At 34.5% G+C, this 72089-nt stretch overlaps 1 protein-coding gene across 1 annotated transcript; it reads left to right on the forward strand.

Moving 5' to 3' along the window:
* The first annotated feature begins 35848 nt into the window (after positions 1-35848).
* Positions 35849-59452, forward strand: LOC145287849 (uncharacterized). Its single transcript, XM_080135724.1, has 5 exons — positions 35849-35990; positions 50662-50767; positions 54339-54409; positions 54883-54997; positions 59012-59452. The coding sequence occupies exons 1-5, from the start codon at positions 35911-35913 to the stop codon at positions 59078-59080; spliced, it is 441 nt and encodes a 146-aa protein (XP_079991850.1). The 5' UTR covers positions 35849-35910; the 3' UTR covers positions 59081-59452.
* Positions 59453-72089: the final 12637 nt, after the last annotated feature.

The following is a 72089-nucleotide window of genomic DNA, read 5'->3' on the forward strand; positions in this document are numbered from 1 at the left end:
GAGTCGAGCTCGGACAAATGACCATATTACCACCAGACAGTCTAGTGAAACCATTCCAGCTGGTCTACGTCCATATAGAATGAAATAGTGGTTAAAGATATATAGAGCCCATATATATTTCACGGAGGAGGCTCGTACATGTAAGCCATGGTGTAAGTGGCCAAAGGAAAAGAGTAGCTTACAAATTCTGCCTAACTCGCACCCTTCCTCTCCCGCCCCTGGTGATTCGGAAAACTAGTAAGGCGAACTGTGTTTGCTCCAGTAGTGCCGCCGTTATTAGAAGTTTCTGCTAAAATAGGAGCATCTAAGGTCAATTTTATTATAGATACAGTAGCCAGTGTTTCCATTTTACCACATTCCGTAGTAAATGGAATTACTCTGGTGCCAAATCCTGTTCATATCTCTACCGCTAACGGTGAAAGCATAAAATGCTATGGTCAGACAAACCTCGAAATTAAGATACCCCGTTTGAGAAGATCTTTTCAATGGAGTTTTGTGATTGCAGATGTCATTAACCCTTTGTTAGGATTTGACTTCTTAAACAAATTTAACATTATAGTGGATTGTAAAAATAGATCCATCCGTGATAACGTAATGGAGCGTGAAATTACAGTCAATGCAGTAACGGGAACCGATGCTGTAGTGATTAACAAAATAGACCTAGCAGATTATGTTATCAAAGTAATAGGTAAATATAATAATGTGCTTTCACCACATAGCGACACAAACAAAGACTATGGTGGAGTGTATCACAGGATTGATACACGCAGCCATGTACCAGTCTTTGCTAAAGCTAGACAACTTTCTGGTCCTAAGTTAGACACAGCACAGGCAGAATTTAAAAAGTTACTAAATACAGGAGTTATTCAGCCTTCCAGTAGTGAGTGGGCAGCCCCTTTGCACTTGGTGAAGAAGCTGAATGGGTCATATCGAGTGTGCGGTGATTTCCGTGCATTAAATAGCATTACCAAAACAGACCGCTACCCAATACCAAGTATAAATTCTTTCTGCACACAGTTAGCTAATAAACAATATTTTTCCAAAATAGATTTAACTACAGCATATCATCAGATTAAGGTACACCCTGAAGATGTGCCTAAGACAGCAGTAGTGACACCTTTTGGTTTGTTTGAGTTTAATTACATGCCATTTGGTTTAAAGAATGCTACGGCTACATTTCAGCGTTTTATGGATAAAATATTTTAAAAATTAAATTGCATATTTATATATTTAGACGACATATTAGTTTTTAGCAAAAAGTGAGCAACAGCACAAGGAAGATTTAGATAGAGTATTTAGGATCCTTAGTGATAACAATTTAAAGATTTCCTTAGATAAGTGTGTATTCAGAGTACCAGAGTTAGATTTCTTAGGTTTTCACATAACCAAAGAAGGCTTGTTGTCTACTTTAAAGAAAATCAAAGAGTTTGAAAATTTTCCGATACCTAAGGACTCAAAAAGCTTACGTAGATTTCTGGGGATGACAGGTTTTTACCGCAAATTAGTCCCTAATTATGCATCCATAATTTTACCACGATCTGAACTGATGAGGTTGGATCTTGAAGCAAGGACTAGGCTTAATGAGGAAGAAACTAATGCCTTCAAAACAATAATAAGCAAATTATCAGAAATTACGGCGTTAGCTCATCCAGTCTTCAGCTACAGAATACCACTTAGTTACAGATGCTAGTCAATATGCCGCTGGTGCTGCAATACACCAGTTGATAGATAAGAAACCAGTACCTATAGGTTTCTTTTCCAATAAATTTTCTCAAGCCCAAGCAAAGTATTCTATATTTGACAGAGAGCTACTAGCAGCTTATTTTTCAGTGATACATTTCCGCTACCTCATAGAAGGTTGTCACGTGACATTATTCACTCATCATAAGCCATTATGCAGAGCCTTTTATAGTCAGACACCAGCAAAGTCAGATCGACAACAGCGACACTTATCAGTGCTTGCCAAATATATTGCTGACATGGAGTACATTAAAGGAGTTGAGAATATAGTTGCAGGCTGTATGTCTCGGCCTGCATTAGCTGTGCAGATAGATGCATGCGACTTGGCCGAAATAGCCCAGGCACAAAAAGGTGATGACGAAATAAAGTTATACATTAATTTGAAAGAATACTGTGTGTCAAGCGAAGTCGGCTCAGTCCTATGCGATACTTCCGTTTATCCCAAAAGAGCTTCGTCAAGCTATTTTCAACAGTTTACATAGCTTAGCGCATCCTGGTATGGGAGCATCTATAAAACTGGTCAAGTCGAGATACTTTTGGCCTAGTTTAGATAAAATGATTAAACAATTCTGCGCAGAATGTGTAGTGTGTCAACAATCAAAAGTTCACAGACACACAAAGTCTGCAGTCCAAGAATTTGAGTTACCATCTGCACGTTTCCAGATGGTACGTATCGATATTGTTGGACCGTATAACCTGCTTCATTGTATAAAAAGCAGATAGATGATTACACTGCTTTGGTGGATTTGTTAAATGAGCAGATTATTAATGCTTATTTAATTGAGGAAACAGAAGATGAGGAGATAAGGTCATTTAATAAGGATTGCGCTCTTCATCGGGTGAAGGTTTTGGAAAAATTGTCAAGATTCAAACCTTCGGTAAAAGTAAAGGATAATGCAAATCACAAAGTCTCACTTATTAAGGAAAAACGTCTGGGGATAACGCCCAAAATTGAATGTCCCAAGTTTAGTGAAAAAGATTTAGAAAACAATTTATTAGCTTTCCTTAATTTTTAGCGGGAATTCGAGAATAGCGTAGTGGACTTAGAAAATGACGCCCTGAGGTTAGTTGTGCTGAAAAACCATTTGTCTGGCTACGCCTTTCAACTGGTACGGCACCTCTCTATATCTGAGGAAAACTATCGCATAGTATTGGAATCAGAAAAAATTGTGCTGATTTTCCGATGTGTCAAGGGGGGAGCTCTGGCAGTGTCTTAATGAATAGCAAGTGTCTGATATGAAGGGTATTCCTCATAGTGTTTGATCAAATTTTAAAAAATTCCCTCATTTCGTGTGTTTGTTTGTCTTTTTCATATAAATAAAGTGAAACTATTCAAACACGAAAACGCCTCCTGGCCTTCTGGCTGGGTAGTATCTGTTCTGTAATTGGTCCTTGGTCGATGTAAGAGAAAATCCTTCATACTGAGACAAGTACTATTTATTTGGATACTACAGAGTAAATTTGAATGCTTTACACTTCTGGTCACGTCGTAACGTAGCGGTAAGACGTTAGGTTTTCTTTCACTTTCTTTTCCGCCTTTGCGTCACGGGTTCGAGCCTGCCTGCTACTACCACATTTTTTTTTTGCTCAACACACACCTACAAACATCCAGGCAACGCCGAGTACCCCCGCTAATCTATTATATAAAGGCAAGTCGTCTGTGTGTTTGTTTGTTTGTATGTCTGCTATAAACTTTTGACAGATGCATTAAACAATGACAAAATTGGTATTGTTAGAAAGATCAGGCTCTTGGAAAAAATATCGAAAAATTGGCTAAAACGCTTACTTTTGTCTAGATGAACAGGCCGTTTTTTTGGAAATCGGGGTCATAAATTTTCCAAAAAACCTATTTCTATGTAATTTGAAACATATTTAATGTACTTATCCACATTTGAAAAATTTTGATTAATGTTACCAGAAATTATGTCAGCTCTCTATAATGGCATTAATCTTGCCTTCTCGCAGATACTGATTTGACATGTTTCTTCACTATAATACTGAAAGAAATACTTCTTTTCATGTAAAAAAAATGTTACCTACGTAATTCTCACATTTCAAATAGCAATGTATCCAAGAATCACAAGAAATGATAAACCATAAAATCATTTATGATTGAAAATATGTACCTATAAGACGAACTAAATACAGTTGCTATGTTTTAAAAAACAAACAATGGATTTGATTATCAGTTGAAAACTGCCAAGTCATTATACCAGAAATGACGTCATTTCTCTAAAACTTGACTTGTTGCGAGGGTATAGAAAGCATGTTCACAACTTAGCAATAAAGAAAACCATTATACCAGTATATATATAAAACTACATTATTTATTTAAAACAAAACAAAGCTCATACATTAGTGCAATAATTGGGTAGTCACGTAAGGACGTGTGATTGTGGCTTGTATGTGTTGACCTCTATGGAAGTGTGCACAAATAGAGGTTATAGTTCATATTTTACACAAGCGATATATAGATATAATTGGTGACCCTCGACCACGGCTTACAAAACTTTTCATTCCTTATATTGAGTATCAAGCCAAACAAAAGAGAAACATTTCCACACCAAAATACTTTGTATTCCTCTGTGAGAACGATAAATACACCAAGATTCAACACCCATGCCTAACCATGTGTTTAACCTGCCTTTCGTCTGTTGTTGTTTTTTTTTAGTCCACGTGTGCACAGAAAAATACAACTACTAATAACAACATTATCCAGGCAATTGCAAAAAAAAAAAATAAATAAAATAAAATAAAATAAATTATATATATAAAAAAAGCAGTTTTACATATTCCTTTTTTCCCCTCATAAAAACACACAACTTTAGACTGAGAATATTGGATAGTATTTTGTTACCCCTTTTTTCTGCACCACCACGACCGAGGATAAATCTGCTGCTAGTGCTGTGGAGGGCTTAGTTTCCTTCAGGATGCCTGCCTTAAATTCTCGAAAACCACACATATGGTTTTTCAGACGGAGGCTATTTTTGAAAATAGGAAGATTACTTCCCCAGTGCAAAGGTATTATTATTTAATTGAGGCATTGCCAGCAGATATTGCCGAAGAAGTAGAGGACGTTTTTAGAGCACCTCTCGCTGAAGATCCATATACGGCGCTTAAGCAGGCCATTCTGGAACGACCAGTGTTTCAGAAACAGCCAGGTTGAAACAACTCTTTAACGAGTTAACCTTTGGCGACCGAAAGCCTTCTCAGCTTCTGAGACAAATGCGAGGTTTGCTCGGTGCATGCACAATGGACGACAATATCTTACAGCAGCTTTGGTTGGAGAAACTGCCTCCACAATTATCCCACACAGCCTCTGCATCCAATTCCAACTCGGAATTATCAGAAATTGCTACCTTAACCAAAGCAATTCAAGCCCTTCTATTGGACAGATGGTCACGGCCCAACCACAGATGAAATTCAAGAGACAGACGCTCATCACAAAGACGCAGGTCTTTCTCTCGATTTCCCTGGTACTACTACTACTACTGTCATTTCAGGAACGACGCATGCAAATGCGAGCAACCCTGCACCTTCAAGAGACCTGAACATTTAAACGGGTAGACTGGTGGGATTGCGCGACAAATTCCACCCTATCTCTCCAGCCGTGTTGCCTACTATACATTTTTGACACACTCTCTCGTCGAAAGTTCCTCGTGGATACCGGCACTGCTGTTAGTGTAATTCCTCCTACACGATATAATGATACAACAGCAGACCCATTTTCACTACAAGCTGCGAATGGCAGTTCCATCCGAACCTACGGTACCTCATCCCTCACTTTGGACCTTGGTCTTAGACGTCGTTTTCCATGGATATTCATCATCGCTGATGTGAAAACACCCGTTCTTGGTGCTGATTTTCTTTCCCATTTTCAACTTTCCATTGATCTAAGAAAACGTTGTTTAGCTGACACAATGGCATCTCTTTCCATCCACTGCAGTATGCTTTCCTGTAATACACCAAGCATCCACACAGTAAGCCCATCAAACGCAATTTTTGCAGATCTGTTGTACCAATTTCCTGAGCTCACCCAACCCTTTTCCCACACGGAGAATGTTAAACATCATGTGTGACATCACATTACAACCCGTACAAGCCTCGAAGATTGTGCCCAGAAAAGTTGGCCCTAGCCCGCTCAGAATTTAAACACATGATAGACCTTGGAATAATATGGCCTTTAAGCAGCCCATGGTCATCTCCACTCCATCATGTTACCTAAGAAATCGGAAGGAGACTGGAGACTCTGCGGAGACTACCGTGCTCTCAACGCAATGACTGTTCCAGACAGGTACCCTATTCCACACCTGCATGACTTCTCAGCTTCCTTATCCGGATCAACTCTTTTCTCCCGGATCGATTTAGTCTCTGCATACAATCAGATTCCCGTCGCTGAGGAAGATATTCCTAAGACGGCGATATGCACACCATTCGGACTATTCGAGTTCACCCGCCTACTCTTTGGACTGCATAATGCCGTCCAGGCATTTCAACGATTTATTGATGAAGTCCTTCATGGACTGCCCTTTGTCTTCGTGCATATTGACGACATCCTCATCGCAAGCTCCTTACAGGAAGACTCACATCACTGAAGTTTTCCAACGTTTGCAATGCTATGGTCTAAAAATAAACGTTGCAAAATGCGAATTCAGTGTCAATTCCTTGGAATTTCTCGGACATCAGATCGACAAATCTGAACTTACGCCCTTGTCTTCAAAAATGCAAGCAGTCCAGGATTTCCCAGTGCCTACTTTCTTGTGTCAATTACGCTGTTATGTTGGACTCGTGAACTATTACTGCTGTTTCATTTCAAACTGCTCACATCACTTGTCCAAGCTCACGGATTCTCTTCTCACACAAAAAAAGACCCTCTCAGACGAAACTAACTCATCCTTCCATGCACCCAAGACCACGCTGGTGAACAACACTAAACTTTCCTATATCAACCCTGACCCGGCAGCTAGTCTCTTTCTTTCAACAGACGCTTCTGATGTAGCTGTTGAGGCTGTTCTCAATCAGATACTGAATGGTGAAACACAACCTTTGTCTTTCTTTTCTGCCAAGCTAAATACAACCCAACAAAAGTACAGCATTTTTGGTTGAAAACTGCTCGCCATGTACTTAGCAGTAAAACATTTCCACTACATGTTGGAAGGGAGACAATTCACGATTTTCACTGACCACAAACCACTGGTTGCTGCTCTTACGTCAACTATTTCTGGGAAACATACACCACATGAATTATGCCAGGTGGACTATGTTACACAATATTCTGCTGATATACAGTATTTACTTGGTAAAACGAATATTGTGGCAGACACACTCACGTTTTTGCGATCTCAGCAGTCTTGAGAAGCTCCTTGACTTTCACTATATCACAACCGAGCAAGAATGTGATGCATCACTCACAGACTTTATGTCGACTTCAACAATTCTGCTAGAAAAGATACCAGTCCCATTCTCAGACAAGCTCATTTGGTGCGATAGATCTGTTGCACATCCATGACCTTACCTGCCTTCATTGTGTTGGAAGCGCATTTTCTGGCATTTCCACGATCTCACACACCCCAGTAAGCGTGTAACAGTCAGGCTCATTGCAGCTCACTTTTTTTGGCCCAGCATGAACATCGACATATGCAAATGGACTCAGGCATGTATTTTTTGCCAGACTACAAAAGTACATTGCCACACAAAATCCACTCCAGGCAACTTTTCTGTACCTGATGCTCGTTTTTCACATGTCCACCTGGATATTGTAGGTCCACTGGTCCTCGCTATATGCTCACCATGGTAGACTGTTTTACACGTTGGTCAGCGTCAATTTCTTTGCACAACATTTCAGCAGAAGTCGTAGCCCGTGCATTTGTAGAGAACTGGACCTCTAACTTTGGTATACCCACCACTGTTACCATCGACAGAGGTTCCCAATTTACGTCACACACCTTCCGAGAACGTCTGATTGTGGCTTGTACATGTTGACCTCTATGGAAGTGTGCACAAATAGAGGTTATAGTTCATATTTTACACAAGCGATATATAGCTTAATTATAAGTCTTGGATTGTTCATATTGTATTAGCTCTACGTTAATGTTTATACAAAAAAATATGCAAATATGCAAGCCTACCTCATGTTTCCGTTTGTCGCTCTCTGAGTGCATGCTTATGAAGCGTGTGGGTTTATACGTGTGCATGGCTTGGTGTCAAGTGAAAAAAAGGGAGAAAAAGGAGGTAAACAGAAAGTTATGTCAAAGGTCAGCAGAAATACATGCGTATCAAAATTATGTGATGTTTGCATGTGCTCCGCTCCATGCGTGTGTGCTACTGCACCCAGCTTGTTCTGTGTCTGTGAGTTTGATCTAGACAAAGCGAATTGGTAGGTATAAACAGCTCACTATAGACTGGCCATTTTTTTAAACATATGTTCAAATATGATTGATATCCTAACACTGTTTATTGGGGGGGGGGGATAAGATCGCTTTATGCAAAAAAGAGATACTACACTTTTATCTTAGCCAAAAGACCAAGTATTATTATATAGCATAATTTCCTCCCAAACATCTTCTGACGTCATATATTACTCAATGAAAAATGCCTAATATCCATCTATCTCATTCAATCCCGGACAATGTAAGATCTTGTGCTAGTATATATTTCTATCTATCTCATTTAAGTCCAGGCGACGTCAGGTCTTCTGCAAGTACTATATAAAAGAAACTTGGCTTTTCTTCCTCTTTTCCTGTTCTGCTTCAATAAACAACACATACGTCACAGAGTGAGTACGAACAGTCTAAACAGATGAACTGAAGGCTTTTATGGACTACTAAACATAACACCTGGTGAAACACACACACGGCATTCAACGACTGTATATGACTTTATATGTGTACACACTCTATGACTAACAAAATAAAGGTATGCTAATATGCGCACATACATTTTCATGTTTGCTCAATTTCCTTCTAAGTGCATACAGTACTAGCTAAATAAAAGGTGTACCCAATTTCTCCTTACACGAAAATTAACCCTTCTGCTCAAGAATGTTCCTTAAACACTTTTAACTCTCATTCATTTTACATAACATCTAATTAGTTGTCTATGTTAAATATGTTTTTGTTTATTTCAACCCAATATATAAGATACAAAATAGATTATTTAAGATGTTTATATACATCACCAAAATGAAATCAGATGCTTTTTTATAATACGTCTAAAGGATTGATTGAGTTTAATCTATTTCTGGTTTTATTTTTTAAGCATTAGTATAAGATTAAAATTAAATGGGATAGAAATAGATCAGATGCCATGGAATGCAACAAAAGATAGTGATAGGTTGCAAGCTTGTATGTACAAAATATATCAGTACATGTTCCCTGCCTGAGCATGAGGCATATGGTTTTTTTGGGCCATAAATCGGTCCAACTAGTCTTTTAACTAGCTGAATGAGTAAGCCATTCCCCCCTTTTTTCAATAATAAAAATCCTCCAAGATGCCCACTGCCTATATACATTTTTCTTTTCGCCTACTTAAATTATATTTATTCTAGAAAGACCTGATCCCATCCAAAATTCTACCCCTATTTATTTCCTTCCATTAAAGTTCCACACCAATTTAGAGACCAACCTGCTTGTTTTCGACCAAAAAGTCTGAAAACAGTAGGACGTCTACTCTTGGGAGAGTTAAAAAGATCTTAATAACATGCATTTAATTTTATTTAAGCTTTTTGTGCTTTTCCTTATTTTAGTGCTTTTTTGTTGTTGTTGTTGTTGTTGTTGTTGTTTTTTTTTTTTTTTTGTCTCATTATCTATCATTTTTCATGAAATTTTCAATATTTTTTGTAAATAGCATTAATTTTAAACCATTGTCAATATTTTAAGTAAAATAGTTCTACAGAGTGGTATTGTGGTGACTGCTGAAGTAATAGTGGACGAATGGTAAAGGAATGAAAAAATGGTAAAGGAATGAAAAAAAAAAAAAACAATGCTTGTATGAAAGGGTCAAAATATGGGTAGTTAAGAGTAGGATAGTCATATGTTGTTTACAGATGCTCTCACTAAATTTGTAATAGCTTTGTGCTTAATTTGTAAAAATGTTTAACTTTTTTTTTACAGAGAAAAATTTTCAAAGTATAGTATCTCTTATGGCTACTTTAGAGGAGATTAAATATTCCAATTCTGCCCAATTTCCACCAAAAACGATCACTGTACTGCCGTCTCACTAACCACCTTACACTCTTTAACTCTTATCCTTGAGTGGCCTCCAAGTCTTGATAAGTGGTGACTTTTGTAAAAAAAAAAGAAAAAATGTAAATTGGCTTATTGTACGAACACTGATCAATGGACAGGTATAAACTAGTTAGTATAAAAGAAAAAAAATCAAATCATAATTTCTTTTCTGAACTAAAAATACAATTTGAAACCAACAATGTATGTGAAAACCAGATGATAAAACCATTCCAGAGAGGTGAGAGTCCCTATTCAGCTACTGTAAAGATATTAATATGAACATTCGTTGGCAGTAATAAGAATCAATTATTTAACCACGATTCGCATGCACTTATTGACATTTGCGTCAAGAAAGAGAAACAAAAAGATTAGAAACGAAAAACAGAAGTTCCTGTCCTTGATGAGTTGACATTGTCTTCTTTCTGTTAATTATGGAGGCCAGTCTGGCTAGGAAAATGTCTGAAACCGTCACAGGTAAATAACAACTCTCTTTATCTCTCTTTAGACAAAGCCCCTCACATACACCTACACACACATGTAAATCGTCCTAGCTTTTTGGCAAAGAATTTTCATTAGTAGACATTTTTTTTTGTCTCACCTTCCCCATCCCAACGAAATGTTCAGGTTTTATACCTTGCGACGTTCTTCACCCTCAGTTCTGTTAAATGAGAACAAAGAATTAGACTCAGGTAATTTTAATGGGATTTTCTTCATCATTGATTAACAGCACGGTCGTTAGTCCAAGTCAACTCGGATTGTTCACTTGAATTAACGTCTTTGTAGAAAAGTCTGTATGCATAATGCAATGGCAACGTTTGACACAGGATTAGTTTAACGTGAATTTTCTTCTTTTTTTTTTTAACTATTAGAGGCACCATTTATCAAGGCTACTGATTAATGAGATAGGAATTATTGCCAGTGGAAAGATGAGATGAGGAATATTATAGGAGTAGTAAGATTTATCGATGGCATGAACTCTGATTACTTTGGGGTCATTTAGGACAATAATTTGTTAGCATTGGCTTTGGAGACAATCAAATTGTAATAAGCAGAAAAGTAGTGCGATGGCAATGTGTTCTGGAAATGGGTATCTCTTGCTAAGAAGCTTTGTTCATGGACATGGAGGTAATGCATGGAATGATAGCCTCGCAAGATCAATCGGAACAAATACTGCATTTTGATACTTGCCTGAAGATCATTAGAATAGTTAAAGCTCATTATTACAGCAAAAACAATGCTGATCATACTATGTAACCTAACACAATCTGTCACATATTACTGGAAGAGGAGAGTGCAGGGCGGAACGATACAATTGTCGTACTAGTGTGGCACTATATCTTAGTTCCCCGATAGTGGTAGTTGTTAACACACCCTTCAGCATGGCCAGGTGGTAATTTGGTTGTAAACGAAGGGATACACAGAAAAAAGTGCAATCCCATGATTCCCTTCCTTTCATCGACTTTTTTCTGTCCGGACCACCATGAGATGAGCACATATTTTCTGTCCCTCTGTAAATGAGAGGAGGGGGGGGAGCACCCCCTCCCTTAGCACTAGTTAGCTTAGTTTTAAAGAAGTAACGGTGAAAACCAATTGCATTATCTGTAAATTGTATGTTAATATTATATATTGTATACATTTTGTAAAATAAATAGTAAATTATATTTCTCACATAAATTGTGATCTGTGTTGTGTGTTTTTTGTGTCTGCATAAATGTCTTAAGTCGAAGGAAGCGTCCCTGAGGACAAGGAAGGTTCCGCCCCGAATGCCACCAGAGTGAAGACATCTTGAGAGAATGAAGGAGCCCCACATCCACATCCAACATCTTACGTATGCTTTTCCTATTGATACTCAGATCCTAATGACTGGACCATCTTCACATCATCATGGGACTGTTTCTAAGACATTTAGTGTCACACGTCGGTCTGTCACACACCAGTGACCGACTGATCATGTTATACTAGAAAAGACGACATGATTCCTTTTCTGCTTGATGAAAACCGGTTTTCTTTTTTTGTTGTAGTCTATCTACTAGTTGGTCAGTTGTGTATAAATCCCAAGAGCGATAGAAACCTATGTCTGAAAGTGACACAATGAGATTGGAAATGTGCCACTGTACAACTCATGCTTTCTACCGATACAAGTTATGACAACAGGACCATTGCCAGTACCCTCAAATTTCAAATCCGGAGAGTTAAACGCTTGAGAGCATGCCTAGGTGATGAAAACAAAGTTTCTGTTACGGTCTTTGGTATGGTTTCAAGTGATGGCCACATCATGCCACCCTACATCTTCAAAGTTGGCTTGAAAGTCAACACCAAAGTACACCTGGATGTGCTGAAAAGTGTGGTGATTTTCTGGTGCAATCAGATGGTTGCTAGCAGACCCTGAATGTGGTAACAGGATTCTGCACCGGCCCACAAGTCCAAAGAGACCCAGACTTAACTTTAGGAGGAGTGCTACAATGTTGTATCCTTTTCTCACTGCCCCCCTCCTCAACGATCTGGATCTGCCAGACTACTTTGATCATATATCAAGAGTATCATCAGCATGACCCCCCACAACACCAAAGCCAGCCTGATCCAGCACTTATAGAAAAAGCATCCTCTCAGTTTCAGACTAGTATCAGGGCAGTGATTGAGATTGAAGGCGGCTACATTGAATAAATTTCAGCTCTACTACATAATCAAGTTACCTGAATTGATTCTTTTCAATAAAAGTTTTAAAATAAATCTGTAGTGTTGTTTTCTTTAGGGGAACAATTTTATTATTCTATCTTGTAGTAACATTGGAGCTTGATAACTATTGCCCTAAAAAATATTTTGAATGATAATCTTTTGTATATTACTTCAATAATTTAATAGATTCTTTTCTTATGGAAATCACTCCAGACAAGGCAAGAAACCACCTGATGTAAGAAGTTAAATATATATATATATATATTTATATATATATATATATATATATATATATATATATATATATATAAAATAAAATAAAACTTGGTTTTATCTCTCTCTCTCTCTCTCTCTCTCTCTCTCTCTATATATATATATATATATATATATATATATATATATATATATATATATATATATATATATATATACCGGCATTATATATAGGAGACTTCAAAATAATCTCTTCCGGTTGCAATGCACTTGTTGCAACAACTTCTGGAAGGCTCTATGGAAGTCTTCTTGTATGAGCATGTCAATGACGCTAGTCACAGCCTCTTTCATCTCTTCGATTGTCTCATAACAACAGCCTCTAAGGTTTTCCTTGAGCTTAGGGAATAACCAAAAGTCACAGTGAGCAAGATCTAGACTATATGGAGGGTGATGTTCATCTTGGTCAAATAGTGACAAGGGTGGAGTTGTGGAAATGCCACTGACCCAATTTGAAGAGTGCTGGCCTCTTCTAACTGATTCTCTTTTTGAACTCCCTTAAAACCTCAAAATAGTATTTCTTGTTGACTGTCTGTCCAGTGGGAACCCAGTGCGTGTAGATAATGCCCATGCTGTCAAAAAAAGGGATTATCATAAAGTTCTGGGCGGATTTGCTCTGTCTGGCTTTCTTGGGTCTGGTAGAGCCAGCATGCTTCCACTGGTAAATGTCTCTTGGTCTCTGGGTCATAGCTGAAAATCCAGCTTTCATCGCAGGCAACTTTCTTAGAACTGCACGCCAGTGGAACTCTCTGCCGCTTGCCTGTTTCCCACCTGACTACAACTTGGACGTCTTCAAGTCCAACATAGACAAACTCTTGACAAACCACCCCCTTAAGTAAGACACTCTATCAAAACCCCCAATACTAATGATTACTACAATACTATCTCATTGATTACTGTACATGCAATAACCCTTATCCCTGAGTGGCCTTCGGGTCTTGATAAGTGGTGACTCCCATTAAAAAAAAAACTAGACCATCAAAATTGTGGTATCTGAATTGATCAGCTCAGCCATCTCCCTGCTGTTCTGTGTCTTTCTTTCTGATCTTTTCTGTGTAACCTTTGGACAAACTTTGCACAAATCTTCTGCATTTTCAGTTCCTCATGAATAATTGTGTGTACAGTTCCAACACTGACATCAAACTATGTACTTTTTGTCTCTGTAGATCCACGATGGTCCTTATCCATGTAATTCTTTATTTGAATAATCAACTCTGGTGTTCTGACTTACTTCGCTCACACCTCGCATCAGCCCTCACAGACTCCCTGCCTTTCTTGAATCTCTTATACCACTCAAAAACTGATGCTCGATTCATGCAAGATGATCCAAAAGCAGTCTGAAGCATTCCATACATTTTTTGTGGCATTTTTTCCAAGTTTAAAACAGAATTTTATTGCATGTTGTCCTTCTAAAGTTTCCTCATGTCCAGATTGCATTTTTGAATTTTACCATTTACCAGTTGTGACAATGACTTCAAGGTCAAAAGCGAACCAACGATAAGTGGTAGATACTTAAATTCTGGCCCAGACGATCGAATCTTATTATGTACTTTAATTTTTCAACATTTTGGTTATAATTATATTGACACAACGAATCCCACCAGATCACCAAAGTTAAGCAATGTCGAGCATGATCAGTAATAAATGGGTGAATACCAGGTGTTGTGTGTGTGCTCTCCACTTATCTTAGCAATGAGGGTTTCTCCTTGTTACTGGAATCAAGCAGTACTGATTCAGGAGAGGTGTAGTTGGGGATTGCACACCTCTTGCTTCACAATTACACACACAGCTACCCTTACAGGAAGTATCCATTGTCTCTGAAGACTGAACAGAGACCATAATTCTTTCTGTAATCAATTTATCTGGTCAGATAATTACATCACATGTTTTTTCATTTCGACCTACCATGCCAACAGGTGACTCTATAATCTATCTATAAGGTGTCCGTAAAGTCTGGACACATAGCATTATTCAAAATGTAGCAGTATTTTAATACTTTTAATCTCTTCAATATTTTCTTATAACCTTTCTGGCATAATTAGTCCAGATACCAGTTCTAAAAGGGACAATGTCAATCCTTAAAAGAACCCTCAGATATAAATATGACTCATAAAAATTCAAGTAAGCTCCGGGAAAAAAATAAAATAATTTTTTCTTTTTAATTTGTAAAAAACAGTATTTTCTATGAAGAATTAAATTTAATTCAAAGAATTCTTGAAATAAATAGTTTAGTTTCAAAATTGATACTCTGCCATTAACTTACAATCAAGACAAAAGTAAGTCTGGAAGCATGTACCATCACTGTAACATCAAATGGAAAAGTGACACTGTTCTATGACAAAGAATAAAAGACATTCAAACAGTGAAAGGACTATACTGTTCCAAATAACTATGGCCTTAATAGAATCGAACGCTAAAATATCAGAGCCTCCAAATTTAAAAACGATATGGTGTCTAAAAGAATTTCTTTTTTTACTGTTTATTCACTCCAAACAAGGCACAATGTTACTAAGTCGTAAGGGGCTACTATTTGGGACCAGATTTGCAGAGATACTATGTAGGGAGTTGGGCAGATGTATGTTCATATTACACTTAAACTTCTATAGCGGTCACAAATTGGTAACCTCTTCCTCGCACCACAGCACTACCCGACTACAAAGGTAAGAAAAAAAACAAAAAAAAACTGCCCAATTGCTAAGATCACTCAACATATACACCTGACTCAGCTGATAAATTTGCATATCGAACTTTTGACAGAGACTAGAAATTATACTGTCTAAGCATGCTCTCGCTCCTAGCCTTGACCTCCGGCCAGTTCTTAACCTTCAGGTAAGCTATTCTGTGTTTTTTTTTGTCCATTCTATTTTTTTTTTTTTTTCGTTCAGTTCCGCTACACTCCCCTGTGATTTGATGATGACATAAATGACAACTCGAAGGAGGTCTTCTTTGTCTAGTACTCCTTCAAGGTAAAGGTACTTTCTCTTTGGATGACTCATCTAGAGAAGTGTTATTTGACAAAAACACATCATCTTCTTCACATGTCTTGTTGATAGTAATCAACCTTGTACTCTGGGTTGAAGACTCACCATCACTTTTGCCCTCCATGATGGGACACAGGTCCTTTATATGGTGAGGCATCCCGTCAACAAGAACATTCTGTGTTTTTTTACTCCTGTGACGCGTCCATGCACTGCCCAATTGGAATCTTCACTCAGACACGATTACACACATTGTATCTATTCTGATGCTGCTTTTTGAGTTTGCCTAGAGAGGGTGCATTGATGGCCTTCAGTCAAACATGATAGCGATTAACCAGGTTAGCTGGGGCAGCTAGTGGTGACACATTGTCCGTAGGGGTAACATTGTACCAATAGACTGCTTTTACTATGGAGCGGTGTTTCCTTGTCGCAATTTGCTTCAGACTCTCATGACACCTCTCCACAATGCTATTTCCAGAGGTAATCCATGCAGAATGAAGGTGCAGTCAGACTCCCCATTCACCCAGAAAGTTCTCAAAGACTCTGCTGCAGAATGTTGTATCATTTCTGCTGGCACTCCATATTTGCAAAACAGGACTTATAAGTGGCTGATGATGCTTGTCACATCCTATCATCTCAAATGATGCCAGATTGAGAACCTGTGAGCCTGCAGTCAATGAGCGACAGATAGTGTTTAACTTGGTAGTGTGTTACTGCCTGAGCATGCTAGCCTTGGCCCCCAGCCAGTTCCAAATTCTCAGATAAACCATTCTGTGTCTCTTTTGTCATTCTATTTTTTTTTTAATTTTGTTGTTCAGTTCTGCTGCAGAATGTCAGTACAGTCAGGGAAGCAGGTGTCTGGGATAGAAATTCCAAAGATTAGTAATTTGAGGAAAAAATAATAAATAAACATTATAAGGATTCTGATAGGAGCAACTTGCCATAACAAAATACTTAAACACAATTCCTTCAAGATCAAGCTGTAGCAAAATGTATAGCAGCTATAAAAGTGACAAAGTTTATTGTCAAATGAGCCATCGAATATGAATGAAATCAAATGCAAAAGCTGCAAAAGAGAACCCCCGATCTCTTCAAGCTAAAAAATAAAAAAAACATTCACTCCATCATTAAAGCACCATTTTCTTCAAATGCAAAACTAAAACAGGAATTCTAACAAATTACAAACATTGGAATAATTAAACAAATATTTAAGAACAAACTGATTCGGTTGTTATAGTAGAGAAACTAAATACTCAGATTCCAAAGATTTAAACAATTTTTCCAATTTTATCTGTGAATGTCAGGCCGAGGAGTTTATATGTTGGGCTTAATATAGCAATCGCTGATTGTTTCTTATAATTATTAAAAGAAAGGAGCTTTGTATTTGTCTTTGTAGCATTAAACGTTTCATCCATTTTTGTCCCATTCAACTACAGACTGAAAATCATTTTCTTAGGATTAAACCATTGCCTTGGATATCTGCACATTTCTTTTACTCACATATCGAGAGTAAGGCATAGTACCATCAGTAAATATACCCATCTCGAGCACAATTTCATCAGGAAGATTCATTATGAAAATCAGGAACAATAAAGATCCAAGAATCGACCCCTATGGTATATCTGCATTAATGTAATGTTATTTGGATGTATAGCCATTGAGGACAACCTGGATCTTTCTTTTGCTTAGGAAAGTTCTAATTATATTAAATATTCGTCCAGAAATAACATATGAATTAATTTTCATGAGAAAACCTTTATGCAAGACTTTGTCAAAGTGTTACACAAAGGGCCCGGTCTAAGCCGGGTTGACATGCTATATACATATATAGGTGTATATACATATATGTATTTATATGGATAAAAATGTGGCATGTGTCTGTGGATGGAATGTGGGGAACAGGACAGCTAAATCAGAATTGTTTCAATATTTCTCACGAATGTAAACAAAATTTGTTATTGTTTGAGAAAGAATGTAGCAGTTAAAGGAATCTGGTTATGTTGATGTTTTTAAAAGTTGTCAGGAAAAAGTGACACAAAAAAGATTGGCAGATGGAGATTTGATTTGTCAACCAAGCGGACGTAACGATATACTTCTCTCTGTCGCTCTCCCACTCCTCTCTTTATCCACCATAACAGAGAAACAACAAGGAATAAAAACGGACTGTTGCTTATACCAAATGTGTTGTTGCGTATTTGAATTCTAGAAGAAAGGTTCATAATATAACAAAAGCCTTTACATATATCCACAGCCTGAGCTTCATTGTGTGATATATACATTCAGAGATTACTCTTAGGATATCTGCAATAGAATGGACTTGCCTAAATTCATACTGATGATCAGAAAGATGTGTAGCATTACAGAAGTGGCCATTGCTGATGATGACTTGTGAGAACTTCTAGTGAGTAAATAATAATATACAACTAAGAATAAAAGGGGGGAATGCACTACAAGCGATAAAACAGAAGAAAAGGAGGCAAACTTGAGACAGCGGAGGACATGAAACTACCAAGAAGAGATGAGAGCATTTGATGAATGCAAGACTCTGGGAATTCTGGAAGTGACATCATCAAATCAACAAAAATGAAAGAGAAGTTTTGAAAAAGATATGTGACAAGAACCAGAAAAGAAGATTGTACAGATAACACAAAAGAAAACTTGGAAAAATACATGAGCCAAAACCCAGAAAGGTTGAGCATCACGAGTATGAGAATAGTGAAACTGGAAATGAAAATATGAGCAAATAAAAATGCAAAGCGAATGTACAATTTATAAGATTGACATGAATACAAAAAGATGTTGAAAAGGGAACTACTCTGAGCAACTACAGACCAATAATCTACTTACTATGTGGAAAATCTTCACACAACTGAGTGAACAGATATACTATTACCTTAACAATCATGGACTACTGCACGAGGAACAAAAAAGATGCCAGGAAGAAAAAGAGGGGCACACGACTTGTAATACATAAATCAAAACATCCTGACAGATGTAAGAATTAGGAAAAAGAACATAGCCATGGCATGGATTGACTTCAAGAAAGCCTATTACAGAATCCATCAAGCATGGATAATTGAATGCTTAAACATGTATAAGATACCTGACAAAATTATCACTATTATTAAGAAAGTATTGGAAACATGGAGACTGGAACCGGCAATTGGAGGGCAACACCTGACTGATATAAAAATACAGAAAGGCATTTTCAAAAAAAACAAAAACTTATCACTACTACTGTTTATCATAACCATGATACTATGATACTACTTAACTACATACTTAGGAAATGTGATACCAGATACAAGTTTACAGAAAGATCAAGGAATAAATCATCTCATGTATATGGATGACCAGAAGCTATTTTCAAAAATCAAAAAGAAACTGGAAAAGCTCATAAACATGGCTCAAATATAGAGTCAGGATCTTGGAATTTGTAATGAAAATAATTAGAGGAAAACTAGAGATATCAGAGAACATGGAACTGCCAATCAAAAGGAGATGAGGGTGCTTGGTGAACATGAGACTTACAAATATTTGTGAGTTCTGGAAGCAGACGTCATCAAATCTACACAAATGAAAGAGAAGATTGGAGAAGAGTACCCGAGAAGAACAAGTAAACTCTTAAAAACAAAATTATACAGTAGAAATCTAATTAAATGAACAAACACATGAGCAGTATCGCTAATAAAGTACTCTGAACCATTCATAGGCTGGAGCAAAGAAGAATGTCTGCATTTTGATCAGAAAAAGTGGAAACTAATGACAATGCACAATGCATTACACCTGAAAGATAATATTGATCAACTCTATGTGAAAAGGAATGAAAGCAGGTAAGCGTAGAAGACTGGATAGAAGGCACAAAATAGGGAAAGTAAATGAGTCAAAACACAAGAAGGTTAATCACTGCAACGAGAGAGACATTGTCAAGAAGAACAATACGAGAAACAATGAAACTAGAAACAAAAAGACAAAAAAAGTGGGAAGAGAAAGAGCTACATGGAAAATTCATAAAAATGACCAGAGAAGAAAATCACAAAAACACCATAACATAACTAAGAAAAGGATACATGAATAGAGAAACATAATCTGTAGTGACAGCTGCACAGAACAACATAATTAGAACTAACCACATTAAAGCTGAAATAGATAAAACACGGGAAAATAGTAATGTAGACTCTGTGAACAAAGAGATAAAATGTTTAACCATATAATAAGTTAATGTAGCAAACTAGCACAAAAAGAAAGTAAGGGCAGACAAAACTGAATGGGGAAGGAAGAACATTGGGAACTTTGCAAACAAGTATACTGCAAACATGCGGACAAATGGTTTAAGCACCAAATTAAAACAAAAGCCACAACATATTTTGGGACATGGAGGTACAAACAGATAAACTCATCCAAGCAAGGAGACTGAACGTCATAATAATTAACAAGAGGGGAAAAAACTGCCAAATTGTATATTTTGCTACTCCTACAGACCACAAGGTAAAGATCAAAGAAACAGAAAAACAAAAGAAAAATGTAGAACTAAAAAGAATATAGAACATGAACAAAATCAATATAATTCTTAGAGCACTAGGAACAATCCCAAAGAACCTGGATAAATGACGAGCAAAAATTGGAATCAATGGAAATACAACAAGCGGTAATGTTGAAAACAGCTAACTCACATGAGTGATAAATACTAACCGGCCATATGGAAACTGCAATCGATGCCTCCGTTCAGTCTCAAAAGACAAAGGATACCCTCTGTAGGGGCAGCTGTGCGTGTAATTTTAAAGCAAGAGTTGCATAATCCCAACCACATCTCTCCTGAATTGGCACTGCTTGAGTCCAGTGGCAAGGAGAATCCAGGACGACTATAAACAATGCCGAGATAAGCGGAGAGCACATACAACACCTAGAAGTCCCAAATAGTCACCCATTTAATCCTGACCAGGTTCAATGTTGCTTAACATCAGTGATCCAGTGGGAACTGGTGTGTTAACGTGATTATACCATATTAGAAACTGTAATAGAAGTAAAACAAAAAAGATGGAAGAACCCCACATGGAACTAAGAAAACTGAAACCACAAAATTATAAGTTAATATGCCCCCCCCCACCCACTGAAAAATGTAGTGTTGGTATCAATTGGTGCCATACTAAATAACCATGAAGAGTCCAGAAGGATGGAAAGCCCGAGGAGAAAAAGCACTAAGCAGAACTCCACTGGATGAGTGCAAAGAGGACTGAGACCTTGGAGAGTCTTGTTGTGATCCAAATGCAAGTGAAGATCAATAGTTGTTGTCAGTAAGAAATCAATGGCAAGCAGCTGTTGCGATAATGCAAATTCATTTGCAAAAGTTACCGAAAGAGGTTGAGAGTACTTGAAATCTGGGTAGACTTCTCACCTAGACTTTAGAGAACACCACTGGTTGTTGTCTACTACTAATAATAATAATGATAATAATAATAATATTGAAATCAGAGAGATAGCTGAAAGATATAACGGATAACAATAATGAAAACGGCTAAAATATTAAGGAAAACCTTTGAATGCAAAGCCTGACACACATGAGCTACAGGCTGGATATACAGAGACTGCTACAGATCTAAAACACAAAAAACGTCTAATGAAATCATAAAAACTAAAACTCGATAATTGTAAATTAACTCCCTTCCACCTCTGCCTCCCCGCTTTTATTTTTATTTTTGTGTGTGTGTATATCACCATAAATTGACACCACACCAAATAATAGAGGATGGTCTAGGAGGATGGAAAGACCAAGGAGAAAAAGCACTTGTCAGACCTCTGCTGAATGGGTGCAAAGAGGACTGGGACCTTGTGGAGGCTTATTGCCATCTAAATTCCATTGAAAGCGAATGTTCGCTGCCAACGAGAAATCAATGGTAAGCAGCTGTTATGATAATGCAAATTCATCTGCACAGGTTATTGAAAAAGGTGGAGAGTACTGGAAATCTGGGGGAAACTTGTTGTCACTCAGACTCCAAAAAACACCACAAGTTGTTTTTAAAGAAAACTCTTTGATGATAGCCTGTGTAACTACTCCTAGTGAGTGAGTAAATAATAATAATAATAATAATAATAATAATAATAATAATACAATTTGATAGAAAATGCAATGAAAACATGGAGACTTGAACTAACAGCTGATGGATAATACATAACAGAGATTAAAATACAAAGACAAAGTGATTCCCTATCACCACTACTATACATCATAGCCATGATGCCCCTTAACAACATACTAAGAAAATGCCAAGTCAAATACAATTCACTAATACAGATGAAAAATGAACTATCTAATGTACATGGATGACTTAAGTTGTTTGCGAAAACCAAAGAATGAATTACAGATGCTAATAAAAACAACCAGAATCTTCAGTCAGAATATTTGAATAGAATTCAGCATAGAAAAGTGCGCGCTCCTGCTCATGAGAAGGGGAAAACTGGAAGCAACAGAAGGTATGATACTATCCAATCAAACGGAGATGAGGGCAGTAGGTGAACATGATAGCTACGAACATTTGAGCCTTCTGGAAGCAGACACCATCAAAACAAGAGAAACGAAAGAGAAAATTGGAAAAGAATCTCTCAGAAGAACAAGAAAACTCCTCGAAGCGAAACTATATAGTAGAAATCTAATTAAAGGTATAAACATGGTCAGTGTCAGTGAGTAAGATACTCTGGACCATTTTCAAGTTGGACCAAAAAAGAACTAAGGTATCTTAACCAGAAGACCAGGAAACTCATAACTATGCACAATGCACTACGTCCAAAGGATGACACTGACTGTGTGAAATGTGAAAAGAAAAAACAGACAAAGAGGGCTGGTGTCTATAGAAGACTGCATAAATGACACAAGAAAAGAATTAGAAAAATACATGATGCAGAACACTGAAAGAATAATTAATGCAGCAAAAGACACTGGAAAATCAAATAAAACAGAAACAGAAGAAACAAGGGATAAGACAAGAAAATAAAAATGGGACGAGAAACAACTACATAGATAATTCATTAGGATGACAAAACATGAGACTAATAAATGCACAGACAAAGCTATGAAAAGGAAACCTTAGCAGAGAAACTGAATTCCTAATAACAGTTACACAAGATAATGCAATTAGAACCAACCACATGAAAGCAACAATCAACAAAACGCAAGAAAACGGCAAATGCAGACTCTGTGGACAAAGAGACAAAATAATAAACCACATAATAAGTGAATGCAGCAAACTAACCCAAAAAGAATATCAGAATAAACATGATCAAGTGGGGAAGGCAGTACATTGGGAATTATGCAGACAACTGAAGCTTGAACACCCAGACAAATGGTACAAGCACAAACCACCAGCAGTATTTGAAAATGAAAGTCACAAAATGCTATGGGACATGGATATACAAATGGATAAATCCATCTAAGTAAAATGATCGGATGTCATACTAGTTAACAAGAAGGAGAAAACCTGTCAAATTGTAGATTTTCCTGTTCCAGCATATCACAGAGTGAAGATGAAGGAGACGGAAATACACTGAACTAGCCAGAGAGCTCAAAAGAATATGGAAGATGAAACAAGTCAGGATAGTACCACTAATAGTAGGTGCACTATGAACAATACCAAAAAACTTTGAAAAGGACATGGAAAAGATTCGAATCAGAGGGATGGCTGATGATACAATCGATAACAATAATGAAAAATACTGAAATATTAAGGAAAACTCTTGAATGCGGAGATTAACACACATGAACTATAGGCTCAAACTGGATATGCAGAAAATGCTACAAATGTAAAACACAAAGGAGCATCACATGGAATCATAAAAACTGTATCTTTGTAAGTTAACTCCCTACTTAAACTGATGCCACACAAAATAAGCGAGAAAGGTCAAGGAAGATAGAAAGATCGAGGAGAAAAAGCACTAACCAGACCTCCGCTGGATGATTGCAAAGAGACTGGACTTTTGGGAGACTTTTCCTCACCCAAATTCTAGTGAAGAATAATGGTGGCCGCCGACGAGAAATCAATGGTAAACGGCTGTTACGATAATGCAAATTCATCTGTAAAGGTTATCGAAAGAGGTGGAGAGTACTGGAAATCTGGGGTGACATGTTGTCACTTAGACTCCAGAGAATGCCAGAAGTTGTTCTCAAAGAGAAATCTTTGATGATGGCCTGTGAGACTACTTCTAGTGAGTAAATAATAATAATAATAATAATAATAATAATAATAATAATAATAATAATAATAATTGTAACAACCACTACGTATGGCCAGAATAAATAACAAGCAGGAAGATTTCACAGCTTTGAAATGCCTAGGCGAAACGCGTGGGAACATGACATAATGGGACCATACACATACATAAGAGAAAAGGAACTATGTTATGCGCCATCGCGTGTGATTAGTCCCGGAGCAATAGGCGGGCACTATAAAACCATTTACCCGCCAAAATCAAACCAGTTTTTAAGTGCAGCATGTGTCAAGGAAAGTCCGTCTTTGTGAGACGTTAAAACATCCTTCATAGATTGTACGCAGGTATAAGATGAACTACAATACCCATCGTGAAAATTCACCACATCCAGTGAGAACTCAAATCTCCTTTTAAACATTTGTATTTCAAACCACTGTTCTTACAATGTGAACACACACACACACATTCACTTATATGGATTATGGACTGTTTCCATCAGAAAATAGCCATATTGACTCCAAGCCCTCATGCGGTACTCCTATCATAAAAAGCAGTACTTTCAAGTCTTTTGCCATGCTCACAAAATCCTCACACTAATAATCATTCATTTAAAGCGTTCAAACACAAGAAGACATTTATGTTGAAACACTTTATTTGGATGCTTCTTTCATGTAAAAAAATGTTATTTATTTTATATAAACTCAGCGATTCTGTGTTCTTTATTGAGTGCCGTCTTTGTCTGAATTTATTTTTATTTCTTTATGGGATGTAAAACGGTAACCCTTTCTATAGATTGGCGGCCTTGTTTAATTTATCTTTAAGCGTCCCGAAAATCTATCCTGTAAGTTGTTGAACTTCGTCTTCAGCAAATTAGTCATATGCATCCTACAGATTGGTTATCCTACCAGTGGCATAGCATCAGATTTTGCCGCCTGGGGCAGTCGTAAAATTTGCCTCCCTCCCTGCTGGCATATAATTGCTTGTTTTGCCCCCACCCCCTGCTGGCATATAATTGCCTGTTTTGCCCCCCCTCCCGCTGGCATATAATTACATGTTTTGCCCCCCCCCCCCGCATATGATTACCCGTTCCCATGGCATATGATTACCTGTTTTGCCGCCCCTCTCCACTACTGGCAATATGACAAGCTGTTAAAACCTTCAAAATTCCAAAAAGCCCTCAAAATATTTATTTTCATTGAATTTACACAATTCCCTTCAGATTAATGTTTACACAATTCCCCTTTTTTAAAATTTTAATTTAACAATTTCTTTTCAATAATTTGAATAATAAGTATGTAAACATTAATCTGAAGGGAATTGTGTAAACATTAATATGAAACAAAAGAAACCAAACATTTTTTCAAAACAAAAACGTATAATTCAAATTATAAAAACATGTTTAATTAGATTGATTGGCTACACAAATAAATATAATAAATTTAAATGAGAACATTTGAAAACATGCAAATCATTTTTATTTACTTTTTTATTGTTGTTATTTCCGAATTTTCACACAAAAAAACATGGCTTTATCAAGAAGAGGATAGTTCGATGGAGTTTTCTTTTCTTTTTCTTCATGATGTTATTTATTAAGAGGTCGAGCCTCTCAAAGAGAAAAAAAAACGTCTTTTATCCGTGCTTTTGAAATCCGTGTGTGTAATCGCTCGGTTTAAGCATGAAATTTAAGAGATTTATTGTTGTTTATAATGTTTCAATGCTTTTAAAAATAGTTTTAAATTTTTAAAAAAATAAATGTATTTATGAATTGAAAATAAGGCTATAAATTTATTTTTGTGAGAGAACTATCGCAAGGCATCAAAGTCGGTTGAAAATTTACAAACATACTTTTCGCGCTTTTTTCCGGCAAAGTTATCAATAACTCTATCGAAATTCACTCTATCGATAAGTTCCCTCTCTATGGAGAAGATTGTCAAGTCTGTAAGCCTTGTCTGGCTCATTTTTGATCGAAGGTAGTTTTTTATGAGCTCCAGTTTCAAGAAAGAGTGGTCACAGCTGGCAACACTAATAGCTCGGGTAAGGAAAATGTGCAGCAAGATCACAATATTATGGACGGAATCCCCAAGGTGGTATTTCTGTATAAAGTTCAAAAGTTCAAGAGGTCCATTGATTTTGTCTTTCCTGAAGCTTTCACAAAATACTGTAATCTCTTCTTTTCGGCAAAGAATTTATCTTTTTCTATATCTTCGTCAACTTCACCAAACTGACAATCATAATTCTCATCCAGCAGATTTGATGGTGTAAGAAAAACGTATTTACTTGCAAGATTGTGAACTTGTTGAAATCGGCAAGATATTTCTTCAGTCCGCAATCTCTCAATGCCGTCAGCCTGACAGAACTTTGTTGCAGATCCAGACCCTTTTCTTGAAGATATATTTGGGCATCATTGATTTCTGGCAGAATAGTTTTCCAAAGGCTCAGAAATAAAAGAAACGGAAGTGACAATACCGAGTTGAGAATTAAAGATGCATCTGATTTTGTGGTTACATTTTTTCCTTCTGTGAGCTGTTCCAGGGCAATGACGACTTCCAATAATTTTTTTACCACAACATTTACAGCATCTGCTTGACTACTCCATCTAGTTTCCACAGTCTGCTTGATATTTATACTAGTCCAGTATGCCAAAAAATGTAACAGAGTGAACCGCTACAGAAGCGGCATGTACACAAGCTAGATTCAATGAATTGTTAGTGCATGGCACAAATAGAGTTTTTGGGTTGATTTTGAATATTCGTTTCTGCACATCCGATTGGTGGCCTGTCATAATAGCAGCATTGTCAAATGCCTGGCCAATACAGTCACCAATCTGAATCCCATCGTTCTTCTTCTCAAAATCAGTTTAGAAATGTCCTCTGTGCTTTTACCTACTGTCTCAATGAAGCGGAGAAATGACTCTTCTACTGTCACTTTGTTTTCGTCAGTTTTTACGTAGCATAGCACCTCACTCATCTGGCCCTTTTGCTTTTCTTGATCTGATCGATGATTTTCTTTCTCACCAGCTTTGCCAAAATGCTCACAAATTCATTTTGAATTTTTGGTGACAGATAAGAAGTAGCGATTTTCTTTCCCAGGTTAACTTTCACCAAATGTTCATGGAGCTCAGGGTCATACTTGGCTAATAAATTTACCAATTCTAAAAAAATTCCCTTTGTTTTCTTGATCTCTTTCATCATTATGGATGTCTTCCCGGTGACCCCGTAATGTCAGATTCTGCTTGATGATGTCCAGAAATCTAGCTAGAATTTCCCGGCACTTCTTAGTTTCCTTCTCAATAAGATGTTGCTCTACTTTGTCACCTACCTCAGCAAGTCGGATCTCTAGAATGTAGAAATGCTTGAGCAATATTAATTGGACGTAAAATGATTTTGCATTTCAGAGACATTGTAGCATTTTAGAACTCTAACCAAAAATTATTTTTTTCCTCATGGAAATAAATTCTGTAAGCTTTTTTTTGGGGGGGGGGACTAAGCAATTACGCATAGTTTTACAACCTTGCTAGTCAGACTTTGGGCTAGTGAACATTTCTACAATGTTAGAGTAGCCTGGAAATGATGATTATTCATCATTTTAGGTTAAATTAATGTACGAAAGTTTAAATATAAAAATAATTGTTTGTGCTTTTTTTCCAGCAAGATTTTCAAGGTGTCCATATGCATAAAACAAAATGAAAGTCGAATAAAACAAAAGGAAAATATAATTTTAGCCAAGGGTGTTAGTCTAAAATTCTCACAATATCAGTAAAAAGTATTTCTATTATAATTATCTGTATCTTGTTTTTATTTCATTTTTTTTTTTGCATTAAAACAAACCAATCTACTACATATCTATGACAGTTTCAGTAGTAATAACCGGGCAAATATTGATGATTAGAATAAGCACATGGACTTTCTTTGGTAGAGAGAACGTATAGAATAGTTAAGAATACATTCACATCTGAAAAACAAAAAAAACAAATCACTAATTAAATATTTAGAAATTAAAAAAAAAATTGGAATCGGGAATCGTAACGGATCGGGAATTTAAGACAGAATCGGTAATTGAATCAGAATCGGGAAAAAATTTGGAATTGTCCCATCACTAGTATATACACACACACACATATATATATATATATATATATATATATATATATATATATATATATATATATATATATACACCTAGGGGATCAGACAAAAGGACACCGGACAAAACCCACCAGCTAATTAAAGCAAAAACAGATAAAATCCCAAATGAATCAAAAACATTAAAAACCACTTTATTTATTTTTATTGTAATTTAATTAAATTTAGGAAAATTAGACCCCAGGGAACTAATTTGGGAAAAGTATGAAAATTAAGCATCTACGGAATAAATGTCAATTGAAGATGGAGTTTAAAACCATTCTTAAAGACGATATAGTTTTAAATAGGATTTAAGTACCTCTCACAGAAATATACATATTTTTAAATATTTACTCTTGTTTGAAAGCAAGTAAGTCGATTTTTCTAAGTTAGATATGCGTTCTAAAGAGATTTTTCTTGTATTATCTTTTACAATTATTATATTAATAAAAAAATAAAAAAATAAAAATCCTATTACCAGAATTAATTCATCATAATAAATTCTGGTTTAATCATAAATACATCAGTGATTATTAAATTTTGTTAATAGTTTGAAAAAAAATCAATTACTCTGGGATTGTTTGAAACTTGACAGAAATTCAGCAGTATTTAAATTATCGAATAGAAAACCACTTAAATAGTATTTGAGGTGTAGCACTTACTTCCCATTTAAAATTATACCCCCTGATATGACGATCATAATATCTGTTTACAGTCGATTTTTATTCCGTACTTGCTTAATGTTTCCACAATTAAAAAATTACGTAATTTTCTGTTGCTAATTTTCCATTGTATCATTTAATTATCAGTGATGTTTAAAAGATTTTTCTTGACAAAAATGTTTTGTTTAATTTTTCAACATTTTTTGGAACATGTAAATCAACTGCTCTCTTTGAAATGTTACCTAGAGAATTTATGCAACTTTTTTAAAACTTTGTTTTACAAATAAAATAAATTTACATCGTATTTTGATGTTGTTATCATTTTAGTTTTAGTGATAATTTAAAAACAATAAATATTTATCATTAGAACCTATAATGAAAAATTAAATTAAAAATATAAAACAATCGGTTTTGGAATCATAAATTACAGACACATTTTCCCGATTCCGATACCACCAAAAGTTCCGATTTTTTACAACCTTTTCGGTATAAAAGTTCATATTTTTTGTTAACTTTTATTTATTTTTTCTATTTTCTATTTTTAACATCTCAAAATGTTGCCCCCTGACATGGGCTGCTCGTAAAATAAGAACACATTTTTCTGATTCTGATATCTCCAAAAGTTCCGATTTTTTTACAACCTTTTCAGTATAAAATTTAAGATATTTTGTTAGCTTTTATTTATTTTTTCTGATTCCTTTTTTCAACCTCTAAAATGCCGCCCCTAACATGTGCCGCTCATAAAATAGGGACACATTTTTCTGATTCTGATACCCCTAAAAGTCCCGATGTTTTACAACCTTTTCGGCATGAAATTTCAGATTTTTTGTTAGCTTTCATTTATTTTTATTTCTTTTACCCTCTCAAAATGTCACCGCCTTGCACGTGCCGCTTGGGGCAGACCGCCCCACCCATCGCCCCTTGCTACGTCACTGCCCTGCTGTGAATACATCCTATAAGTTGGTGACCTCCAACGTTTATATAATAATTACTTATAACGGCACCAACTTACTTTCGGAAGAACCCCCCCCCCATCAGCCTTTTCTTTTATATCGTAAGCTTCTTAAAACGTTACTAGCTTAAGTTCAGAATAAAATCACGATTTTCTTTTAACGGCTAATTTAAAAAAAAAAAAATGTTTTGAACGCTACTAACTGAATTTTTTTCAATGCAGTTTGCAATTTGGAGACGGAATTGTTTTTGTTGAGATAAGTGATTTCAATCATGCTTTTTATTTTAGATTTAAAATATTAACAACTCCATTTTATTTCAGTATTTAATTTGTGTATTTCTGTTTTATTAAATGCTAGCTTTTTTTTTTTCTCCTCGTACATATGTTTATTTATCTACCGAGTTGATAGCAAAAATTACGAATTATACTCATTTTTAGTTCGTGTGAGGGGAATCTATCACCATACTTTCCCTTAAACACGTCTGTTGGACTTTTATTAAGTACAATACTTAATAGTTTTTTTTTTTTTTTTTTTTTTTTTTAATGGAGAGTAGAAAACGCATTGTGGATGCGTTATCGGCAGCTCCTGTTACTCTCGCTTCTTCTTATTTGTCCCTCAGTCCTCATTTTTTAAATGAGTGATTTTTCGGACAAAGGGAGAAGAAAAAGCTGTTTTCTAGGTTGGCAGTATTTTTGCGAACAGTTGGCTGAGATGGCGGAAATTTTCTGTTTCTATGTCTATCCTTGTAGCCATGTCACTAGTAAGGGTGCTGGAGGTAAACGTTTTGTCTGGGCTGACGTTATCCGCCTGATAGTCAGGGACCCGAACCTTGGATTAACCACTAAGGAGGCTGTCCTATCAGCAGGTGCAAAGTACTGGGGCTGCTGTATTGCCATTTGGTGAATGGATTCTGGACCATGCAGTAGCTTCTGGTGGGGCCTCTCGATGCCATACTAGTGGGTAATTGTTACGGCTTTACCTTATCATTAGCTACAAATAAAAAAAAAAAATTCTTCGTTTCTTTTTCTCTCTTAATTTCCCCTCTCTGTCCTGCTCTAAGTAAATCTGTCGACCTAGTCCACAAATTCCTAAATTTCATCATGACAAGTTTCAAGAAAAAATACACGATTAAACCCGGTTCTCCAACTTCCAACGTAGACCCCTACTACCATGTCTCCTTCTCCAACATCAGGGGTCTTCGTTCTAACCTTCCAGAGGTTGAAACCCAATTACAGGAGACTAAACCAGACCTTTTATTTTTAAGTGAAACTGGCATTGGACAGGCTATTTCCCTAGATGAGTTTGCAATTTCAGGATACTCTAACTTAACTTCTAAATCTGACCCCCAAGATCGCCATGGGCATGGAATATGTGCCTATATAAGGGATAGCTTTCCATGTGGTAGGGACATCTCCAGGGAAGATCCTAACTTACCCTATATGTGCTTCCGGGTTGCTTTAGCTCACACTACTGCATTTATATTTACTCTCTATCGCCCCCACAACAGCGGAGTTACTATCTTTCAAAGCATATCTGAGAAAATTGACCAAGTCCTTTCTACTTATCCTTCAGCTAACATTCACATATGTGGAGACTTCAATGTTCACAACGTCGAATGGTTGACCCACTCAAACAAGACCGATGATGAGGGGAGGTTCTGTCATGATTTCTCCATTGCCTATGACCTCACTCAGATTGTTCAGGAACCTACCCGTGTGCCGGATAATGACGGCCAGTATGCGAGCCTACTAGACCTTTTTCTCACAACTTGCCCTGAACTATGTTCAGTTTCTGTTCTGTCGCCTCTTGGATCTTCCGACCACTCTGTTGTATCAATTAAGATAAAAATGAAATGTAATAAGTCCCCAGACGTACCTCTTCATCGTACAGTATATCGATACACTAAGGCTGACTGGGATAGCTTCCGTACATTTATATCTGATCTACCTCTGCATTCCATGTTTAAAAAGGATGTGTCCTCTATAGTATTAGACCTAACTGAATGGTTAATTGTAGGTATTGACCATTTCATACCCTCTAAAAAGTTTCAGCAAAAACCTAACAGCCAGCCATGGTTCTCTCCAGAATGTGCTGCTGCCATTGCGCACAGAAATCACTTTTTCCACTGCTTCAAACGTAATAGATGTATGGAAACTAAAGCCGTTTTCAGGACTGCCAGCAACTATTGTAAGAAAGTAATAAGGAACGCAAGAGTGTTGTATGCTCAATCTGTTAAGTCCAAAGTAGCTGAGCAGCGGCTTAGTTCCCACCAGTTTTGGCAAATAGCAAACAGAATCCTGAACAGAAACGTGTGCTCCATCCCAACTATTATCAATGGACCTGAGGTAATCTCGTCAGCATCAGACAAAGCCAAACTCTTTGTCAAGAACTTTGCAGCTAATTCTACCCTTTGCGACCAAGACCGCCAACCCCCAATATTTCCTCCTGTATCAGAAAACACGCTATGTGATATACGTATATCTGTACGTGATGTTGCGAAGCTAATCAAAAACCTTGATTCGAGTAAAGCAACTGGCCCTGATGGTATTCCAATTATAGTACTCAAAAAACTTCAACCTGAATTAGCGCCCATACTTACAAAACTGTTTAAACGTTGTCTTAAGGAGAATAGTTTCCCATCTCCCTGGAAAATCTCATCAGTATGCCCTGTATTTAAGAATTCAGGTGATCGCTCATCCCCCTCTCAGTACAGGCCAATAAGTCTCCTGTGCGTCATGAGTAAGTTGCTAGAATCTGTGTTAAATACAGAAGTAATCAAACATCTCAACAAAAATAACCTTCTTAGTGACACTCAATATGGTTTCCGTTCTGCTAGATCTACAGCAGATGTCCTTACAGTTATATCGCATAGGATTAGCAAATCTCTCGACGGTGGCAATCTTTCTAGGGCAATTGCTCTTGACATATCTAAAGCCTTTGATAGGGTATGGCATAAAGGTTTACTTCATAAGATCGCTAGCTATGGTATAGCTGGAAAAGTCTTCTCAATTATTAAATCATTTCTTTCTGATAGGTTCATAAGAGTAGTAGTTGAGGGGCAAAAATCAGAAGCTCACAGTATTAATGCCGGTGTCCCTCAGGGATCCATCCTGGGCCCAACTCTTTTCCTGATCTACATTAATGATCTTTCAAATCATATCCTTACATCATTTGTAGACATTTATGCTGACGACACTACCATTTATGGTACCACATCTAAGACAGTAAACGACCAAGTTCTCTCCAATTCTCTCTCCTCTGATCTTGAGCACGTAGTACAATGGGGAAAGGAGTGGCTGGTTACTTTTAATGCATCTAAAACCAAGCTTCTCTCTTTACATCATCAACATTCTAATTCACATTTGTCATCAATTGAAATGAATGGCTCTCGTCTTGAGGAGGCCTCAAGTTTTGACAAGCTTCTGGGCTTGACCATTACTCCTGATCTTAAATGGAACACGTATATCAAATCTGTTGCCAAGGCCGCTGGAAAAATGGTGGGATCTTTCTATCGATCCAGTAGATATCTCACTGCTGATGCTATTCTCTACCTATATAAGAGCCAGGTACGTCCAAGGATGGAATACTGTTGCCACATCTGGGCAGGAGCTGCTAGAAAGGACTTGTCCTGCCTTGATAGAGTTCAAAATAGACTTTGTAGCCTCGTAGGAGATGTCCTTTTCTCCTCCTTGCAACCTCTATCTCACAGAAGAGATGTTGCGAGTTTGTCTCTGATGTATCGTTATTTTCATGGAAAGTGTTCAACTGAGCTTCAATCTATGGTCCCCCCTCGCCAAACTTTCACAAGAAACACTCGTCTAGCTGTAAACACTATCAATAATTTCCCTCACTCTTTATCTGTGCCTAAACCTAAACGTAGATTCCATGAACAAAGCTTCTTTCTTAGAACTGCACGCCTATGGAATTGTCTTCTGTTTTCCTTCTTTCCGGCTGACTACAATATGGTTGTGTTCAAGTCTAAAGTAAATAAGTTCTTGATGAGCCGTTCCATATAAGTTATTAAATTTACCAAATTTTCATTACTAATGATTACTATATTGACCAATTTCTACTGTACACTCTTTCACCCTTATCCTTGAGTGGCCTCTGGGCCTTGATAATGTGGTGATACCTTTGTAAAAAAAAAAAAAAAAAAAAAAAAAAAAAAAAATAATAATAATAATATAAAAGTAAAAAGACTTATTAGTTTGTGGCCCTGAGGTTTTTTTGGTTGGTTTATAGATGGAGAAGGGGTGAAGGAAATGAGGCCATAGAGGTCACAACAAGGAATACATTTAATTGACAACGTTTGAAATATGTAGAATCTGACTCCATGCAATTAAGGACAGACGAATATTGAAGGTTGAGAACCGGTTTTATTTATTAATGACAGTTTTAATTAGAAGAGGTAAAGTGTTCGTAGGATGTTTGTAGGTGTGTATGCATTGATAAGGAATGAACTTTTGTAGGCTTGTATAATTTAACAAAGAAAGAATGTTCGTAAGCGTACTTATCTTTTCGGACGATGGGGGTGGTAAGTGGGTGGCCGGTCAGTAAGCGTACTTATCTTTTCGGACGATGAGGGTGGTAAGTGGGTGGCCGGTCGTGCTACTGTCGGTGATATGTGTCCTGGCTTTTAACTTGGAAGCGGCGACTTCTTTCATCAACCTCTAGCAGCACGGCGTCTTCGCCTCCTATCTTTTTCTCCTTTCTCCCTTTTTGGTTTGTGTGAAATAGGCATTGTTTAGAATTGAAGGCGTTCTGGCCCATAACATGAGAGCGTAGTCGGCTTCAGTTCACTGATGCCTTATTTCTTTTTCTTCTTCATCTCTTTAGGTCGGGTGGGAGAATCCGTCCGTGTGTTCACTGACGCAGCAGGGCGAATCTCCTCTCTTTTCTTTCTGGTCCCCTCATTTTATAGTGGTAAACCGGCTCCCAGCGACTGTGATATTTTAGGCCTTTATTTTCGGCGTGGAGCTCTGCCATTGGTTGATAATTCTTTTGTGGTTATCTTATTTTTCTTTTTCCAAATGGAAGCGATGCATGGAGCCATGTGCAAAAGACGATTTTTCATTTTGTCTCTTATGCTGGAGATGTTAGCATCAGATTGGCTGCCAATTCTCATCATGTTCCCACAAGTTTTAGTTATTTATTAGGTTGGTGCAAAAATAATGTTGTTTTGTATATATCTGCTAAAAAACGACATTATTTTTGCACCAACCTAATAAAAAGAATGTTTTAACAGATATGCCACAGTTTATGAATATTCGAATGAAATAAAAGCAGAAAAAATAGTGGTAATGGTTGTGATCCCACAAGTCATAAACACCCTGTGACTGTACTTCAGTCGTATTCTTAATAAAGTCTTGATAAGAACACGCGTTTATCTAGATTCCTTAAGTATGATCGCATGCACACATTCTTTTCCAAGGGAGTCACCACTTATTAAGGACTGCAGGCCATTCGAGGATAAGGGATAATGAGTGTGCAATGGTCACTGAGACAAGTGTAGAGATCGTCAGTTTGTGGAAGTTTTTTAGAATTTGATTATATAAAGAGACAGCTCAACACGAACTTGTTTACAGTGGACTTGAAGACGACCATGTTGTATTCAACTGAAAATGGCAGGGATCTAGACTTCCTCATATACTTTGTGTCTAATTTCAACGTTGTGGGAAGGCAAATAATTTTTCTGAAGAATAAAATTAAAAGATGAATAACAGTTTGCTTTAAGATAGAAAGCAAATTGACTTCAACTCGTTAAGTACTACTACTGCTAGTTGGCGCTTGCTCCCCCCCCCCTTTTTCAACAAATACTTTCCTTTCAGCAAATAATATAATGTAAATTCATTTATTTGCATATCTATAATTTTAATTATAAGATTGCAAAGAAATTAATTCTTAATCGTTTTATTTTACTTAAATATAATAGTTATAATATATTATTTTATGATATTAATTTTAAATACCATTAAACATACAAGTGTGCGAATATTACAAAATTGGTTTTTGTAGCAGGCGACTTCCGTTATATCAAGGGAGATAATTCAAATATGTAATCAATTTCTTTCACAGTTAGCGTAAACATGTCACTGGGGAATGTAAACATCGAGGACGTTCCCGACGATGTCGATATTTTTGACCAAATTGTTATGATCGAAAACAGGTTTGTGTGTGTTTTTTTTTACTTCCTTTATTTTTTTTCTTTACACTTTATTTTCCATATAAAAACGCAATAGATTTAAACAATTAAAAAATAGATTTTAATATTTTTTTTATTTGGGAGAAAAAAACACTTGTCGAATTCGAAGCACATGGCATGCGGCTATTTCGAACATTTTATTTTATGAAAAACTTAAAATCTTTTGATTATTAAAATAATGAAACTGATTATTTTTATACGTCTAACTCTGACTTGAATTCGATTTGGTTTAGAAAATGTAGAAATGATGCAAATTATAAAAGAATCTATTGTGAAAAAGTAACCTGTCGTACAATTTTCGCTTTCTAAATATTTTTACTAAAAAAAAAAAAATACTTATGCAGAGAAGATACTGTAATGAAATATTAACTTTATTATTTAGAAACCCATTCTTAACACGGGAAAGCGGGGTGTAACTATTCTGTACTTTCACCTAACAATTTAATAAACAGAAGGTACAGCAAGACTTGAATTTAACTTGAAAATACTATTAAACAAAATCGGCGCTTCTACACTATTGGGACGAAATTTCGGAAATTGTAATACTGAATTTCACGTGGAAACAATGGTGTCTACGTAGTTTTAAGATGATTTTCGATTATATCCAAAAATTACGAAAATCAATAAGGTAGAAAATTATTTATTAAAGAAAATAAAATAGAATTTGATGAAAACTATCGTAAAACACAGAAGAGTTCAAAAGGGAAGTAATTTTCCGTTTTGATTTAAATAAGATGGCGACAATTTTTCACCTGCTAACACGATTAAAGTTGTTTTGTTTAATAATTCAGTAATATTCAGGTAATTTCGACTGCATAAGTTGGAAGCTATCATTGTGACTTATTAGAATTGACAAAAATATCAGTTGAAGCCATTGTTTTTTTAATCTGAAAACTCCATTTATTGACTGCAAAATCTCGTCCCAATTCTGTAGAAACGTCAAAAAATCTAGCACGGTACCTCTCTGCATACACACACACGCGCGTGCGCGCTAATAGCACGAGCACGGCTAATTTATTTTTACTGGATAATATTTTTTTATTAGCAAAACCCGAATATTTATTATTGGAAGAATTTAGTTATTCATCTTTTTTTTTTTTTTTTTTTTCAATCGTTTCATTATATTCCTTTAATATAAATTCTACAAGTGAAAGCCCTTTGAATTCTATTTTTTTTTTTTTTTTAATGAAATCTGAAGCCACAGCCTTTACGCGCATATCGTTTCATTCATTTTCTTTCCCGAAGATTGGTGCGCGCAAATTGAAGAGGGCATTTCAATTGAAGATTTCTTTCGTTTTTTTTTCCCCCAAAATTATTTTACTTTTATTTTCACTTGGGTGTAATAATGTCGTACACAATACTGCCGAAGAAAGTGTCTTTTCTATGACGAACTTTTTGCTTGGTAGACTGATTTTAACGTCACCGATACGAAAAACAGTCTTGAAAAACTGGAAGCGGTAATTGATGACTATTACCGACATAAATTATTTTCAAATGAAAAGTGCGTTTTTTGAATTAGTCATCATCATTTTACTCTTGGTTCCTTGAGAAAAGCAGCCATTTTGTTTACATTTCTGACTGTGACTTGTAGTGAACTACTACTATAATGCTGCTACGGTATGCTTCCCTTATTTCTCTCTTTCTCCCTACTCTTCTACTTTTCCCTTCCTTTCTTCTCTCAACGTCACCAGAGGTTTCAGCCAATCAGAATAGAGGACTGTCCTGGAGGGAGATACAAAGAAGAAATCTGTTTCACAGACATGCGGAAACGATAGAAGCATCAACACGTGACGGACCAGTTTCCCTGGGTAAAAAGACTTTTATCAAAGAAATATACCATCCACTTTGTACCCTATATCATTGAAACCTTTATAAAACCTCATCAATCCTAAAGTCTCGTCGCACTTAATTATAACCCGATGTTTTCTTTTCCCCAACCGTTCCTTTTCAGCACTCTTGTTCTTTCTCTAATGTCAGAGGTGCCCCAAAAGGGGGACCGACTGAAATGGTGACCCTTTTTCAAACGTCGTTAAAATTTATGGTAACCGCCATGGACTAAACATGCCTGCTTTTCTCAGATAGTTATGTGAATTTTAAAGCCTTATAACTTTAAACAAATATTATTTTGGCACTAATGCAGTTTATCATCTGCAAGAAAAATAAGTGGGTACTCTTGCAGAATTTGACCCGGATCCTCAGAATTTTCCGTCAATTATGGTTCGGGCTCGACTGGCAGTCACCGGATTAAGCCAAGGCCACCGAGAGGAAGCAAACCGAAAAAAATAGAAATACAAGAAATTAAAAAAATAACAAAAAACTACTGTAAATTTACTGAACATATATTTATTTTTTCAAGAAGAATTGCATTTGTATTGTTTATTTACTTTTCCTGGTGCGTATGCACTTATTGAACCACGCTATTTTTAAACAGTATTTTCGGTGCTAATGCAGAGAGTGACCCGACCCGCGCTATTTTTTAAATTGTATTTCCACGTTCAATTAAAGTTTTATGATATGTTTTTTTTTTTTTTTAATTCAATTGTAAGGTTAAAGTACAAAACACCCTCCCCTCCCCATGTTAAGGATGGCTTTTTCAATAATAACGTTATTATTTCAGCACGGATCACTCTCTGCATGAGTACCATAAAGTTTAGTTTTACGATATCTTTTTTTTATTAAATTGTTGGGTGAAAATACAAAAAGTTACACCTCCTCCCATGTTAAGAATGGATTTCTAAATAATGTTATTATTTCAGCATGGTTCAATAGGTGCATAAGTGCCAATTGTTAAGTGAAAGTACCCAATATTTCTATGTTCATTTTTCCTTGTTACTTTCTTTTTATTTTCCCGCGTGTTTCGTGTTTTCGATTTACCAAAACGTTGTAAATTAAAAAGTGAGCACCCCTTTCAAATGTTTAAGTATTGACTTTTTTAAAAAATATTTTTCAAGAATCTGGTATATTAAGAGTCAAATCAATAATAATTCACTGAAAAATTTGCAAAAAATATAGTTATGGGGAGGGGGGGGGTGATTCTCGTTCAGGTCCACCGTGGATAGAAGTGGTTAATGCTGCCAGTTAAAAAGCATTGTGAGAAATTCCATTGACGTTTGCCATCTTTTTTGTTTAGGCCGCCCACACTGTTTGGCCGTGATTGGTTAATTTTGAATGAGTCAAGTGACTTGCTTGGCGCCCTTTTTTGTATCATGCTTTTATTTTTCAGTCAAGCAGGAACTTGGCAAGGGATGGACTCCAATTCAGCAGCTCCCACACGTGAAGGGAGCTACATCAATTTCTCCATGTTGTATCACCAAACTGTTGGTGAATAAAGGATCATATCTCTACGAGCAGAGACAATTTAATATTGATGAAATTATCCTAATAGCAGGATGACATCCATAAACAATTCTTCATGATTTATTTACCAAATATTGGATCTTATCTCGATTTAACTTGAGTCCCAAGTGACTCGCATTATGCCTAATTATAGACACCAATATTCCCACCGAGTCCACCATGAATATACATGGATTCTTTCGAGGAACAAAGAACTAACACCTCATACTACCGGCTCTATGCTATAAAGCAAAACTGGCCACCGTTTCGCAAATGGCCAATACCAGAACCAATAAACTTTCATTGCTGTTACTTTTGAATAAATTTTGAGTTTGAAAGGTATGGCTTTTGTGTTTGTGGATTCTTTTGCTTCTGCAGGGAGTAAATTGGGATGTGAGAATTAATTTCTTATAACATTTTTGTAATGCTCTCTTTCCTGTTGATTGCGGTGTAATGCTGTTCCTGTGTGTTCCCTAGGAGGTCCACCCTTCTCTCATTGAGAAGGGTTTAGTTTATTGCTAATCTCCTGAGAGGCGCACTTACCAGGGAATGCCGACGGGGCTGCCCCGGCACTTTTTGCAAATCAGAGTGCCCCTCCTCTGGGGCACGTGACTTCTCAATCATACCTTCTGACCCTAGTGTCACAGTTTGGAAAAGAATGGGTAATTCTTTTTTGGCATGCCAAAAAGTATGCCAGTGCGGTAAATTTCATTCCATCATAACAACTTTCTACAGAAAAAAACCCTTATTTTTACATTTTTATTTAGTGAGTAAACATAAAATTATATATGGAAAACCACGTTTATTATTTTTAAAATTCAACAACGGAGCTGAAGTCAATGTTTTCAATTGTAATACAAAACTAACATTTTTGATAAATCTCTGTTTGGCATTCCGCTGAATTATTTTTTGCTACAATAGAACACTAACCTCTCTAATTTGTTTTTTTAGGGGTATTCAAGGTCGCTAACAACGAATCTGATAATCAAACCCGTCGCAAATTTAACGTTTGCATGGTATTAACTTCCTGAACCCAGGGATTATATTCTGCCATTTTACAGCTAGCTTCTGTTTAAGCTACACGCGTGCACATAAACGACGGCTGTTAAATGTGCCTTCATGTAGCAAACTGTTTTCTCACATGGCGTACGAATCTTCCACAAACAATTTAAAATTATATGAAAAAGAAATAAAACAAAAAAAGAGCACTCCAAGTGGAGGGGGGGGAGAATAATGTCAGAAAGACATTTTTTTTTTTTTTCAAAACAGTTTTCAAATTTTTTTTTCATTGGTGGACAATTTAAAATTAGAAGAAAAAGTTGTCTAAAACAAAATTTAAAAAAAATACATTATAGCATTTTTTTTGGGGGGGGGGATTTTTTTTTTGTCTTACGTAGTTTTTAATGCATTTTAATTGATCTAAAACAAAGTTTTCATGAGCAGTTTACAAAAACAAAACACCAAGCATTTTTATGTTTTTTGTTCTTTTTTTTTAGGGGAAGAGGTTCAATTATAGATATTGTGTTGCTTAACAGGTGCTTCTGCAGTTTAATTAACTGTTTTTCCGTAAGTAACACGCCGATATTTACCGATTAGAATACCATTTAACATTTTCAGGAGATTTTACTGTTTTCTGTTTACATTGGGGGTATTGGGGCGCGCGCCTCCCACCTTCTTTCTGACAATATACCCCCACCCCTCACCCCCACTTAGTACTTTTCTTTTCTTCTTGTGAGAAGGCAGTTTGCTATGCGAAGGCACATTTAACAGCTGCCGTTTATGCTACCACGTGCAACGTGAACAGAAGCTGTAAAATGGCAGAAAATAGTCCCTGGATTCAGGGGTTAATACCATGCAAACGGTAAATTTGCGACGGGTTTGATTATCAGATTTATTGTCAGCGACTTTGAATATCTCTAAAAAAAACAAATTAGAGTGTTCTGTTGTAGCATAGCACTATAATTACCATTTTTTTTCTAAAGAATAAAAATGAACAAAATTTATTTTTACAATAATCTTTATACATTTATCAAGTGAATAGACATAAAAATATATATGAAAAAACACATTTATTATTTAAAAAAATCAAATGTTTAAGAAAAAAGTCAACTTCATCACCTTTGCATAATTTTAATTTTTTTTTTTTAAATAATAAATGTGTTTTTTTCATATATTTTTATGTTTAATTGATTGCTAGATAAATGTATAAACATGCTTGTAAAAATAAACTTTATTCAATTTTATTCTTTAGAAAAAATAATTCAGTGGTACACCACACAGATTTATCAACTTTAGCTCCGTTGTTGGATTTAAAAAATAATAAACATGGTTTTTAATATAGAATTTTATGTTTATTTGCTAGATAACAATGTAAGTATAAGTTTTTTGTCTGTAGAAAGTTGTTTTTATGGGAGAATGAAATTTGGTGCGTGGCGTACTTTTTGGCGTGCCAAAAAAGAATTATCAGAAAAGAACTAAAGATATTTGTATAAAGTACAGTTTAACATCAACAGGCAAATTTAGAAAGCGATGCTTAACATTGAGAAAAGGGAGTTAACTCTTCCTGGACAGAACTCTCCTAAAATGAAAATGATTGCGGAATTAGACCTAGATCCTCAGAATTTTTCATCAATTATGGTTTGGGCTTGACTGGAAATCACCGGATTAAGCCGAGCATTGTTTAAATGTTGAAACGTTAAATCGACATTTTCTTGTTTGTTTTTTTTTTGTATAAAAAATGTAATTTTATGAATCAAAAAATCTGACGAGTCGCACAACAAGATTCACTCTTCACAAGTTGTATCAAGAAATCCGATGAGTCGCACAATGATATTCACTATACACACGTTTAATGCTTCTGCCCATTCTCCCCAGCAACCTGCTTTTATGGTGATAAGCACACCCCAAAATCACATGTGAGATGCGATTTTTCGAGAACTGTTCGAGACTGTGAGCATTAAAAGACCACGGTCAACATCTTGAATCTTTTTGTTTTTCTTTCTCAGACAGACCCAAGCACATTTTTCTGGTAAGCCTCCTCTATTTTCCCCACACTCCCCCCTGATCTCATGATCACAGCAATGGCACAGAGGTGGCAGTTGCCTCCACCAGGTGCTTCTTTGAAGTGAGGGGACGACGCACGCCTCATCTTCACTTGCACTATCGTCTGCAGTCTATGGGTCGAAAAAAAACTGCATGCTTGAAGGCTACTAATGTCTGAGTTACTTTTGGATAAAGCTGTTGTGAAGTAGAGCGATACCTCACTGATCTCCGACTGATTCGCTCGTGTCGTCCAGGAGTGGTTGCAACTGTGTTGCCAGCCGCAGGTCCTTAACGTGTCGGGGCACACCGTCAACTCACACTGCCTGTGTGCTGATCACCTCGGTGATGCGCTCGATTCCGTACCTCGTACATTTGCCGCGCAGGTTTTTAATCCAGACGATATCCCCTTTCTTCAGTCTATCTTTGTTTTTTTTCCAATTTGGGCAATGGGTTAGTCTCTATACCTTTTACCCTGACATGATTAGCATTACGAGTTGATTTTTTCTTTTTAGATAATTGTTATTTTATCAACTTGCATGAAAAGAGCTATGTAAAAGATGCTTAAAACCGTTTGAATTATGCAAATACCATCAGTATTTCAAAAGTCATGAGAATTTTAAGTGCCAAAATTTAGGCTTTTCCGTGGACATTTTTTTTTAGAAAAAATGGGCTAAATTACAGACCTCAACATTTCAAGAAATTTGGTAATTTCGCCACCATTTATTTTTCAAGCTATTCTTATGAAACTTGGCACTCTTATGTAAAATTGTGTGCTCTTTCTGATTATGCAGTCAAATCTGATGTATCTCTTTACCATAAGCCATGAATTATAATTTCAGATGTACAAATTTCAATTTTTTTTTTTAAACTGGCGCATGGTATCATACAGTGAGTGTCTATTCATGAACAAAACTAAGTATTATAGTGGTATTTAAATATAGCTTTATTGAGAGTAGGCATTTTCCTGCCTCCTCACGAAAGGAGAGCTTAATCTTGGGTGTAGCCATTGAATGCCTAAAGAGCATTCATAGCCGGTATTTACTACTCCCCTCAAAGAAAAAAAATTGAGTAAATATGAATTAATCTCAGAAATAAATTGAAGACAATTTTTCATATAGATTTTGGATTTCTGTAAAAGATGGAAATTCCCATAGTCAACCAGAACTTATGCATTTTGGGACCAGTCCAATTTTCAATTTTGTAAATCCTCTCTATCTGGCCCAAAATATACCCCTATTTTCTGAGATGCAACCATAAATTGTACTCTACATGAATCCTTGATGTAACTTTCACAGTACCAGGATACAAAGAATCCTGATAAGCAACAAGTATATTGATGGTAATTTTTGTAATTTCTATTCTGTTGTTTTACTGAAAATTCAACTTTGTAAACAAAGAAATAAAACGGTAATTTTTTACCTTGTTTCCACCTTAACATTTAAAATGATTACTTTTATATATTTTAGGTAGTGGTGGGACGATTAATTGGAATCGTTAATTGTAAGAATCATGTATTTTGGGGGGAATCGGAATCACATCGTTAAAAAATATCTTAGATTTACGATTCTCTTATATTTTAAAGTTGAACTGTTTGTTTGTTTGCTGTCAAAAATTTATGATAAAAACGTCATAGAACTTTCCATAATATATTTAATATGATGTACAAGAATTTTATTAACTACTTTAAAGGTAATCTTTATTTACAAGTTTTGAAATTTCTTTGAATTTTTTTCTTTTAATTCTTTGAATTAAAAAATTTTTTTTTTTTTTTTTTTTTACTTTCAGCTTACTCTGCTTTTACATTCCGTTTTTTAGTAATAAATGCTCCTCTACATTAAAAACCGACCTTGTGTTTACTGCCCTCGTGGGGAGGCAAGTAAATAGGAAGTAATATGGCGGCTGAAAAACGTTTTTCTACCACCATAAAAGCATTACAATGCACTTAAACCCTGAAGAATTTCCGCCATGTGCACTTGTTGTTCTAAGTTAACTAGTCACTACTTGTGTTTCAAACTTTAAAAAAAAAATCGCTTTAAAATAGTAAAAGCACTAAAGCTTTTTTCGTTTTGGAAGGGAGGTTTCAGGCGCCCCTATTATCTCAAAGAACCAGCTAATGTAAACACTTTGCAATATTTTCAATAATTATTTAAAAAAAATTCTTTATAATCAATTTTTATTTAAAATTAAGAAATTATTTTCGAAAATATTTTTTTATTTTTTTTACATGGTAGTCACCACTTATCAAGGCCCGGAAGCCACTAGGGATAAGGGTTATTGCGTGTACAATAATCAATGGGATAGTATCGTAGTAATCGTTAGTATTGGAGATTTGATAAAGTGTCTTACTTAAGGGGGCGGTTCATCAGGAATTTGCTTATGTTGGACTTGAAGACATCCAAGTTGTAGTCAGGTAGGAAACAGGCAAACGGAACACAGAGTTCCACAGGCGTGCACTTCTAAGAAAGAAGCTTTGTTCATGGAATCTACGTTTTGATTTTGGCACAGTGGGGAAAATTTTTGGCAGTGGTTTTAGCTAGACTGGTGTTTATCGTGAAAGATTGGCAAGGGGAGGCCAGAGATTGGAGCTCAGATGAGCACTTGCCATGGAAGTAACGATAAAACAAAGACAGGCTCGCAGCGTCTCTTCTGTGGGAGAGAGGTTGCAGGGAAGAGAAAAGGGCATCCTCTACTAAGCCACAAAGTCTATTTTGTACTCTGTCAAGGCAGGATAGGCTGTTTTTAGCAGCTCCTGCCCAGATATGGCAGCAGTATTCCATCCTTGGATGTACCTGGCTTTTATATAGATAGAGAATTGCATCAGTAGTGAGATATCTTCTGGAGCGGTAAAAGGATCCCACCATCTTTCCAGCGACCTTGGCAACAGACTTGACGTACGTGTTCCATTTCAGACCAGGAGTAAAGGTTAAGCCCAGAAGCTTGTCAAAACATTGGGGTTCTCCTAGACGAGAGCCAACCATTTCAATTGATGCCAGATGAGGATCAGAGCGTTGATGATGTAAGGATAGGAGTTTGGTTTTAGATGCATTAAAGGTAACCAGCCATGTCTTCCCCCACTGAACCACGCGCTTGAGATCAGAGGAGAGAGAATCAGAGAGAACTTTGTCATTTACAGCCTTTGATGTGTTGCCGTAGATGGTCGTGTCATCAGCATAGATGTCAACGAATGATTTAAGTATGTGTTTAGGGAGATCATTGATGTAGATCAGGAAGAGTAGTGGTAAAAAAAATAAATAAATAACATATACAACAGATAAAAGATACTTGTGCACTTATGTTACCATGCTGAAATAATAATGAGGTAAGGACCTCCCCAAACAATGTGTTGAGAGGGGCATCATGAACTTGATCATCCCACACAGCAGTAACATCGGACACTCTCTACTTAATGAACGCCGCTGCAACACAAAGCCAGCCACCCACAGGGAGGTGTCCAATTAACTTTCCACACTGAGAAAATATGCTTTGCCGTGTAGCAACGTGGGGCATGTCCGGAACCTTGTTCCCTCGTTTCCAACATAGGATGTCATTCTCTTTCCAAACCTGCAGACCATTCTGTTTATTTTTATAACATTTGTTGACAAAAATAATTTTTAAATTTTTTTGAAAAAAAACCTGGTAATTTAGCAGAGAAGCCAACAAACAACTATACGGAAAATATATACAAGAAATAAATGTTACTGTAGCCAATAAAAGTAAATTTTATACCTAGCTGGCTCATTTGTTTTGGTTTTCAAGTAGTTTTTATTGCTCTTTATTTAATCTCAAAAATTCAGTTTTTTCGAGTGGATTTGTAAAAAAAAAAAAAAAATGGTGGCACATCTTCGTTTTGAATTCTTTTGGTATTTTTTACGAGAGTATCCAGCGTACTATAAACACCACACCCTCCCCATGTTATAAATGGCTTTCAAGGTTGGGGGTATTTATTCCTAAAGCCGCTCTTAACATGGGGAGGTTAGGAGTGTTTATTCTGAAAGCCATTCTTAAAATGTGGAGGTTAGGGTGTTTATAATATGCTGGGTACTCTTGTAAAAAAAAAAAAAAAAAAATATCAAAAAAATTCAAAACGCCTGTAAACCTGAATGCTAAATACTTTTTTTTTTATGAGAGTGCCCAACTTAGTATAAACATTCCCAACCTCCCCATGTTAAGAACGGTTATTGGAGTAAACAACCCCAACCTCGAAAACCGTCTTAACATGAGGAGATTTGGGGTGTTTATACTACGCTGAGTACTCTCGTAAAAAAAAATATCGGTGCTTGTGCACTTTTGCCACATGCTATTTTTATTTTTTTCAGGTTAAAATTCAAGCTTCACAATACATTTTTTGGTACCCAGAAAACTTGTACTTGAAAAACTCATCCTTTTTTGCTAGGTAGGAAAACTGGTCCTTTATTGAATAAATATCTATTGAAAACACATTTTATTTCTTGAAGGAGATATTGTTTTTAAGAGACTATCCCCCTCCCCATGATATTTAAAAAAAAAAAAAAAAAATTTACTTGTTTACTGTTGTTTTTCAAAAAAATAAAATCGATTTTCTAAATGTCCATTTTCTACCTAATTGGCTAAGTTGTTAGTGGTTTCACTTATTTTAAAGTGTTTATTTAGGTGTGTCAGAATTTTTTTTTTGGAATTTTTGATACCTAACACAAAACTGCGAATAAAATATAAAAAACTTGTAATTTCTCTTTTTAAAGTGGGTTGTTTATTTTCTTTATGGAATATACTTCCAAAATAAACTATTAAAGTTGTTTAAAAAATAATGGAAATATTATTTTTATTTTAAAAATAAAAAATGTTTACAAAGTGCCTGCGCGCTTTCATGCAGCTATTTTTTTATGTAATGAAATCAATTTAATTTTACGAGTTAATTTTTTTTCAATTTTTAAAATTTAAAAATCTATCAAAATTTTTTTACTAATGGTTCAGTTTTTAGGTATTCATGCACTTATTGATCTGTGCTGAAATAATAACGTTATTATTTAAAAAGGCATTCTTAACATGGGGAGGGGAGGGTGTTTTGTACCTATTCTGTACTTTAACCTTACAATTGAATAAAAAAACATAAAACTTTAATTAAACTTGGAAATACGATTTAAAAAATAGCGCGGATCAGTAAATGCATTTACAATATTTTCAGGTTCAATGTGAAATTTTATGCTCTTTCCAATAAACTGAATATAATATTCTAGACAAGCTTTTGGGGCTTGGCCTTCGGGACAAGATCAAAGTGTTGTATCTGTTCTTCAGATGCTGCACTTCAATTTCTTGTTCTGTCAGTGGAGGAGAAATCCTTCACGACTGAGACAATTTTTATTTTTTGTTCCTTTTCTCCACATTAAAAAACGACCCTTGTGTCTAACTCTGTCCTGTGGGGAGGCATTGTAAATAGGAAACAGCTTTTGTTTTTTAAATTCACCACCACCATTTTGAAATGTCTGTTAAAATGAAAATAATTAATTTTCTTACCTTAAATTTATATATCACAAATTGAAGATAAAAGATCTATATATAAAATAAACTAATTTAAAACAAAAAAAAATAGTTATTTGCAAATTTACCTGTAAAGTCCAAAGAGTAAAAACTTTTTTTTTTTAAAAACCATGTTGAATGTTTTTGTTTTTTATAAGTGAAACCTTATAATCTTATTATAATGTCCAGAAAATTTTGTACAATTACGACAATTTTTTCTATTTCATTCAATGTTTTTTTGTTGTTTTTTTGTTGTTTTTTTATTTTTTTTTAGATATTTAAAAAAAAAAAAAAATCACTCCATAAAAAAATTAAATATATTAAATCCAAAACTCATATATTTCATTGAGAGAAGAAAAAAAAAAAAATCGTCGAGTGGCCTTTTTTTTCTAAAGGCAAAACTAATGTGATCATTTTTCACCTACAGTGACACATTTTTTTCATGCACAAGGCTTCACAGCTTACGTGTATGTGTGGTTTTTACATTTTATAGCCCTTTTATCCCTCCGTATTTCAAAATAGGAAGAAACACAAGAAAACACCGGCTTGCTAACACCGGCTAATGCTTACGTAATGGCGGTCTTTTCAAATGGTTGTTTAAAAAGAATTCTTTTATTTAAAAAATACATGGAATATAAAATATAAATTTGGACAGATTCTCATAAATGAAGAATGGAAGCATCCATTGGTTAGTATTTTCTATAGGTAAGTGATTTTTTGGAATTTATATATATTTATTATATTTAGATTAAGTTAAAATTCATTAAATTTTGTGAAATCTTTTTTAAAGAAAAGTGGTTTAAAAAATATTGTATATTTTTCGATAAAACCTTTTATTATTTTAAAGTTTGATCTTTGCTCCTTTTATTGAAACAAAAATTGGGGTTTAAATTACATTATTCATATTGTTATAAGCTTCGAAAGATAGTGAGTCTATTAATCAGTCCTTTTTTTAAATGGCGACTTCTGACACTCTTAATGATGGGAGCATCTAATGTTTATTGTGTTCAAAAATGAGAGTACCAACCACATAATATTTTTAAAAATATTTATACTTATTTACTGTTGGTTTTAAAAGGGCAAAATCAATTTTTCTACCTAGCGTGCTAAGTTGTTAGTAGTTTAATTTATTTTGAAGCGTTTATTCAGTAAAAAAAATAAACAAGTATCGTCGAGTGCTACGTGAGAAAGTTGTGAAAATCACACTCGAGATAAGAACAGTAGTCTTACCAACTCTAAAGTCTAATGATTTCAGGTATTTCCCATATATTCATGTTTAATTGTGCTAAAACAAAATCTCATTTAAAAACAAAATGTATTTTGACTTAATTGAATAGATATTTGAACAGAAAACATTAGTCAATAATGACGATGTGAATTTAATGAAATGAGTTTTTTTTTTTTCATATACACTTCACCATTATTAATCTGATTTATCTCTGTATGAATAAAATGGAAAAAATATCTTAAAAGAAAAAAAGATTACGTAATAATCAGTAAATGAACGTTCTCAAGGTGATGTTAATGATGACGTATAATGAGTCATTCTTAATCAGCATCCCTCACCCTTGTATTCTTTCATCTCTTGAAGATTTTTCTCACCCCCTCTCTTGGATGAACATTTATTGATGAGCAAGTTTTTTTTTAACTTATTTCGCTTTGATGTTTTTAAAGATTATGAAGGCGATGGAAAGAAAACTCACACTAATTGATATGATCCCATGAAAGAGATATATCGTTTGAAGCAGCTGAGCAGTTTTGGTTCAGTTTGTAATAATCTAGTTAGTTGTCCTACTGTCGTAGTCACAGTTGGTGTTTTTAGCATGAGGTTGGCATACCTTTCGATGTCTCTCCCAGGTGGCTTTACCAGTCTGTACTCATGGCTTCTCATACATTTGGGTTCTAGTCACTTGGTGAAACATTCTTGAGTACCCGTGCAATGTACCCTATGTTTAGTAGAAATAGGTTTTCTAGGTAGTCTTTTTTTTTTTTTTTTTTTGACTAGGGGGTTATCATTTACCAGGTTCAAAAATCACTCAAGGAGTGACAGGTGTGATAAAACCATGATGGTCAGTAATAGAAAATTGGGTAGAATTCGATTATTTAAGAGGATGGCTCAACAAGAACTAGTTTACATTGGACTTGAAAAACAAGTGTTATAGTTAGCTGAGAAGCAGCCCATAATGTGTTACAAAGATGGGTACTTTTAGAAAAGAAACTTTGTTCATGGAAATTTTGTTTAGTTTTAGGTATAGATAGAAAGTAAGAGAAATTGATAGTGGTTGTAGCTAGACGAGTGTTTGTTGCGAATGCTTTTTCAATGGGGGAGGGCATAGATTGAAGCATCTGCCATGAAAATAATGATAGGGCAGAGAGAGATTCACAACATCTCTTCTGCGAGGAAGAGTTAGCAGGGAGGAAAATGACATTGTCCACAAGGTTTTGAAGCTGATGTTTTTTACCAGTCAAGACAGGAAAGCGTCAGTGTTGGTAGAAAGACAACTTCTTGCTACAAAGGTTTTTGTGGGATTCTTTTGTAGGGTCTGCTTTTCTCAAAATGATCAAGAATACTAAAAATACACTTGTCAAATTGGGGCTTGAGGGGGAAGACATGTAGTTAATGACTAATAAATGAAAACCAAATTACATTTTATTTTAAGGTCTTGTAACTGATTGGACGGATTTTTGTTTGTTTTTCTTTTTGTTTTTATTTACAAAAAAACATGAAATCGTTAATGAAACTTTATATTTGTTTTGATTGTAGTTCTGTGGAAAAAGGTTTTAATGAAGGACATCAACATGGATGTGAAACTGGAAAGCGTGATGGATATAACATGGGATATTCCATGGGAAGTCATATCGGAATGGAAGTAACTATCTCTTTTAATTTTTTTTATTTATTTAACATTAGATTTATCTCTTAGGCATAATTTATTATCTATGATGTGAGTTTTCTGCTTTTTGGTTTTTAAAGAAGCAAAAACTGATTTTTGACAAATTGCTAGATCCTAACTTTATTTTTTCATTGCTAATTAGATGGATTCTATTTCTATTTTTCTCTCTCGCTTTATCTTTCTCTTTTTGTCTTTTTCTCTTCTCTGCCTTCTCTCCTTATTTTGCCTTGACTTTTTTCCCCTTTTTATGAAAACTTTTTCTGAAAACTGAAATGTTAATTTAGCTATGAAACTCAAGATTTCAAAGAATGTATGATGTGAGAAGAGGAGTTAGATGACTCCTATTTTGTCAAAGAATTACTTTCTGTCTCTTTCCCTCCACATGCATACTGTTTTATTTTATTTTATTTTTTACTTTCTTAGTTGAAATTAGTTGAAGCTGTTATTTTTAATTTTTATTGGTATTTTTAGGATTAAAATAAAGCAAAAAGAAATTTGTTTGGATTCATTAAAATCATTTGAGAATTTATAGAAATGTTAAGAAACACATCATTATTTTCCTTTTTTTTTTTTTAAGCACACTATGTTGCTGATGGATTTTTTTAATTATTTGACCTATAGGAAATGTTATTTTTAACTTTTCTTACAAGGTAAGAATTGTTAAACATAATGATGTTTTAAAATCATTTTTCCTAAGAAACTATTCAACCAGCAATATATCCTCATGCAGGCAAAGCCAGGTGAATACCACTAGTGATATATATGTTTATATAATTTTGCTTATAAAAGCTCTATGTATGTATTAAGTATAAGCACAGCCAAAAAAATGGAAGAAAAACCAAGCTGTTGCTTTTTTTTTTTTTTTAAATGAATTAAAATACATTATTCTTAAGAAACTTTTCTTTTACAAAAAGATAAAAGCATGAATTTTTTGCATATGAAAAGCAGAATAATATAAAACTTTTTCTACTATTTTAATAGAATTTAAAATTTTTCAAAAAAACGCCATTCACTGCCATTTGTCTCGATCGATAAAACATTTGAATATTTTTTTTAAAAAGGTTTTTGAACCAATTAATTTTTTTTTACCAAAGTAAGATTTAGGATGATTTGCTATAAGAATATGCAAAAATATTATAAGTACCTGATTTTCAAATATTTCCATTTTTATCTTGCTGTTTTGTGTGGTGAAATTAAAAAAACAAAATTTAATGATAGTTTGGAAGAAACTATGGTAGCCTTGATAGGACTAAATAAGTTCATTTAGTCTTGTAAATTTCCATGTATTTTTAACATGTGTTTTGACGATTAAGTGAAGAATGGTTAAGTGAAGGGCTTGATTTTTTTTTTCATAAGCAGTATATATATATCTGTTGTCTACATAATCCCTAAAGTTAAGCAACAATGAGGTTGGCCAGTACCAAATGGGTGACCATTTTGGGAATGCTAGGCGCCATATGTGTTGGAGACAACTCTTACATCTAGTATCATGGCTGGTCGTCTTGATCCTGTCTTGCCATCAGGGCCAAGTGTTTCAGTGATAGATGCAGAAGTCCCCACACTAAGTCAAGCACAAATCACAGCTAAAAGGAAAAGGTGGAGATAATGACTGTGTGTAGGCCTTTATGGTCTACCATAGATGAGTTAATATCAAGTAACAACAAATTGCTGAAAGAAATTATTGTATTTTTAGCAAAATGCGCAGATATTTATTGATTTTTTTTTTTTTTTTTGCTTGTTTGGTATCGTTTCTTCAAAGCATTTCCTATTTAATGGTATATAATAGCAATATTGGGTTCACTAAAAAAAATTATTCATTTTTCAAAGATTTTAAAGTAGTGTTTTTCATAAAAATAATGAAAATATATCATTTTTTTTTCGTTGTTAATCTGAAAAATAATTATTAACATATTCAACGAGTTTCATGCTTCAAAACATAAGATGAAAAATTAAACACCTTCAAAATTTGAATTTTCAATCTTAAAATCTTATGTGCACATGAACATGCACATTGAATTTTTTTTTTATCTACAATCCTCACCCTCCCCACAATACAATATATTTTGTTCAGTTTTGGCTGATTATTTTAAGCATATTTGTAACCACATATAAAGAAGGGGGGGGGGTTGTAGACAAAAAAAATATATATATAAATATCAATTATGAAAAAAAAAGTACACCATTATAAAGTTCATTCTTCACTTAATATTTGGTGAACATTTCATATTGATTGGATAATTGCTTGATTTTTGATAGATTTGATAGACTCCATCAAAAAATACTTACTCCCTTCTTCCATTTTGGCCATGTCTAATTAAGTACTTTTGAAGAAAACAATTTTTTTTTCTTGTTTTTAGTTCAATATGCTTGAATTTACATGAGGGCATTTTTTTATTATTTAAGTAACTTTGATTAAACAAAATGGACACCTTTTTTTTTTTTTTTTTTTTTTTTAAATCTAATTTTTCATTTTTGTTCATATATCTTTTAATGTTGGAGTTAAAATTATTGCCAAAATTAAAACATTTGTACACATTCACATGTTAATAAACTTAAAATGAATAAAAATTTAAAAACAAGTCAAATCCATAAATAAATAAATAAATATATATATATATATATATATATATATATATATATATATATATATATATTTGTGTAAGTGAATGAATGATATACATTACTAATTAGAATAATTATTCTAGGATTGGCTCAAAATGAGTGAGACACTCTTTGAACCTTTAATTAGTGAGAGGTGATGTTGGACTTGAAAATATTCCAAAACAATAAAAATGTATGTTGAAAACTGAAAAATAGTTTACATGGTTGAAGTTATGGTCTAAAAAAGTTCTTAATTTTGTGCAATGAAACCCTATTGCAGAATATAAAAAATGATTTAAATTTATTCACATTTTAGGAATCTGTCCTATTTCGTCATTTATGTTTAGTTACAGTTCATTAAAATTACAAGTAAAAAAAATGATAAATTTATATTGCCTGTGTTACCCTCCTTAAGAATAGAATGCCAAATTTAATTACAGAAATAGTGGTTTATTATTTTAGACAATTACAAACATGTCCATAACACGCTTTGTCCATTCATCTGTTAGACCTAAGCTTGCAATACCATTTTCATTGTTTATATTTATTTGTTTCCTTAAGAGGTCGGTTTTTAATATGGAGAAAATCCAGCTCCTTAAGACTGAGCACTTTGGATTGGAATAAAAAAAATTGCCTCAGTCTAGAAGGATTTCTTCTTCTCTGGCCAAGGACAGAAAAAATGAAGTGTAGTATAAGCTTTTTTTTTTTTTTTTGCCCGTGTGTGTTACACTTAAGTTTGAAATAGCATTTTCATTTTTGAGAACCTCTGTCAATTCATCGGTTTGTGAATAGCATTTTCATAGCTTAACAAGAAGATTGAATGGATTTAATTGCATGATTATTGTTTCTATTTTAAAATTCACTTAAATTTTTTTCTTTATTCTTGTTGATCCGAAATAAATGTTTACTTTTTGTCTTTAATATGTTTTTGTTTTTTTCCACCCAGATTGGTTTCTTTCATGGATTTATTTCAGCTTGGTCGATTTTATTGAATGACAATCCTGAAGTAAAACCTCGGTGAGTTTTTAAAATGATTTTGTTATGAATTAAATTTTATATTTGTTTATAAGATTATTTACATTCTTTAGTGCTTGTGCAACACAATAAACACAATAATAACATCTTTCTTCACATGATCCAATTTAACTAAACAGAGACTGTAGTATCTCTTGGACATTACCATGGGACTGCTTCTCTACAAAATACAACATGGTCATTTTCAAATCCATTGTCAATAAATACTTATAAAAATAATTCATCTTTAAACTGACAATCGTTCTATTTCTTTATTCTAAAGTGGCTTTTGGCCTTGATAAGTGGTGACTTATGAATAAAAAGAACTTTTGTGAACAATGGATGCAATAGTCTTGAGCTGTCTATTTATTTAAATAGAAACATGGAAATATCATTTAAAATTTTTTTTTTTTATTGTCAACAAAACTAAAAAAATAACATTTCTCGCTCCCTCTTTTGCATCTTTTTCCTTTCAGAATTGGTTCTGTGTTAAATTCTTTATTGGATAACTTGAAAAACTATTCCATAAACGATCCTCATCACGATAATTTGGTCACAGATTTGCGAAAGATCCAAGCAAAATTCAAAAAGGTTTGGACATAAAAATAATTCATTATCTATTGGGATGTTTTCATTTCTTTTAGTAAAATTTCAAGAGTAGAAAGAAGTTAAGATTACTTTCAGCAGCCTCGTAACTCTCATTTCCCTTATTTTGTTCTTTGGTTCTCATATTCCATCAGCAAAGTTTCTGACAAAACGGAAAAAATTGCTGTTTTTTTTTGTTTTTTTTTTGGAATCTATTCATCTAACACTTATCGTTGGTTAGTTTTTAACTTTGAATATATTTTTTTAAGCTTGTTACATGAAATGGCTTCATGCCTTGTCTGGAGCGAATTCTATAAAAAAATATAGGATTAGTAAAAAAAGAATTTTATTTGTGTAAAATTTAATAGATTTTTTTTAATGTTGAAATGAAAAAAAAAATGCATGAAACTAAGTGCTAGGGATAACATGGGGAAAAAAACTATTAAAGACAGAATTATATATCTATAAAGCAAAAAGATTAAATTTTATTTAAATCAAAACTTTATCAAAATAACCCAAAAAATAAACAAGATATTGCAAGTTGTACTTAAGGGAAATTTAACTTTATTTACCAGTTTTCGCATCCCAAACTAGGCTAGTTTGGGATACCTACTTTGAAAATACTTCATATTTTGAAAAAGCAGAGGATTATATATTATGCTTGATTGATACATCTTCAGTTGTAATGTATTTTTTATCACCTGTCATATTTTGAAAAAAAGGGAATGAGTTTAATTCATTGCCCTTAGTAAATAAATTTTTGCCTTGTTACTTTTTGAAGGGATCTCATGCATTAAAGAAAAATATGAACTTTCCATTATCTTTGGTTAGTAAATAAAGGAGAATTGAGGTTCACAAGGGAAGGTTAAGGAAATTGCAAAAATTAGCATAAACTTGGGGAATTTTTTGAGTATATTTACAATACTTGAGGTAGCAAGGTTAGTTCATAGTTAAGGAAAACATGAGATGACGTAATAAGGATGTTAAGTAGGTTAAATAAAGACACAGTGAGAGATAGGAAGTCAATTTCTAAATGTTGTCCAACACACGCGAGCATCTTCCATGTTGTCACTTTTTGACTACACCATGTATTTTGTAAAAGAAAATTGTTTAATTTATTGACTATGTTAATACATCCTTAACTTGTTGGTTTTTGAACAGACCTGATATTTGTAATTTATTGTACAGGGTGGGGCAGAGAAATTTACTGTTTTGGTTTAATTGATATACCAAATAAGCAAGTCGCTCCGTCCCACCCTGTACTTAGTTTATATATGTATGTATATATATATATATATATATATATATATATATATATAGAGAGAGAGTTAAATCACAGATTAGATAATCAAGTGAATTGTCTTATTAAATATTACATTGAGATAATATTTTCAAGATGAGCCTAGCCAAAAACCTAAAGCTCAATACATAAAAATATTTGATTTCCTCTGATATGAGCCATTTAAGGAAATAAATATAATTCTTTTCCATATTCCTCATTTCAAGCAATAAATTCTTGAATATATTTTTATGTATATTTTAATCTACAGAATTTAACTTTAATCCTTAAACTTACATATATATATATTAGGTTGGTGCAAAAATCATGTCATTTTTTTGACATTCAACTATATATATAAAAACGAAATTATTTTTGCACCAACCTAATATATATATAGTCATCGCTTACCAAGGTCTGGAGGCCACTCAAAGTTAAGGGTTAATGGGTACTGTGATAGTGGATAAGTTAATTTATTTTAGAAGACAGCTAAACAAGAACCTGTTTATGTTGAATTTGAATTTATAATCAGCTGGGAAGCAGTTTCACATTATCGTGTTCCACAGATGAGCAGTTCAGGGGGGGCGGTGAGCTCTGCTCATGGAATTTTCGTTTAGGTTTAGTTACAGAAAAAGAATGAGGGAAAATTTCTAATAGTGCTTGTAGGTAGTCGGGTGTTTGCCATGAATTACTTACAGGAGGGAAACTATATATCCTTAGTTGTAATACTTTTCAAATAAACTTTTTTGTTTTGAAAAAAATTAAGGTTTTGTTTCATTGTCTTGGGTTAAGATGTATTCAATCTTGTTACATTTTGAACAAAATAGGGAACATTTAATTTAATACATCTTCAGTCGCCTTATTTTTTAAAAACACTTCATATATTGAAAAGAAAATGAGTACTCCATTTTTCTTGGTTAATACATCCTTAGTTTTGTTACTTTTTGAACACCATTTGTAATTTTGGCCTTGGCTAATATATTCATAGTAAAATAAGGTAACATAATTTATTCCAACTAGCATGATAAGATGAGGTCACTGAAAAAATGGTGGGATCCTTCTACCACACCAGTAGATATCTCACTCCTGATGCAATTCTTTAGCTATATAAAAGCCAAGTGTGTCCAAAGATGGAGTACTGTTGCCACATCTGGGCAGGAGCTGCTAGAAGCAATTTATCCTGCCTTGACAGAGTTCAAAGTACACTTTGTAGCTTAGTTGTGGATGCCCTTTTCTCTTCCCTGCAACCCATTTCCCACAGAAGAGATTTTGCAAGTCTATCTCTGCTTTATCACTATTTTCATGGCAAGTGCTTGTTTGAGCTCCAATCTATGGCCCCCTCCCCTCGTCAAACTTTCACGGAAAACACTCATCTAGCTGAAACCACTGTCAATAATTTTCTCCACTCTTTATCTGTGCCTAAACCAAAATGTAGATTCCATGAACAAAGATTCTTTATTTGAACTGCACGCCTGTGGAACTCTCTTCCGTTTGCCTGTTTTCCATCTGATTACAATTTGGTAGTCTTCAAGTCCAACGTAAACAAATTCCTGATGAACTGTCCCCTTAAGTAATCCAATTTATCAAATTTCTACTATTAATGATTATTGCGACATTGTCCGATTAACCACTGTATGCTTATTAACCCTTATCCTCAAGTAGATTCCAGGCCTTGATAAGTGATGACCCCTATGTAAAAAAAAAAAAAAAAAAAAAATGTATGTCCACTACATGGAATGTTCAGATAGCTTTTGACAATTTAACGAAACATGGGATCTCATCATATACAAAAATGGCAGCATGCAAAACACATGTATGATGTGCACTCTTGTATGACTTCAAGACGTGGTTGATGACAATATAAAAACAACACAGTCCTGCTAGTGCATTGGATAAAAACAAATTGTCAATGTAACTCTACATGTCTCCATGAGAAAATATGTTGCATAACAATGTCTCAATTAGTTTGATAAAAAAATTAGTATTCCATTCATTGGTAAATGGTTATATCACCCACTGTCAGTCATCTAAAACCCTCATAAATATAGCCCACATTAAGATTAACGGCCCAAAACAATGTAGTAGGTTACAAAAGATATGGAGGGGGCCAGTTGATGACGACCTGATCATGGCTGGTGGCACAATCAAAATGGCAGCAGACGTGAACAGTTGGAAGTCATTCACGAAACATCTAACATCAGTATGAGACAAGAAGACAAAAAATGAAAAAATATTTGTTTAGATAATCTTTGAACACAAGCTTATAATTTGAAAATAGATGAACATTTAATTTACTGTCTTTAGTTAGTACATCCACAGTGTTAATATTTTTTACGACACACCATTTATTTTGAAAAATGAACATTAAATGATCCTTGGTTGATAATCCTGTCTCATTATTTTTTTAAACATTGTTTGGATTTTTCTTTTTTGTTGCTTTTTTCAAGAGCATAACATTTGCCAGACATTTACAATATCTTCCTTCCCCCATGTTCTTTTCATCGAACAGAAAAAAACTTTCAGAATATTAATCAATTAATGACTAAATTTTTGTATTATACAATTGTTTTTAATTACTTATTAAATTTTTAGCAGGGAATTCAGTGCACTGTATGGTTTTGATGGATGTAATAGCTTTTTCTTTTCTCTGTCATGCTTAAGTTTGAAATATTTTTATGTGTCCATGTATCTCTATAAATCTACTACTTGCTTATTTTCTGTTTTTTTTTTTTTTTTAACAGGCAATTTCTTTAATGAACATTGGGATCAAACTTGGAGCATCAGAACAGAAAGAGGATTTGTCTTTCTAATATGGATTTGTACACGTCAAAGACTTTTTTCTAAACATCAAACTTACAGCTAAATGCCCAAAGATTATCATAGTGAATCTTTTCAAGGATTCATATCCATGACTTTTTTTTTTTTTTCGTGGTGTACAGAATAATCTAGAAAGAAATTTTGGCTTTTATTTATCTGATCTTTTACAAAACAAAAAAAAAAAACATTGGCATAGCTTTTTTTTATGAGGAAGAATATCTTTGAACATTCTTACATTTTTGTAGACAATGAGATAATTTCAATCTTTTATTGATTGAAAACAAGTGATAGAAAAAACGTATCAATTTTTGTTGAATGAAACAAAAATTGAAATAAATTTGATTTCCATATTGGAAGTTAATTGATTTTGTTGTTTATGCATTTTTCCCTCAATAGTGATTATTTTATTTATTAAGGCAGTTACGTGTGTTTTTATACTCTTTTCAGTCAAGTTTATAATTAATGATTAAAAAATAAACATTTTGTCTTACAATGTTAGAATGTCCAGGAAATAAGAAACATTTTATGTTAAATTCTCTACTCTAAATTTTGACAAATGTTTTCCTTCTTTCAGTATTCTATACATCATAGAATTGACATGTTAACCTTTCCCACAAAATTAAACTTAGTCATTTTTTTTATGCGTCGTTCACTGTGCACTCACGGGGGACCATGCATGCTTCACTTTTTTTTTCTTTTTTTTTTTTAAGTTAAAAATGAGTTTGTTTGAAAGTAACATTTGAAATAGTTACTCTTGTTTGGAGAAAATCGAAAAAAATCTAAAAATAACAGAGGGTGGGAGGTAGTTTTAAAATATGTGAGAGTAAAGAAGATTGTTTGGAAAACATTTTTAACTGATGAGTAAAATGATAAAATGGTTTGACAACAAAGTTTCATATAATGAGAAAGTATATAGTCTATTGTATCTACTAATATTAGTGTATACAAACCTATATCCTCTTTACAACAAGTTCTCCACACAAGATGTCTTTGTCGGTTTATTCATGCTCACAAAGTCATCAATATTTATGTACACTAACAGTTACAAGGTTTTCCGATACAGGCAGTCGAGGCAATAAATCTTGATGCTAAATCTAACAGTATTTTCATGGGTGGAATTGTTCCGTACAGAAATGAAAAACTGTAATAAAAATCATAAGGAAAAACGAAATCATTAATTATAAATGATGCTTTTACTGATTTACGTACAATGTTCGGTGTTTATAAATGGAAACTGTAATTCCAGAATAAGAATAGCTATAAATTGAATACTCAGCTGTTATGACAGTCAGTGCATTCAACATGCATTCCTATAATTTGCGAATACAGTCAGGATGAATTGTAAAACCTAGACACCTCTAAAGCATGTGGACCAGATCTCATCCCGGCTGTGCTATTAAAAAAATGCTCTGCCGAGGTTGCTCCAGTTCTGTCCAAACTTTACAATAAATGCCTTAACGAATCTTGTTTTCCCGACTGCTGGAAAACCGCCTCTGTGGTACCAGTCTTCAAGAATTCTGGTGAAAGAACTGACCCACTAAATTATCGCCCCATTAGCCTCCTCCCGCTTTTCGCCAAAATATTTGAGTCCTTAGTTAATAAAGCCCTAGTCCAGCACCTAACAGCTGCTAAACTCTTGACTGACAAACAATATGGATTCAGGCAAGCCCGTTCAACAGCAGATATCTTAACTGTAGTTTCTGAACGTATATACCGTTCATTGGATAAAACAGGGGAGGGTAGAGCGGTGGCCCTTGATATATCTAAGGCTTTTGACAGGGTATGGCACGATGGTCTTCTAAGGAAAATTAGATCATATGGAATCACTGGAAGAATTCATAACGTAATTAAATCCTTCTTAAGTAATAGAAAAATCAAAGTTGTCCTCGACGGACGTACATCCAAACAATATGACATAAATGCGGGAGTGCCTCAGGGGTCTATCCTTGGACCTCTATTGTTCCTGATATTCATAAACGACCTCCCTGATAATATTGTTTCGGAGATGGGTATATTTGCCGATGACACCACTCTCTATAACAGATATGAGGGGAAAACAAATGAACACATATCCAAGAAAATGGCAGAAACACTAGAGGATGACCTCCAATCCGTAGTGGAATGGGGACAAAAATGGTTGGTCTCATTCAATGCTGCTAAGACTAAGCTTGTTTCCTTCAATAACTACAAGAAACCTTCTCTACCACCAATAGCAATGGCCAAGAACACATTGCCTGAAAGTACTTCTTTTAAACTCCTCGGCCTAACGTTTACAGGGAATATGAACTGGAATAGATACATTGAGAGCATTGCCAAGGCTGCTGCAAGGAAGGTTGGCTCCCTCTACCGTGCTAGAAAACTACTTACGCCTGCCAGTATCCTATACCTCTATAAGGCAACCATTCGCCCATGTATGGAGTACTGTTGTCACATCTGGGCTGGTGCATCTGCTGCTTGTCTCTCGCTCCTGGACAGGGTTCAAAAAAGAGTCGCAAACCTGATAGGTCCTGAACTGTCATCTGGGCTTCAACCTCTGTCCCATCGACGAGATGTTGCATCCCTCTGCCTGTTCTACAAATACTTTAATGGTGAATGCTCTGACGAACTGCAAACACTTGTACCTCCCCGACGTAACTACCCCCGACAAACCCGACAAGCTACTAAGTCTCATCCCTTTACAGTGGAGATCCCTAGGTGCAAGAAAGCCTTTTACTCCAATAGTTTCTTCCCCAGAACTGCGGGTCTTTGGAACTCCCTTCCGGGATTCTGCTTTCCCAACTGCAATGATATGCAGAAGTTCAAGTGTAATGTTAACAAACATCTTTCTACTCTTCTCCCTTCATAATGACCCCGCTAATTAATTCCCTAATAGTAGCCCCCTGCTTCAAAGTGGCACTGTGCCTTGTTTGGGGTGAAAATTGAATTAAAAAAAAAAAAAAAAAAAAAAAATTTGTTATTTATATTTAATATGCATTTATATTTAATATCCATTTATATTTAATATGTAGCCAATTTTGAACGATGAAAAGTGGAACAATAATGGTGCTTGAATAGTATGTAGCCTATAAAGTAACTCTATGTTTTTGAGGTGACGATTAAAATTGAATAAAAACTGTTTTTGAGGTGATGAATAAGAGTGAATAAAAACTGCTACCATCTTTGTGAGAAATATATTTGAGAATCAGATTTATCAGGTAAAATATATTGAAAGAATGGAAAAGCAATGTATGAATTTTGGAAATCTCCATGGGGATCTAAGCTAAAATGGGGTTATAAGTGTACCAAAAATTTAGAAATAAATATCAATAAAACATTAAATGAAAATATTTCTAAATTTTTGAGATGAGGATAATGTTATTCATATTATTAAGATTGTTCAGACTAATGTTCTTATGTTGAGTGTCATTTTCACGTTTCGATCAATGTAACCGCCAACCTTTTTTAGGTGTATTTTGTCGGCCTCTGGAATCTACAAAATTTCAAATTTAATTCATGGGAGGAACATGCTCTCATTCCAGCCATGACTGGATAGAAATCCTAAGTAATTCACAATTATATTTTTTAGATCACCCATACTGAGGATTGATTCTTAACCTGTTAGAACTGAATTTTTCCAAGTACTCTAACAACTGCACCATGGGTCCTTGTGAATAATTCTAGTACGAATTTTAGGAACTTTAAACCTATTTTATTTCTAGATGTGGATATCACTTTGGCTACATTTCATTACTAATATATATATATATATATATATATATATATATATATAAGGAGAGAGAAAGAATATCAAAATAAGTAAAATTACAATATATTAATATATATAAATATATATAAATATATACAGATTTATTCATTTATTCACTAAGGATGATGCATCAATTAAGGGTTTAGGATAAGTAAAACTCTTTATACCATGGTATTTTGACATTTATATGTAGCTATTGCTAGACGACGCATCCCTATTATGTTACCTAGCATCTTCTCTTCTCTTCTGATGAGAAGCATTAGGCTTTGAAATACAATGGTATAAAAAGTTTTACTTATTCTACACCCCGAATTGATGTATCATTCTTATTGAATAAATGAATAAGTCTGTATGCAGCAGTATATATTTTTATATTGTCATTTTATTATTTTATTGATACTTTATATAAGCTCCAAAACAATTTGTTAAACTTTGCATTATCTCGATAAGTCTCCTTAAAAGAATCGATTTTATTCTTTTACCCCCCCCCCCCCCGCCATATATTACCAAAACCTCTAGATTTGATAGAGGAGAGACTAAAACTTGCTGCTATGGTTTCAAATGATCTGAAATAACAGCAAGGCGGGACTTGATTCCAAATATTTCTCATATGTTATATATCCCCCCACCTTTTTTTTGGGGGGGGGGATAGAGTACGATTATGAATATCTTCAGTATCAAATAATCCTTATACACTGTGAAATTTACTTTATGTATAAAAACCAAAGAGGGGAGATATAATGTGGGAAATATTTGGAATCATGTCTCCATTTGCTGTTATTTCAGATCATTTAAAACCATAGCAAAAAGTTTTAGTTTCCCCTCCATCAAGGCTAGAGGTTTTGGGGGAAATATGTATTACAATAGAAAAATGCGAGCATGAAAAGTAATATGGTTAAGCTTAAACATGGAAAAGTAAAGGACTAGTTGTTAAAACTGGAAAAGAAAAGGACATTATTGTTTTTAGAGGAACATTGTTCTTTTTGTTTTAGAATTTTCAGAACATGATTGAGTTTTGCAAAGAGAAAAAATGATAACATTAATGTTTCTGACATTTTTGGTCAGATAGTCAGTATTTTCAGACCGCCTAATCTGGTAGCACCGAATGTATAAAGACTGAAATTAAACAAAGAATAAGTGAATTTACTGGAAGCCTGGAAAAATCATGGATTGTAATAGAAAAATGCAAGCATGAAAAGTAATATGGTTAAGCTTAAACATAGAAAAAGTAAAGGACTAGTTGTTAAAACTGGAAAAGAAAAGGACAAGATATTCTAGTAAAAAATATAAATTTATAACTTAAAATATTACAGCATTAAGAATTAATTATGTAATGTTTTTAATTGAATTAAAAAAAAATCTTAATGATGCAATATTTTAAGTTATAAATTTATTATATTTTTTACAGGAATATATCGTCCTTTTCTTTTTCAGTTTTAACAACTAGTCCTTTACTTTTCCATGTTTAAGCTTAACCATATTACTTTTCATGCTCGCATTTTTCTATAGTAATCCATGATTTTTCCAGGCTTCCAGTAAATTCACTTGTTCTTTGTTTAATTCAATTTATAACATTATATAATCAATTCTTAATGCTGCAATATTTTAAGTTATAAATTTATTATATTTTTTACTAGAATATCTTGTCCTTTTCTTTTCCAGTTTTAACTAGTCTTTTACTTTTCCATGAACTTGTGTTACAAGAAAAAAAAAAGAAATGGACAGCAAAAAAAGGATTGCAGCAAAGTGCACACCGGGGAAGATGAACATGTAAACACGAAGGCGAGAAAGAACTGGCAAGGTGTCATGTGAGGAGGAGACAGGCTTTTAAAAAGCATGTGTGTGTGTGAAAAGACTTTGGAAATATAATGAAATATGTTTCGGAAGAACTACAAATAAATCCATTTCATTTGCTCTTTAAAAAAATGGCAGGTCAGATTTTCTTTCTTTCTTATTTTGTTTGTTTGTTCCTGCAATATAACAATAGTTCACATTTTGAAGGAATTTCAACTTGCAATTCTTTTTGAATCTGGGGAAAGGTCATTATCGTTCAACATTTCAAAGTTGACACATCATCATCAGTTTGCAATTTGAAAATGTAAAAACAGCAAAATGTGGGCTGCTGACATTGTCTCTTTCCATTCACTGCAACAGACACATTGAGTAGCTACTAGCACCACTACAGTAAAAGTAATTGCTACACAGGCAATTTTCATCATCGCAGCCATCACCGTCCTCACACATATCACTAAACGAATCAAATAAAAACTATCAAAACAAACCAAGTGCTAAGCAGGGAATCATTTGACTCATCCATTGAGAAAGAATGTGGCCAGTTGCAAGATTCTGTGAACATCGACACATTGCAACTCAGATTCCTTGTGTCTAGACCATGTTGGATAGTGATAACATCTTTTTCACATTAATAAAAGAACAATAAAAAATTCCTTTTAAAATAATATATAACAACCGTATTTCCATATAAATTGTACTTATTTATGTTGCAAAACATAGCACCAGTCTTAACTTATGAATATAGTCAATGGGAAGAGGCAATAACTCTAGGTATTACTGAGTTATTTGCCCCTATCATCTGCTGAGACCTTGGAGTCATCTATATTGTCTTTAGTATTTGGTTTTGTTAATGTACACTCTACAATAAAGTCTGTTTTTACCTTCAAATGGTTTTGTGTGGTGGCAGTATTTTATTTACTCACCTACACTACTTTTAAAGGATTCAAAGAAAAAGAAAACAAAAAGAATATTACCCACCAACTAATTCACGATCACCTGAAGTAGGCACCTTCAATTTTCTGCACAAAATTAGTGATGTCATCATTTTGCACATACATTCAATATTGACAAATGGTCAGAAGAGCTAAATATAAATAATGGAAGTAACATCTTTTTGGTATTTTATTTTTGTTAGATTTTGATATTTACACAAATATTATCTCCATTCTTATATAAAAGTAACTGTGTGTGCGTGTGAGTTCCTTCTTCATAGGCTCAGCCATTTCGGAACCTATCTTTTGAAAATTTCACACAAAGGTAATTTATATGCCTGGCAGTGTTCTTAGATGTTTTGTACAGAAATTCATCCGATAATTATCCAAAATCGAAAAATAAATTGATTTTAAAATAGTCTTTTCTCTCATATAGATAAAAAAAGAATAATTTTTACATTACACCTGCCAAGGGAAATAAAATTTCAGCAAACCATTTCTTTAAAAAAAAAAAAATGTATTGTCATCTAGAGATATAGCTCAGTGGTTGAGTATTCGACTACAAATCGAATGATCTCCTGTTGAAGCCCAGGTGTACCTCACTATTTTATTTTAATTTTTTCTTATTAATGAGTTAAATTTATGATAAAAAAAGAGGTACCATTTAAAATTGCTGCAAATCATTTCTTCATTTGCATATTTTAAAACTAAACATTAATCAAAAGTGACATTTTCGGGCCATTCATTGTCAAGCAAAAATATCAACTGACGTGATATTGTAAACAAACACAGACAGAATTTGATGAACGACATTATCATTACTACTTTTTAATTTTTTTGCCGAATTAGTTCACCGAGCAAATTATTCCTCGTAATATATAGTAATCAATAAAGGATTGATTCTATAATAATACTTATGCAATCTGCATAAATTAGAATATACTTAAGCGTATTGTACAACCGAGCAACTAGTATTTATCAAAAATACAAATTTAGTATTTTAAAGTATTTATTTGTCTGCTGGGATAATATTTATCTTATATAATAAATATGTGAATTCAAACGTTTAACATATTAATAAGTTATCTATTATGGGTTTCCATGTTTTGGGGTTAAAAAGCTGCTAAAAAATGTAGACACTAGTGACAAATAATATTTTTTAAAATAGCTGTTGATTTTGCTCTTTTACAGGCAATATTCATTTTTATATTAAAATATTGTTAAAAATTAGAATTTTCAGTAAAGGTTGCCTATGTTTTAAACTGCACATTTCAGAAGGATGAAATTTAAATCATTCTAATTATTTAAAAATTAATTATTTTTCTGAGTGTTTATTTTTTGCAATTCAGCAAATTATATTATATGCCAATGAGGAAAAATATTTTGTATTTACAAAAGATAATTTAATTTATTTCCATTTTTTTATTTTTTTTTATTTTTTACAAATTCATGGTAAGTAACAAAAGAATAGGTTGATTAAACATAATGAGTTTTTTTTTTTTTACTCCTCAGCTTTAAAATAACAAAATTTCTATAATATATTTTATTCAGATTTCGTAGAATGAATTATGGAGAGGGGGGGGGGTCACATACAAAAAACGTTTCCTCTCATATATTTTAGAAAAACTGCATTTTAAATATAAATTAATCCAAATGCGAATAAATGTTGAAAATTTCATGAAAATTTGACGATTTGCTAATTTTTGCTAAATTTATAAAATACATGTATGTCTGCACCTTAAACATTGTTTTAAGGTGTTGATAATGTAAATGATTTTAGTCTCGCATTTTCATTATGTTCATACATTAAAAAAATATATATATATTATTTTAGGCTTCTTCTTTTGAATTGTATAACAGTTATGATGATAATATTAAAATATTTTGCGCGACTGATCGTCGGCAGCTAATCAACTGTACAAGTAAGAAAGAGGTAATAGACAAGAGATAACAAACACAGATAAACAGTTAAAAAAAACAATAAAAATTGATATTGTATGTTTATTTACCACAGAAAAAGGTAAATATCATTATGAAATAGTACAGTGTATCTTGATATCATCACTGGTTTGGGGACTGGGCCGGAACGTTGTTGCAAGGATGAGATAGGACATCTCACAGGGTTAAAATTTGGACATTTCTGAGGTAAAGTGAGGTGTCTCAGGTTGGTCCAGATTATGTAAACGAGACCTGACACTGAAACGAGGAGCTGGATGTCTATGTGCACTGAGACAAAGAGCCAAATCATCAAAGGGCACTGGAACGGAACAGATACTGATGGAAGGAGTAGTCAGATCAAGAGCAAGACGTGGAGTGTCAGGCTGAGAGGAATCTTGGATGGCAAACAGCAGTAGAGAGTAAAGGTTATATTGCATGTAATAGTTTATCCTGAAAAAGAACGATTTGAATCGCATATAATAGTGTGTTGTTCTTATAAGGACAGTTTGATTGCTGCTGCTGGTGGAGCCAATAATTGTCTATCACATGTCTTTTGGATGTTAAGGGTGTGTCTTTAATGCCTGTGTTTCTGCAAAAGGCATGTTTGGATTCTGTAGGGTTTGTAAGCAAATAATACATGCTGTAACTCGTACAGAAAAGTTACATTTTGTTATATATAAAGAGGTTAAATCTGTGGTGTGATTTCAAGAGCCTAATAACGTGTTTCCAAACTTTACACCCAGTCAAACTGGCGAGTACTGGTACAACTTCATTTGAGTCACCAGATAGTTTATAAATGCACTACCTACTTGAATTCAAACACATCCTTTGCTCAAATATCTCTTCATATCTCTGCACCCGTCCTGAAGCAGTAGTGCCTAGGAAATATTGCCTGACCCTTGATTGCAACTATCCCACATTCTTCAAAACTAACTGGGAGAAGAAATATTGTGCTCACAAACACTGACACTTCACAAATGATCATATGGAGGTATTTGATTTCAACAGATGCATTGCTATGCAAAAATAATATTGAGATGATGTTGAGACGGGTGGCAAATTGCTGGCTTGATATATCATGGAGTCAAAGCATCAACCTACTTGGCAAGTGTTTGGCAGAGCATCAGACAGCATTATGGCTTCCACATTAGTGGCTCTGATTTCCTGGATTTCAACTCCGTAAGACTCTGCAAGACCCTGTATCATCAGTAACAGTTTATCAATGGACACATCCATTTCAATAATATGGATTTGCTGAAAGAATAGCATCACAAGTACAATGCCAACCAGTGAGTTCTCTAAAGTATTTGGTGTTATCCAAACAGAATGTTTAGATGCATATTCAGAAGTTTGCTGGCTACCACTTAAGAGCAAACACATTCAAAATCTACAAGGAAGAGTGTGTCAGAGTTCCAAATCAAGATCACAGTCCAGTGACTAATCTCAGACATCCAGACAACAACGATGAGGATGATAGCAATTTGAACTTACATACAAAGCCCACCATCCTAGAAACCATGTGTAACCAGCGATAATAGATTACCAATAGTTCTCCATTGCAGTTATGACCAAGAAGGATGTTCCAGTTAACTTCTCTCACAAGGTAAGGACAATATACCCTGTCTCACTGACTGCTAATATACATGTGCATGCTCGTCACTCCAAACTTTATTGAAACAAACTTTCCTGAAAGATTACGCTTAGTTCCATTATGTTTAAGCCCATTAGCTCTTCTCTTAAGAAAATAAGAAAAAAAAAAAAAGATGTAAAGAAAAAGTATTAACTTATGGACATTGTTACTGGGCAAGGGTAATAACTCTATGTATGACTTATTTGCTCTTGTCGTCTGCTGAGTCTCTGTAGTCATCCAAATTGTATTTAACATTCTCTTGTGTTATTGTATGCTTAGCAATAAAGTTTTCCTTTTTTTTTTTTTTTTTTACCTTCAAACGGTTTCATGTAATACATCTTGAATTATTGGTGTAGAGTAAATATGCAGATTGTGATTCTTCAGTAAACGGATTTTATTTGGTTATTTCCTATTTTTAACCCAGGTTTCCATCGATATCCATCTTCATATCCTGCTACACGTTTATTTTGATTTTACATATTTAGTGTTTAGCGAAATATTTTCGCAACTACTAATCCTAAAGTCATGAAAATTAGTAGTTAGATCGACAAAAAAAGCCATGGCAATGTTTAAAATTTTACTGTTAAATACAAATATACAAGCTATAAAATAAACGATTATTCATTTCATCATGCTCCCCCCTCCCCTCAACGTTTCCATTTTGCGTTATGGGTTTGGTTATGTGTTAAAAAATGCAATAATAATCCCATCGATAAAACAAGATTGACAAGAAACATTTAACGTTTGGAATAGCGTTTATGCACAATAAAATTTTGGTTTAAATTTGTGTTGAAAAGTTCGGTTTTATGCTTGGAAGGAAAGAAAAAGGTAGAAATTGAATGACAAATGTCTTTAAGAGTATTTATTTCTTTTGCCGGGGTGAGGATATTTTCTCTTCAGTTTTCGGTGGTCTTATCGTAGTCCTTAGCAGAGAAGTGTTGTCGACTTTAACTTCGAAAGTGGATTTTCTTCTAGCTGGATGCTGTGTCTGTCTGTTGTTTTCTCTTGGTCCCTTTTCTTTCTTTTCTCCCCTAGTTCACAAAACCTCAGCTATTTATCCCCCCCCCCACTGACTCGTACAACACATTGACTGTCTATCCTTTATTTTAGTCGCACTTCCTGTTCGGTAATTATAAAGTCAATTAATCAAATAATTACATTCCTTGTATTGATTTTGTGGAAGGTGGCGATCATGAAAAGAAAAATGAAAGACACGGTGGAAAGGCCTTTTTAATAACACAAAACAAACAAACATACACACACACACACACACACACACACACACACGTTTTTATTTACGTGTTGAGAAAGAAAGAGAAAAATACACACCACAACTCACTTGTTTAACCTTAATAGAAATACACATCAGTCCAAGAAAGATAACTTCTAACAGCACTTCACACCGTCCAAGGGAGATAACTTCTAACTGCTTTTATCTCTACTACTGCGAACTGTTAGAATGATTGTCAGTTTTTTAACACAGTTCTCTGGGCCTCACAAGTTTTGTGCTCACGAGTCGTTTTATTAGTACATCAGCTATCATGTCCTTGCTCTGACGGTACTCCAGTTTGATAGTCTTGCTCTCAAGCGTAATGATACTTAATGGTTGCTCTTCCATGATATTGTGGATTTTTTTTTGCCATACACATTGTTGACTGATTATCCTCATAGATGAGTGTCGGTTCAACCTAAGGAAGCTCCTTTTAAATCACCTTGAAGACACCGCATCCATACTGCCGCCTGTACTACACTTGCCAATGCCATGTAGAACTGGAAAGTGCTCCTTTCACTGTCAATAGGTTATTTAAATTATAAAACATTCACTATACTGATCCGGAGTTTGTTTTTTGTTTTTTTAATCTTTGGAGATCTTTGAGGTATTGTGAGTTGTCATCATCATCATCATTACAACTGTGTTGATATTCAGTTAATATTGGAGATCGCTTTACAACTTCTTTTCAGCTATTTTTCTTTTTTTTTGTTACAAAGGAATCACCTTTTATTAAGGTCCATAGGCCACTCGAGGATAAGGGTTAAAGAGTGTAAAGTAGTCATAGTAATTGTTGGAAGTGTAAATTTAGTAAATTGGATTACTTAAGGGGAACGGCTCATCAAGAACTTGTTTACATTGGACTTGAAGACGGTCATATTGTAGTCAGCTGGAAAGCAGGCAAACGGAAGAGAGTTCCACTGGTGTGCAGTTCTAAGAAAGAAGCTTTGTTCATGGAATCTACGTTTAGGTGTAGGCTATTGAATCTGATTCATTGAATCTGACATTTCTGCGATGGAATACACTTGATTATATTGTATCATAAAATCTGTACTTTTAACTCCAGTACCATATCCAAGGAATATACTTTTCTTTGTTTTGGAGTCCATCTTGTGTCTCTCATCCTTTGGTATGTGGACAAAAGCATCCCAATATCTGTAAGTGTTTCACATATGGTTTGTACCCTTTCTATACTTCATATGGTGTCATACCTTGTATGACATTTGTTGGGCTCCGGTCTCAAACACATGAAGCAGTGGATAAAACTTCTCCCCAAAATTTCTTAGGTAGCTTTCAATCTGACAGCATTGCTCACACTGTTTCCATCAATGTTTGGTATATTTTACTCTGGTGTTTTTCGAACATTCATGCCATATACTCTTGGTCTTGAAATAATCTTGAAATTCTCTTCAAATGTACACACCACCATTATCGGTGCATAGAATCTTAACATTTCCTCGAGTGAATTTCTCGACTATGGTTTTCCATTCCATGAACTTTTAAAAGACATCTCTCTTGTGCCTGAGCACATAAATCCACACAAATATTGACTTATTGTCAATAAATGTGATAAAATATTCAGCTCCACTAAGCGATTTTGCCTCTGTCCTTCCACAAACATTGCTATGTACAATTCCGAGAAGTTGAATGGCTCACCTTCCATCAGATTCTGGAAATAAGGAACGATAATGTT

The sequence above is a fragment of the Euprymna scolopes genome, chromosome 11 (assembly GCF_053919585.1).
Source record: "Euprymna scolopes isolate OS-2025 chromosome 11, ASM5391958v1, whole genome shotgun sequence".
NCBI lineage: Eukaryota > Metazoa > Mollusca > Cephalopoda > Sepiida > Sepiolidae > Euprymna > Euprymna scolopes.

Coding starts and splice junctions, on each gene's coding strand:
- LOC145287849 (XM_080135724.1), top strand. CDS start 35,911: ATGTCACTGGGGAATGTAAACATCGAGGACGTTCCCGACGATGTCGAT. Junction 50,768..54,338: donor GAAGTCATATCGGAATGGAA/GTAACTATCTCT, acceptor TTTTCCACCCAG/ATTGGTTTCTTTCATGGATT. Junction 54,410..54,882: donor AATCCTGAAGTAAAACCTCG/GTGAGTTTTTAA, acceptor TTTTCCTTTCAG/AATTGGTTCTGTGTTAAATT.